We start from the raw sequence: 71434 nt of genomic DNA, 5'->3' as shown, positions 1-71434 counted from the left end.
TAAGTTTCTCAAAGACAGGGAGTCTTTTCCTTTATCTTTGCATCCACAGCACCTGATGCATAGTAACAAGCATTTAGTAAGTGTTTGTTAAAGAGCTACTATGGAAATATGTTTTGCATGACTCTACATGTATAGTGGATATCATGTTGTTTGCCTTCTCAATGGGTGAGGGAGGGAGAGAATTTTGGAACTCAAAATTTTAAAATAAATGTAAAATTTTTCAAAAATGCTTGTTAAATTAATGCAGGCACTTGGACTATAGATTTAAATTTAGAGCCAAAGGGGACCTTAGAGGCCATTTAATCTAACTCCTTCATTTAACAGCTTAGGAAACTGAGGCCCAGAAGAGTTAAGTGATTTATCTGTGGTGACACAGGTAACAAAAAGCAGGAGACAGGAGGTAGACTAAGATGGCAAAAGTGAAGATGATGGTGGCAAAAGCATTGCCCCTGTTCAGCACCAATCTAAAGAATCACCCTTCAGTAGGTATCCTGGATCCATGACCCCCTTATCTCGCATGAAGGAGAGGAGGTAGCCATTGCTGGGTTTCTGCCTCTGTGTGGCACAATGGAGATACCACTTCCTTTGGAGTCAGAAGATGTGTTTAAATCTCAGGACCTCCAGATGGAGGTGTTTAGCAAGCTGTTGGAGATATGGGACTGGAGCCCAGGGGAAAGGTCAAGGCTGGAAATATTGATGTGGGATTCATCGGCCACAGAGGTGATAATTGAAGCCATGGGAATGGGTGATACTGCCAGGAGAGTGAGAAGAGGACTGAGGGCAGAACTCTCAGTGGAACAAGAGGAGGAAACAGCAAAGAAGACTGAGAAGAATCTGTCAGATGGGTAGGGAGGAAACCAGGAGAGGGTAGTGTCATGGAAACCGAGAGTGGAAAGAGTCTTCAGGCAGAGGGGGTGGTCAACATGTCAGATGCTGCAGGAAGAGCATGATGACTGAGAAAAGGCCACTAGATTGGGCAATTAGGCTTCCCCTGAGGATCTATGCATCTTTGACTGTTTCAGCCTCTCTTCCTATCTCTTGCTGAGGTTCTGGTGCCACAATGAATTGACCTTCTCAGTGGTACTGGGGGCTATAGTTAATTTCATGCTCCTCCTGGTATATTAGAGGTTAATTTTCTCCCTTCTCCCTCTTCCTTTAGCCTCAATGAATTGTCCTCCCTTCCCCCCAGCTCCTCTAGGGAAGAGGTACTGGCTTGGCACTCCCTTATCTGTTCCCTGCAGCCTTTGCTGCTGCTTCTGTTGCTGGTGGTAGTGGCCGTCTGCTCTTCTCTCTAAGGTTACCTTCTCATAGGATCATAGATTTAAAACTGAAAGGGCCCTTGGAGGTCATCCCATCCACCCTCCTCATTTGTCATGAGAAGACACTGGGGCTGAGTGGGGGGAAAGGGCTTGTCCAATGTTACACAGGTGATTAATAGCAGGACTGGTGCTCAATCCCAGACCTAACTCCAAAGTGCACCACACTTCTCCTCCTTGGAAACTTCCTGTGAAGTCAGCTTATTTAGGACTGAGCCTCAGAGAGAAGCCTAGAGGTGGCCATCCTTCCAGCTGTTGTGGCCCAGCCCTAGGAGATCTGTCCAATTTAGTTGGGAGTAGAAAAAAACCCTACGTTTAGATCTTCTCCCTGACACTCACTGGCTCTATGATCCTAGGCCACTCCCTGAGCATCCATTTTCCCATCCTCCCTGGGTATGATAATATCTACTGCACCTACCTCAAAGTATATTTGTAAGGATCAAATTAAATGTCTGTAAGTGTTTTTTTATCCTGTAAATATGGGTACCATATTGGCGCAGCTCCTTTCTCCCTGTGAAAGAGGCCCCAGGGCAGGGTGCCTTTTGTCATCACGCCATGCAGCCATCCTCTCCCCACCCGGAGAATCCCTCAACTTCTCACTCTCATACCAGGACAGATTTCTTCGCCCCTCAGTTTCAAAGGAAAATCCAGAGGTTATTTGGTTCTCCCAAAGAGAGCAGCCCACTGGACACTGTTCCTTTTCCTGAGGTTTTGCTTTATCCGTGGGTGACTGCAGCCCCAGGGATGCCATCTTCTTCCTTTTAACCCATAAAACCCAGAAAACAGGTGAAGGCAAAAGAACAATGAGAAGGGTCCTTGTTCTGGATTCAGAGGCTTGGGTTCAAATCCTGCCTCTGACAACCTATAAGCTGTGCACTCATGAGCAAGCTACTTGGCCTCCCTGGATGGGGTTGGCCTGGATGGCTCTGAGGTCCCTCTAGACTCTAGAGCTGTGATCCTACTCATGCGATCTTAGATGAATCATTGGATTACTCAGTTTCCCCCTCTGCAAAAGGAGAGGTTTGTACTGGATAAGTTCCCTTCTAGCTCTGTGTTCCTACTATTTTCACTCCATGCCACAGAAGGGCGAATGAAGGTTCAGAGAAGGCAGTGTGTACCAAAGGTGCCGTAACTACCTGGAGGGTAAGAATTCAGGTGTTCAGGTTACTGGCCCACTATTGGACAATTAAAGGGGCATATAAAAAGTCATCAAGGTGATGGAAAGATGCTCTTGAAGTCAGAAAGACCTGGGATCAAATCCCACATCTGACACACATGACTATGTGACCCTGGATAAGTCACTTAACTTCTCAGTGTTGTAGACAACTCTCTAAAATGGAACAAGGATAGATCTGCATTGGTGGAGGGAGTTTCTTCCTTGGGAGTTCTTTGGCCAATGAAATCACAGCTCTAATTTTAAAAAAGCATGTGAATGTAGATGATAAGCTCCTTGAGGATGGGCGTCCTTTCACTTTCATCCTTATATACTTAGCACCTAGCACAGTGCCCAGCCCATAGTAGGTACTTCATACATGCTTGTTTATTGATTGAATAATTAATCGATTGACTATCCTCTCTATCCTTTCTTGGCTACCCTGTGGCTGTGTATCTGTCTGTCTCTTAATCTTCCAATATCTCTGCATCCATGTGTGTCTGTCTCTGATTCTCCCAGTGTCTCTGCATCTGTGTGTCTCTCTGTCTCTGAATCTTCCAATGTCTGTGTGTCTATGAGTCTGTCTGTCTCTGATTCTCCCCATGTCTCTGCTTCTCTCTATCTGTCTCTGATTCTAATGTCTCTGTATCTGTCTCTCTGTCTCTGATTCTCCCCATGTCTCTGCATCTGTGTGTCTGTCTCTGTCTCTGATTCTCCCGAAGTCTCTGCATCTGTGTGTCTGTCTGTCTCTGATTCTCCCAATGTCTCTGCATCTGTGTCTGTCTGTCTCTTATTCTCCCGAAGTCTCTGCATCTGTGTGTCTGTCTGTCTCTGATTCTCCCAATGTCTCTGCATCTGTGTCTGTCTGTCTCAGATTCTCCCAATGTTTCTGTCTGTCTCTCTGTCTCTGATTCTCCCCATGTCTCTGCATCTGTGTGTCTGTCTCTGTCTCTGATTCTCCCAGTGCCTCTGCATGTGTGTGTCTATCTCTGATTCTCCCGAAGTCTCTGCATCTGTGTCTGTCTCTGATTCTCCTAATGTCTCTGCATCTGTCTTTCTGTTTCTTTCTCCCAGCATCTCTGCATCTGTGTCTGTCTGTCTCTGATTCTCCCAATGTCTCTGCATCTGTGTCTGTCTGTCGCTGATTCTCCCCATGTCTCTGCATCTGTGTGTCTGTCTGTCGCTGATTCTCCCCATGTCTCTGCATCTGTGTGTCTGTCTGTTGCTGATTCTCCCAATGTCTCTGCATCTGTGTCTGTCTCTGATTCTCCTAATGTCTCTGCATCTCTTTCTGTTTCTTTCTCCCAGCATCTCTGCATCTGTGTCTCTCTGTCTCTGATTCTCCCCATGTCTCTGCATCTGTGTGTCTGTCTGTCTCTTATTCTCCCGAAGTCTCTGCATCTGTGTGTCTGTCTGTCTCAGATTCTCCCAATGTTTCTGTCTGTCTCTCTGTCTCTGATTCTCCCCATGTCTCTGCATCTGTGTCTGTCTCTGATTCTCCTAATGTCTCTGCATCTGTCTTTCTGTTTCTTTCTCCCAGCATCTCTGCATCTGTGTGTCTGTTTCTGTCTCTGATTCTCCCAGTGCCTCTGCATCTGTGTGTCTATCTCTGATTCTCCCGAAGTCTCTGCATCTGTGTCTATCTCTGATTCTCCCGAAGTCTCTGCATCTGTGTCTATCTCTGATTCTCCCGAAGTCTCTGCATCTGTGTGTCTGTCTGTCTCAGATTCTCCCAATGTTTCTGTCTGTCTCTCTGTCTCTGATTCTCCCCATGTCTCTGCATCTGTGTCTGTCTCTGATTCTCCTAATGTCTCTGCATCTGTCTTTCTGTTTCTTTCTCCCAGCATCTCTGCATCTGTGTGTCTGTTTCTGTCTCTGATTCTCCCAGTGCCTCTGCATCTGTGTGTCTATCTCTGATTCTCCCGAAGTCTCTGCATCTGTGTCTGTCTCTGATTCTCCTAATGTCTCTGCATCTGTCTTTCTGTTTCTTTCTCCCAGCATCTCTGCATCTGTGTGTCTGTCTGTCTCTGATTCTCCCGAAGTCTCTGCATCTGTGTCTGTCTCTGATTCTCCCCATGTCTCTGCATCTGTGTGTCTATCTCTGATTCTCCCGAAGTCTCTGCATCTGTGTCTGTCTCTGATTCTCCCAGCATCTCTGCATCTGTGTGTCTGTCTGTCTCAGATTCTCCCAATGTTTCTGTCTGTCTCTCTGTCTCTGATTCTCCCCATGTCTCTGCATCTGTGTCTGTCTCTGATTCTCCCAATGTCTCTGCATCTGTGTGTCTATCTCTGATTCTCCCGAAGCCTCTGCATCTGTGTCTGTCTCTGATTCTCCCAGCATCTCTGCATCTGTGTGTCTGTCTGTCTCAGATTCTCCCAATGTTTCTGTCTGTCTCTCTGTCTCTGATTCTCCCCATGTCTCTGCATCTGTGTCTGTCTCTGATTCTCCCAATGTCTCTGCATCTGTGTGTCTATCTCTGATTCTCCCGAAGTCTCTGCATCTGTGTCTGTCTCTGATTCTCCTAATGTCTCTGCATCTGTCTTTCTGTTTCTTTCTCCCAGCATCTCTGCATCTGTGTGTCTGTCTGTCTCTGATTCTCCCGAAGTCTCTGCATCTGTGTCTGTCTCTGATTCTCCCCATGTCTCTGCATCTGTGTGTCTATCTCTGATTCTCCCGAAGTCTCTGCATCTGTGTCTGTCTCTGATTCTCCCAGCATCTCTGCATCTGTGTGTCTGTCTGTCTCAGATTCTCCCAATGTTTCTGTCTGTCTCTCTGTCTCTGATTCTCCCCATGTCTCTGCATCTGTGTCTGTCTCTGATTCTCCCAATGTCTCTGCATCTGTGTGTCTATCTCTGATTCTCCCGAAGTCTCTGCATCTGTGTCTGTCTCTGATTCTCCCAATGTCTCTGCATCTGTGTGTCTGTCTATCTCTGATTCTCCCGAAGCCTCTGCATCTGTGTCTGTCTGTCTCTTATTCTCCCAATGTTTCTGTTCATTGTTTCCATGCGTTGGTGTGGGTCTCCACCCCAAATTCTTGTTCTCCCTGCTATCCTCAATGTTTGTCTCTGTTTCCGTGTTTCAGTTACTGTCTCTCTTGGTGGCTCTGTTTCTCTCTTTGTCCCTATTTGCCTCAATCTCTCTTAGTGACTTGTGTGTGTCTCCCTATCTCAAATTTGACATCCCTGACTGTGAGCTTCTCTCTTGGCTATTTTATGCTTTTATCAGGGGCCCCAAGTGTGCCTGATCCTTTTACATTTCTTTCCTATCCTCTTCTTCCCATCCCTCACCCTAGACTGCTCCCCTCTTACTTCCTCCCCTCACCCAGGGGAGGAAATAAGTCCTCCTCGTTGCTTAGCAACCAGCAGCCAGCAGCATCATGGATAAAGGAAATAGAAATAGCTCAAGAGGTGGACCCCTCCTCCCCTCAACACACACAACAGTCCGATGATGAGCTAAGACAGCAGTGACCCTTTGGTCTGTCTTTCCAGCTGGGGGGAAGGAGTTCTTCTGGGGCTTGCCACCTGAAGTCTCACCTCTAAATCAAAGCCACAGTCCACCTCCTCAGGGGCCTGGGAGAGGGTGATTTGGTTGAGAAAGCACTAGTGGCAAGTTGTTCCCCATAGCAAGAGGCAGATATGGTCCACAGCACAATTATGAAGGAGGTAGCATTTATCCTTGCCTACTCAGCACCCCTGTTCTCTCAACCTGGACACCTGATTCTACTCTGGTCTGTGTCCTTTCCCCTATAACCACCTTCTGATGGGATCAGAGGATCATGGGATCTGGAGCTGAAAGGGACCTAGCAGATCATCTTGTCTAACCTGCAATTTTACAGAAAAGAAAATTGAGGTTCAGAAAGGGGAGCTAACCTGCCCCAGATCACACAGATAGCAGGGAGCACAGTCAGGATTCTGAGGTCATGGGACTATAGATCTAGAGAAGAAAAGGACTTTAGAGGTCATCTAGTCCAAACCTTTCATTTTACAGATGGGGAAACTGAAGGGGAAGCTGAGAAGTTAAGGGACTTGCCCAGGGTCACATGGATCATGGTATCATAGTTTGAACTGGAATAGAGCATAGAGGGCATCTAGTCTCACTCCCTTATTCTGAAGATGAAGGTGGAGGCTGCAAAGTTAAGATGAACTTCAATGTCACACAAACAGTAACTGACAAAGGCAAGATTTGAACCCAGAACCTCTGGGTGCTGGCTTAAAATCCAAGGGTCTTTCCGTCACGCCATGATAAGCTCATTAGGGAAGGGGTGTGTGTGTGTGTGTGTTGTGTGTGTGTGTGTGTGTGTGTGTGTGTGTGTGTTTTAAGGTGTTAGTTTTTCAACAGAAACTTTGTTATAAGGGATTCTCAGAGATAAAGTCATTAAGAAGCAAAGGTATGACTTCAGTTCAGCCTCCAAAGGCATTAGAAAACATTCCATCCCCTGAGCAGACTGGGCCCTTTCCCCAGGAGGATGGACCCCTCATAGCCAAGAGTCCAGGGGCTCCAGCTCCCAAGGCAGAGTCCTCCTTCACTCAGGCTCTTCTGGATTTCATTCAGCCCCATCAATCCAAACTATATGGCATTCAGCTCAGCCCCTATCCTCCTCAAAATGCATTAGGGAAGCAGCCACTGAATGAATTGTTAAGGACAAAGCATGATCCTTCCCTTGTGTACTCAGCTTGAAATCTAAAGGGCACGGCCCAAAGCAGGGGGCAGCCCCTGAAAAATGTTAAGACACAGCAATACATGGGGATGTAGACCCCATGTATAATGGATGGTCTCAATGGACCATGCTCCAGATGGATGGAGTGGAATTTATTTTTGCGATGTGAGGCAGCTCCCAGGGTGGAGACTCTCTCTATCAGCAGATGGCAATAACGATGCGATAGATAATAGTAACTCACATTATGATGGTGCTTTAAGCATGGGGAATCACTTGACATATTATGTGATCCTCACTACAACCCTGCGGTGTGGGTCCCCATTTAACAAATGAGGAAACTGAGGCCTGCAGAGAGGTTAAGTGACTTGCTCATGGTCACACAGCTAAGAAGGTTCAGAGATGGATCTTGAGCACCGAAGTGTCTTCCTGACCACTCCCTCCAGCTAGTTCTTTGATAAATCACCACCACCACCACCTGTGTTTGGACTTGGCCTGTGATTTCATCGGCCCTGGGAGCTCCCAGTAAAGAAGCTCCCTGTGCTAATGCAGGTCAGCCCTTGCTCCGCAATGTGGAGTTTTAGAGGCTTGCCTGGGATAGCGAGAGCAAGGGCTCATATAGGGTCGTGCAGCCAGTGTCGGAGCTGGAATTTAAAGCCATATCTTCCCGATCGACGCCAGTTTTCTAAGCACAATGTCATGTTGCCTTTCCTACATATCCCTTACCTGGGTGTACACACACACACACACACATACATACATACATACATACATACATATATATATATATATATGTATATTAGTCCTAGCTGTGGAATACTGAATGTGCCAATTATGTATTTGTGTCCATGTTCCTGATAAGTGCCAATGTGGTGCCAAGGAATGGGCACCAGGTTTACAATCCTGGCACTGCCGCTTATTCACTGTGTGATCCTGGGCACTCACTTCCCCTCTCTGGATTTCAGATTTCTCCTTTGTAAAATGTGAGGGAGGGGAGTTAGTGGGATCGATAGTGGACAAAACATCTTAGGGACTCTTCTACCTCTAGCGTGTTATGGTCTTATTCACCATTAGCCTTAGACAGTCATGTATTATCCTCCTCGTCCTAGAGCTGGGCACCAGCAGTTTGGACGGCTGAGGCTTAAAGTATCTATGTTTAATTCTCACACAAAACCTGGATTGCACCTGAGAATAGTTTTTTGGTCTGTCGGACTTAGCCTTTCAGATTCCCTCCTGACTCCCCTTAATTCCACCGCCTTCTCTTTCTTAATTATGTCCAATTGATCCTTTATATAGTTTGTTTGTATGTAGCTATTTGTGAGTTGTCTCCCTCATTGGACTGTGAAGCTCCTTGAAGGCAGGGACTATCTTTTGCCTTTCTTCGTATCTCAAGACTCGGCACAGCGACTGGCACACAGTAGGCTCTTATTAAATATTTATTGACTGACTCACTTGGCACAGCGACTGGCACACAGTAGGCTCTTATTAAATATTTATTGACTGACTCACTTGGCACAGCGACTGGCACACAGTAGGCTCTTATTAAATATTTATTGACTGACTCACTTGGCACAGCGACTGGCACACAGTAGGCTCTTATTAAATGTTTATTGACTGACTCACTCGGCACAGCGACTGGCACACAGTAGGCTCTTATTAAATGTTTATTGACTGACTCACTTGGCACAGCGACTGGCACACAGTAGGCTCTTATTAAATATTTATTGACTGACTCACTTGGCACAGCGACTGGCACACAGTAGGCTCTTATTAAATATTTATTGACTGACTAGGCTGAAATCCATTTATCAAAAGGAATCACCTGCAGATAAGAGTCTTCCTGAGTTTGGGGGAGAAGAGAACTATATTGCTTTTCCATGTTTCCCCTTTCGTCTAAATCTTCCCTAAGTGCGCGGAAGTATGACCTACTTAAGGGGCTGAGAGTAGCCTCTCTCCATGGTCCTGATTCAATTCAATTCCGTTTTGTTGGCCAGCGAGCTCAATGAGCGTCAGTAGTACGATATAGCAGCCAAAGAATCTAATGTCTTCCTGGACTCCATTAACAGAAGTCTACTGGCCAGGATAAGAGAAGTGACAGACCCGTTATATTCTGCCCCGGCTAAATCACATCGAGTAGACATTTACCGAGGATTTCCTATGTACAAGGCACTGTGTTGGATGCTAGGGACAGCAACAAAATGAAAAAGTCCTTTCCCTCAAGGAGTTTATATTCTTGGGGGATATAACATGCATGTGTGTACATATGTATATATATATATATATATATATATATATGTATATGTATATATGTATGTATATATGTATCACACACACACACACACACACACACACACACATGGTAACTTGAAGAACAGAAAGAACCCTAACATCTAACATAATTAGGGAAGATTTCCTATAGGATATGGTACATGAGCTGAGCCTTAAAAGAAGCTAAGGATTCCAAGAGGCAGAAGTGAGGAAAGAATGCATTACAAGCGTGAGAGACAGTATGTGCAAAGTTATAGAGGTACACTATGCACTGTCAATTTTGGGGATTGGCAAACAGGCCAGTCTGACAGGTGCTTAAAGGTGAGCAATGTGCAATAAACTAGGGAAGTGAGGCTGAAGCCTGACTATGAAGGACTCCAGCCACCGTGCTGAAGACTTTGTATTTTACCCAAGAACCACTGACATCCCTCATCTGGAGTATTATGTTCAGTGTTGAGGGATACATTTTGAGCAAGACACTGACAACCTGGAGCATGTCCAAGAGAAGGTGACAGGACAGTGAGAGGATAGAATATAAGATTATAAAAGCTTAGATCTAATACTGGAAGGGATATGAAAAGTCATTTTGCAGGTGAGGAAACTGAAACCCAGAGACATTAAGTGACCTACTGTGCTAGATCATATAGAGCTGATTTGAACTCAGGTCTCGTGACTTGAAGTTCATCACTCTTTCTGGGTGATGACCTTTTGGCTGTACTGTTTTCCTTTGTTATCTGAGGATTAGTCTAAGGGACAGGGGGTGTTTGAAGCAGAGATGTTTAGAAGACTTAGGGGCAAACAGAGAGAGTAGCTACTCTCAGGTACTTGAAGGGCTATCACATCAAAAAAGGATCAGATTTGTTCTTCTTGGCCCCTGGGAGGAACAAGGATCATTTTGGGCATGGTGGAAGGAGCCACAGGAAGGCAAATTTAGATCTAATAGAAGTGAAAATTTCCTAAGAACTAGAGCTGTCCCAAGGCAGAATGGACTGCTTCAGGACTAAGTGAGTTCCCCGTCCCTGTCTGCAAGGTGATGAAAGAGGAATTCTCATGGGAAAGGTCATAAAAGGGATTTCTTTTTAGGTACAGGTGGGAATAGACATCCTTTGAAGTACCTCAGCTCTGAGAGGCTGTGATTTTGTGACTGAACTGTTGGCTGGGGGTGGGGTCCCAATCTTTTGTGCGTTTACTACAGTGACGCTAGCCCTGTGCAGGGCTGGTGGTATGTTATTGAAAGGGAAATGTAGGGCTGGAGCTGTCATGGAATCACAGAATTAGAAAGCTGGATGGAACTTAGAAGGTTGTCCAACCCATCCCCGTGCCTCTGGGCAGTCACACATGTCAGCCCGTCCTATTTCTATGGCACAACCCACGGAGGCTGAATGAAGCACACCTGAGATTCCACAGTCTCCCAAGATTACTTGCACTTTGTAGGGTTTATTCCAGACTGTTGGTTGTCATAGGAGGTTTAGTTTGGTCCCTAAGGTCCCTTTTAATTTTGACCTGCTGGAGACATCTGTCTGTATACATATATACATATATATGCTATATACATATATACACTCAGAGACATGAGGGATGTTTTCACTTGGAGGTTGTTGCTAACAAAGGTGAAAGTAGAGTTCTTCTACTTGCTACCTTGTGTGACTTAGGGCAAGTACCATAACTTTTCTGGGCCTCAGTCTTGCTATCTGAAAAATGAGAGGGTTGGCCCAAATGATTTTCATAGTCCTTTCCAGATCTAAATCCACGCAGAGCTGGTCCCATGGAGGCGCAAAGAGCAGAAGCTCTGAACAGTTTCATTGCTAGTGTGGGCACAGCTATGGACTAAGTGCAAAAAGATGGGGGTGGGATGGGGTGGAGACTCATGCTAGTCCTTACACTGTCAGCACTTTGAACGTTTCCACGAGTTTATAGCTCATAGGTTCAGTGGACAGAATGTCGAATCTGGGGCCCTAGGACCTTTGTTTGAATCCAGGCACTGCTATTTACTCTCTTTGCGACCATAAGCCCTCTTAGGGCTTCAGTTTCATTAGTAAAATGAAAGGATTTGACTAGATAAAATCTGAGATGCCTTCTAGCCCTAAGCCTATGAACTATGAGCTAGAGAAATGGGGGGCCCCCAGATCAGCTACCTTTCAAACAAGAGGAAACTGAGGTTCAGGGAGGAAATTCACTTGTCTAGGGTCACCTGGTCACTAAGTGGCAGAGCCAGTGCTGAAACTCAGGTTTGGAGATCTCCTGTCTAGTGGGCTTCTGGTCAGCCTTTAGCTATTGAGGCCTTCTCCAAATAATGAAACTTCAACCCAATTACAGAGGAACGTTCTGGTGAAATTTCTTCAGAGCCCCATCTTGTTCAGTCCAAAACATTATAAAATCCACACATTCCTCCCTAACTGCAGCGCTGAGGGTGGAAAGATAAACCCTGGAGTTGGGAGTAGTTAACTTGAGAGAAGGGGAAAGATGACTAGGGATGCAGGCTTTCCCCCAGACTAGGGACCACTTTGACACTAACTTGCTTCAAGAAGGAAGAGGGATTGTATCTCCTGGGCACTTTTCTCTTTCCCGACGTTGCAGGTCTAACTTTACAACACCCCCCCACCCTGCCCCCTCTCCACCCAGTCAGTTCTGGCCTCTATGGGCATTCCCTCCCCTCTGGCTGCCCCTTTCTGTTTCTCTTGCGCCCAGAAGCTGTTGTGAACAGCATTTCTCCCTTTGAGTCATCACCATGAATTGAGCAGAGTAGTTAAAGAGGAGAGTTTTCCGGATGGGTGTTGGTTTAAGAAGGACAGATCAGAAATGAGTTTGTCTGAATATGTCTTTCTCCCCCTTTCTCCATTCTGTAGAGACTTCAGCCAGCCGGTCCGTGCAGGCAGCCATGTCCTCCACTTTCAACAATGGAGCCAGCATCCCATCTCCACCAGATGCCGCCAACGGCTTCCCCCAACCCAGTGCCTCGGGTGCCTGGCACAGACCAGAGGAGGAGCTGCGGGTTGTGGAGCCCAGCCTGGTGAAGAAGGCGCACCGGGAGATCCTGGACCATGAGAGGAAGCGGCGTGTGGAACTCAAGTGTATGGAGCTGCAAGAGATGATGGAGGAACAGGGGTGAGTGAGTCTAGGTAGATGGATAGAAGGGTAACCCAAAGACTGAGTCGCTCCAACCCTACTGACTGCTTGGGGGCAGCCCGCCATTTTTAATAATAAGCCCAACAATCATTTTATACAATGCTGGCATAGTGGCTCCATATCTGGCCTCAGAGCCAGGAATACCCTATTCAAGTCCCTCCAATGTCCTGGCTGTGTGGCCCTGGGTAAGTGCCTTAACTTCTCAGCACTCTAGTGCAGTGGCATCAGACTCCAATGGAAACAGATCCCACAGGATGCATATGGACTAAGAAAACCACAAATTAACATTATCTTTATTGTATTCTATTTGTATCAGTTTTGTTAAATATTTCCCAGATATATTTTATTTATTTATGTATTTATCTATCTACGTATTTATTTATTTGTTTGTTTATTTTTGCAGGGGGGAAGGCAGGGCAATTGAGGTTAAGTGACCTGCCCAAGGTCACTGTGTTGGTAAACAAAATGGGCTCTTAGCACTCAGTTCAACCAAGTGCCCTTGAAGAGTTTGGCCTTTGTTTCCTTGATTAGACTGAGAATCCTTGGTGACCTCCTTGCCTCAGGGGAGGGCCTAGTTTACACATGTGTTTGAGTGACATGTTTGGGACATCAGAAGCTTTTAGACCACGTGGGTTTAAGTTGCCTCTTTGTGACGATTTTAGGTCACGTGGGTGAGTCGCATGCGTGACTCACCCTTGACCCTGAAAAAGATATAAAACCAGGGGTTGGCTTTCTCTTTCTTGGAGCTCTTACGCACAGCCATGGTGGCCCTCGTGACTCTGGGCTGGCCCTTGTTATGAACTCCTGGGCTGAACCTAGATGTCGGTAACTATGAATTGTATTTGGCCTGTCTGTCGATGTTTGTAATTTGTATTTGCTCTGAAGTTCAGGGTGCTGGCTTTTTCCCCTGAACTAAGTGAATGGTATTTGTATGCTGGATTAAAGTAAGCTTGTTAACCTCTTAATGCTGCTTTCCTTAGTAAAGCAGACCAAAAGAACCTGGGTTTTTGCAGCCCAGGTAGTGTGGTAGGGTACTTGTTGTTGGGCTTGTACTGGTCTTTCACCCCACGACAGCTGCTAACTGGATTGTTGACACAGTCACACAGCTAGTAAGTGTGTCAAGTGTCTGAGGCCACATTTGAACTCAGGTCCTCCTGACTTCAGGGCCGGTGTTCTACTCACTGTGCCACCTGGCTGCCCCCCAAATCTATTTTAAGCTGGTCTCAGCAGCACTCCAGAGTTCTCTGTTCTAGGCAATGCTCTAAGGTGATAAGGATGACAACAGCTAACATTTATAGAGTACCTACTATGTGCCAGGCACTGTGCTAAGTGCTTTGTGATTATTTTCTCATTCGATCCTCACAACAACCCTGGGAGGTAGGTGCTATTATTATCCCCTTTTTACAAATGAGGAAAGTGAAATAAACAGAGGCCAAATGACTTGTCCAGGGTCACACAGCTACTAAGTGTCTGAGGTCAGATTTGAACTCAGGTCTCCCTGACTCCAGGCCCAGCTCTCTGCACTGTGCCACCTGGCTGCCCAGTAAGAAGCAGCAGGTGGGATTTGAGGTAGAGGGAGTTCTTTTTCCATTTCATCACAATGCCTCACTTAAATCCAGTTCACACACATGTCAGGACATGACCCTCAGGATGTCTTTGGTTCTCTTTGAAAAATGAAGGAACACTACCAACAACAACCACAATGCTTCCATAATATTTCTGTGGATTCCTGTGCCGTTTTACGTTTCTCTCCATCTCAGATGGCAGAGCAATTTTGAGGCAATGAAATTTCTGGCTGGTGAGCTTGGTCCCCTCCCTGACAAGCGTGCTTCCTTGATGCAGCTGTGAGCTGGGGGGTGCAGAAATACCAACTGGGCTGATGGCAAATCAGCTGCTCTGGCACCCTGTGACCAGCCAGAACCCTATGCTGGAATGAGCCTGGGGTGGCTGATGTGACTCTGGCCATGGGATGAAAGCAAGAGGTGCCAGCCCTGAGTCTGGGGGTTTGGAAATGTGAATCAGGCTCTGTTCTCAGAAGTCAGAGTCCTGAGAAGCCAGGAGGAAAGGGCAACAGATTTGGAGCCTGATGACCTAGCTTAAATGCTGCCTCTGGTCCATATTACTTGTGTGACTTTGGACATTTACTTAACCACTCTGAACCTTGGTTTCCTCATCTGTAAAATGAGGGGGTTGAATTAGATGGCCTTTGAGGTTCCTTCCTAATCTAGTTGTCCGATCCTGCTGAGGGAGGATGGTAACTGTACTCCTATACCTCTGAACGGTGGATAATAGTAGACGACTCGGAGTCTTTGGGCATCATAGTGTGAAGGAAAAAAACACAGGATTTAGAGTCAGGAGACCTGGGTCCAAATCCTAGCTCAGACACCTACTATTGGGTGGGTCCTGAAAGAAGGAATCATGGGAAAGTCATTTCACTTCATAAGCTTCAGTTTTCTTGTCTGGAAAATGGGGATAGTTATCGGTATACTCAAAGGATTTGTTGTAAGCAGTGTGCTTTGTCAACATCGAATTACTCAGTAAATTTGCAGGGGTTTTTGTCTCTCTGGGGTCTGAGGAGCCCTCTAATCATACACTCCCACTTCTACGTCTCTTTAGGGTTTGCAATGCTCACTCCTCATAATGCTTCTGTGAAGGAGAGAGTGTCGGTATCATTTTACAGAGCAGGAAAATAAGGCTCAAGACCTGACCCTATGTCACCCTTCTGACAAATGTCAGAGTTGAGATTCAAACCCAGATTTCCTGTCTCTCAGTGCAGGACTGTTTGCACTCAGCTCAACTCATCCCACTGTGGGATTCTGATATCCTATGCCTGAGGGGTGGCTTAAGATACCCCAAATTCAACAGTCAGTCATAAGAGCATGGAATCCTAAGTCTAGAGCTGGAAGGGACCTGGAATGTTAGCTAGTCCAACTCTCTCATTTTATGACTGAGGAAACTGAGGCCCAAGGAAGTTAAGTGATCCCCCAAAGTCACACAGGGGGGCCCCTCCTGTGGTCACAGTCCTGGACTGGGTACTGAAGAGGATGGGAAGATAGTCTTGGAAAGCCCTTGATATGATGAGGGAGATACCACTCCTGCCTTCAAAGAAGGGATGGTGAGATATGATTCTTACCCTCATGGAGCCCCTGGTCTGGTGTAGCTAGGAAGACTGGGGAATTCCACCATCTCTGAGTAGCCCTGGAGATTGGGTTAGTTCTCACTGGACTAGCTAGACCAACGATCAGATCGGTGACATCATGTCTCACTTTTGTTTAACAAGAGAGACTTTTAAAAAAATCAGACCTGTGATTTTATTGGTATGGAGATTACTCATGAGGAAACAGCCTATGCCAATGCAGGTTGGCACCTGCTCTGCCCCTTATAGTCTTAAAGGATTCCCTGGAGCATTGAGAAATGAAATGACTTAGTGCCCAGGATTACGAAGCCTGTGTATGTTAGAGTCAGGACTTGCTGATTCTAAGGCCTCTCTCATTAAGCTAGATTTGCCAAGATATTTCCACAATTCTCCCACTGGATCTTTGCCATAATCCAATAAGGCAGTGGGAATTATTTCTCCCTTTGGATAGATAAGGAAACTGAGTCCTTAAATGCACAGATGGCTTGCCTAAAATCGCTCATTTTCCCCTGGTGCTTGGTGCTCAGTGAGGTGCCCAGACCACACTCAATTTCTGGAGCCAAGAGGATGAAGGAGACAGCCACTGGTGTCTTCCTTGTAGGGGTGGGAAGGTATGCTTCTATGAGTCCTTCAGCTAGCAGCTCCTCCCAGGAAAGGGTTGAATCTGGATTCCCTGCTCCAGTTTCCTTCCCCAAGGGAGGTCACTCAGCTGCAGGGCAAAGGGAGTAGGAAAGGTAATTGCTGCTCAGTTTTCTTTCCAATCCTCTCCTGTTGCCTCTGCAAGGAAATTCCTGGAGGTGAGCCTGGAGCCCCAGGGAAACAGGAGGTGATGTGCCTTCATGGAAGTCATTCCAAGGTCATCTGATTCCTCAGGCTAGCAGTTGGTGGGGAGAGGGAGAGTCACACCTCTTAGGGCCGATGCCCCAGGGAAGGGGTGAGAATTGTATGTATGTGTTAATAACTAGAAATGTGGGAGGAGATTCTAAAAGTGAAAGTTCCATTCTGGAGATGAGGGCTCAGTGCTGGGCATGGGATCTTCGACTCAATTCAAGGGAAAAGAGCTCGGTTGAAGGCACTAGGACCCAGAATAAGGATGCCAAGGAATCGACTCATCCTAAGAAATGATATGTTTCCTGAGCTCCAAGTGAGTGCTGAGAGGGGAGGAGATGGAAAGAAACAGACGGAGATGTACACAAAGCAAGTTATTAGCAGGCAATACAAACATATTTGAAAGAGCTGATGAGCTATTGATGTGCGAAAAAAAGAAAATTCTGTTTCCTGTAGCAGAACTGTGGGCTGTGGTCCCTGAAGAGGGAGTGCTGGGTCTACAGGTGCCTTAATTAAAAGCCATTATCTTCACAGTTAGGACAATCAAGTTGCAATATTGCATGTGGAAATGATTTGACAAAACTCCAGAAAATCATTTCCAAGAATGGGAAAAATACTGAGCACATACACCTAACTCTGAGTCTTTCTTACTGACACTAAGCCTGGGGGCTGAGTGTCCATTCCGGGCACTGAGGCCCCTGCCCTGACCTGATAGAGTTCACAGCTCTGATCCCTCATCTTGGACACCCTCTGGTCCTCAGCATTGAGCCCCTATCCCAACACTGAGCTCCAATACACGAAGCAGAGGCCCCATCCCTAGCACTGAGTCTGTCACCTGGGCAACGTGACCCTGAGCCTCCATTTCAGACCTTCACCCCCAAACCCAATACAGAGGTACCATCTCTTACATAGAGCTCCTAGTCACAAAATGCACCCTCATCCTTAGGACTGAGCCCTTGTCCCTGACACTAAGCCCTCATCTCTAGCAATAAACTCCTATCCTCACCACTGACTGTTCATCTCTAACATTGAAATCTATGCCCACTCCTGACACTGAGCCTTAATCCCCCACTGAGCCTTCAGGGATGGATAGGATTTAGACAATCAGGGCAAGAGGCCCTGAACATTACAGGTGGGGGAACAATTTCAGTTAAGGTACAGAGGTGGTAATCATGCTCAAAGTTATTCATTCAAAATTTTGTTTGAGCCAATCTTTCTAGTCTAATTCCCCTCCACATACTATATGTCCTATCAAATAGATGCCTTGCTGTTTCCTGTCTTTGTCCTATTCTTTTTTGTCACTTAAATCTTCCCCCAAGCCTGGAATGGACTCCTGTCAACCCAAATCTCTATCAATTGAAAATGCTCTCTTCAAGGGTCAGCCCAGGCACCAACTTTTCCATGAATCTTCCCTTGACTCACCTTGCCTCCTTCCCCCAATTAAAGAGGTCTCTCCTTCCCCCCAATTTGCCTGTTTCTTCTCTGCATAGATCTCAATCTCCCTTGGTTCATGACTATTTGTGTGTTCCTCTCTTCTCTGCCCCATTGGAGTGTAAGCTTCTTGAGAGCTGGCTAGATGTCAGATCTACCTTTTATGTCTAATAACCAGTGCTATGCCTTATACACAGATAGTGCTTCATGTAAGTTTGGTGGAATGACATACACAAGGGACAGTGAAAAAACCAGCTTAGCTTAGAAAAGCCAATGGCTAGGTATGAGTGAGTGGTACGGCAAAGATGTTTAACATAGGGGCTAGATTGTGAAAGAGCTTGAACTTCAGACTTAGGTCTTTGCATTTCACCCTGTGAGCAATAAAGTGTCAATGAGCAAGGGAGAGATGTGATGACTCTAGTGTTTTAGATGAATCTGGTAATAAATAGATATTACGTATGACCAGCAGATCATAGGACCATGGGCTCATAGACCGATAACTGAAAGGGACTTCAGAGGCCCTCTCTCATCCCTTGCAAAGTGAATGAATAGTATTTAAGTACTTGCTACGTGCCAAGCAGTGTGCTAATGCTGGAGATATAAATACAAGATCAAGACAGTCCCTCCTCAAGGAGCCGACATTTTAATGGAAAGGCGACACATAGAGGGGAGTGGAGGTGAGGGAAAGGAATTTTGATTTTAGGGAGACACAAAGATAGAAAGTAGAACAAGGAGGGAGAAGTTAGTTTATTTGCCCTTTGCAATGGCAGTGTTGATTTGGCTGTAGTTCTCAGAGCAAAGGGTGAAACCTGGGGCCCAGAGAGGTAAAGTGATTTGCTCAGGGTCACACGGCATCAGAAGCTATGTCTCTTGTCTCCACAACCTGATGGCTGTGTGGACATGAGGGACAGCTCCAGCGAAACAGTGATACTCCTGTGATTCTGAAAGAACTCAAGAAACTCTCTAGCACTTTGGGTAGCTCCCTTATGGAGAATTTACGGGAAAGTGTGGACAGAAATCATACAGAGATAAGAAAGTGCGGGGAGGGTTGCAATATGAATTGGTACTTGGAAAGGGCCTTAGGAGTCATTTAGTCCAGTATTTCTCCCACATAGAAATGCCCTTCAGAGAATCCTTGATAACTGGTCACTTGCCTCGCCCTATATGTGCATCATTTGCCAAATCTTATTTCTACTTTCACAGTATCTCCCTTCTCTCCACAGACGTGAATGTTAAGCTTGTTCAGGCCCCCATGCACAGATCCTTGCAATAGCCTCCTCATTGATCTCTCTGCCTCATTTCTTCCCTACTCCAATCCACTGTCCACATTGCTGCTGCAATGATTTTCCTGAAGCATAGGTCTGACTATGTCACCCTGCTCACCAACAACCTCCAGTTGCTCCCTAGTACCTAGTACCTTTAGGTGTAAAACTAAACTCCCTTGTTTGTCACTCAAAGCTCTTCACAACCAGACTCTTTCCCTCTTTTCAATTTTCTCATACATTATTTCTCTCCACAAACTCTGTGGCCCAGCTACACTGGCCTACTTGCCATTCCAAGTACGTGACTCTCCGTCTCCCATCTTAGGCTGGTCCCAGTGTCTGGAAGCACCTACTCCTCATCTCTGCTTCCTGGGATGTCTAGTTTCCCTTAAGACTCAGCTCAAGAAATGCCTTTTAAAGGAAGCTTTTCCTGATCCCTCTAGCAACTGTAGAATACAACTGCCAATACCTTCTTCTCTAAGGTGACTCTGTCTAGTTTGTAAGTATCTTGTATACGTTGTGTGTGCCCTATTAGAATGTAATCTCCTTGAGAGCAAGGACTGTTTCATTCATTAGCATCTAGCTTGGTGCCTGGCACATGGTAGGCATTCAATAAATGCTTGTTGACTGATTGAATGATTTCTCCTGCCTTCTCTTAAAACAACCAGTGACAGGGAGCTCACTACCTCATGAGGCCAGCCCATCATTTGTGGAATGATCCTCATGTGCTATGGGACTGGGGAGGGGGTGAGAGGTGTGCTTGGGGAGGCAATTGACCCTAATGAAGCACCTACAATCACTATAGCCCCAAGTTATGGTGGCCCCAAGCCATGAACACCTAGGTCTGTACTTTGGGGTTTAATTCTTCAGGAGGCATTTTATGTGTGATGGCAAGAGGTCTGCATCAGGAGTAGGAAGGCCTGGGTTCAAATCTGGGCTCTGCCATTTGCTACTTGGCAGCTGAGTGACATGATAGATAGAGTGCTGAGCTTGGAGTCAGGAAGACCTGAATTCAAATCTGGCCTCATACTAGCTATGTGGCAAGTCACTTAACCTCTGTCTGACTCAGTTTTCTTGTCTGTAAAATGGGGGTCATAATAGCACCTGCTTCCCAGGTTTGTTGTGAGGATCAAATGACAATATTTGGAAAGCAATTGGCACAGTGCCCAGCACATAGTAGGCACTTAATAAATACTCATTTCCTTTCTTTCTCCTTACTTTGGGCAAGTAACTTTACCTCCCCAGGCCTCCCATCTGTAAAATGGAGGGGAGAGTGTGTGTGAAGTTGGACTAAATGAACTCTAACATCCTTTCCAACTCCAAATCCATTTATTTTTTTAGATTTTTATTCTGAATTTAACAAACACCAAAAAAGAAAGAGAACATTTCCACATACAAAATGAGACAGAAAAAGATTATATGCGAAGCGATGAATCTACATCAAATACAGCTTGCTTTTAAATATATATATGTATATATAAAATGCCACCTGTTCCTTTCTTTATCACATGCTACTTTCCAAGTTGTTCTGCTTGTTTCTGCTTTCTATTGACCTTCCATCAGCTCCTTTCTGAGAGTTTTAAAATGTTTCAATGGCCCCCTTTTCTTTCTTTTCTTATTTTTTAATAGCAAAATAGTCTCTCTCCCTAAAATCAAAAAAGGAAAAACACAATTTTTGTAACAGATTAGAAATCAATCAAAGCAAATCTATACATTTGCTACATCCAAAAATATGCATGTATGTATGTATATGTGTGTGTGTAATTCATTCTGCACCTTACATCTGTTGTCACTTGTGAAGAGGTGGGTAGCAGGCTTCCTCATCACTTCTCTGAAGATGTAGTTGGCCATTGCACTGAGCAGAAGTCTGACTTCTTTCCAAGAGGTTTGTTTTTCGATGTTACTGTTATTGTAAAAATTATTTACCTGGTTCTGCTCACTTTATTCTTCATCAGTTCATATAAGTCTTCCAAGGTTTCTCTGAATCCAACTCCTTTGTCATTTTTTATGGCACAATAATATTCCAACATATTCATAAACTATAATCTGTCCAGTTACTGTCTAATTGATGAGCACCCCTTTAGCCTCTAGTTCTTTGCCACCACAAAATTAGCTGCATAAGTATTTTGGTCCATATAGATCTGTTTCCTCTTTCTTTAATCTCTTTGGGTTGTTGACCTGGTAGTGCTATCTCTGGTCAAAAGGTATATACAGTTTAATGACTTTTGGTGCACAGTCCCAAACTGCTTTCCAGAATAGTGCAATTCTATATCTATGATCCTAGTATCTCAAAACTCTCCTTCTGAGCTACCATCTATCATTCTCCTTGGTACCCATTCCTTTCTTTTCCCTTCTTCACTTTAAACAGAGAGAGAGAGAGAGAGAGAGAGAGAGAGGGGAGGGGAGGGGAGGGGAGGGGAGAGGGAGAGGAGAGAGAGGGAAGAAAGAGAGAGACAGAGAGACAGACAGAGAGAGGAAGGGAGGGAGGGAGGGGCAGGGGGAGAGAGAGAGAGAGAGGGAGAGAGAGGGAGAGAGAGGGAGAGAGAGGGAGGGAGGGAGGGAAGGAGAAAGGGGAAGGGGGAGGGGAGGGGAAGGGGGATGGGGAGGGATTCTCAGGGAGAAGGAAGGGGAAGAGATACAAGAGCAAGCTCAGTAAAAATTTTTGTAAATAAACAAAAAAATCAACAAAAATGTATTTAAAAAACAAACGCGTGCCCATGCCCACACATACCTCTTATATATTCTCCAGGCTCAGAGATTTTTCTTCATTGATATCACCTGGTCATTCATATTCATTTATTTCAGCTCAAATCCATTAGTATCTCTTTCCTGTATTCAGATATTTGATTAATATTCATAACCATTACAGGAGAGTATATTCATTTTATACTATTAAATAATATTCCAACCCTTAATATTTATTTGATAGCTCTGTAATTTGGGTTATGAACACTTTCTCCTCAGGTAACCTGATGTGATTATGAGAAGGCTCAAAGCCTATGATGGCCCCAGTCAGGACCAGCCCCCACCCCTATACTGAGGCATTGGTGACCTCACTCCCCAACATGATGTGAAGAGCACCATCTTAAAACATCTACTTAAAGCAAGACAGTATGGGACAGTGAATTAAGTGTTGAGGTTAGAGTCACAAGAAAGGGGTTCAAGAGCCACCTCTGGCCCTTAACACCTATGTGAGCTTTTGCAAATCTCACCCTCTCTAAAGCCTCAAATGACTTCATGAGACCTATCCACAAAGTCCTAGATAGGTTCAGTTTGTATTTCCTAGGACAAATCACAGGATTTTGCTATATCATGCCTCCAACATGTGCCAGACACTGTGCTAGGCAGTGTAGAGTTAAAGACAAAAAGGAAACCAGTCCTTGCCCTCAAGGGGCTTGTATTCCAGTGGGGAGATGCAATGCATAAATCAAGAAATAGATACAAGGTAATTTGAGGAAGGAGAAGCAGTAACAACCGGGAAGAGTGAGCAAAGTTTCATGGAAAGGGTGATGCCCACCAGCCTATCATGATTGCATTGGTTAAAAGACTATCGGATGGAGAGAGAGTCAAGAGACCTAGGTTTCAATACTGGCTCCTTTGCTGTGTGACCATCAATAAGCTGCTAGACCTCTCTGGTAGAGTAAGTAGAGTGGTCCTTTAAATCCCATGAAGTTTAGAGTCGAGGAATTTTATACTTGGAAGAGACATCAGAAGCCATCTCTTTCAGACCATTTCAAGATAGAAGGGGCCTTCAAGATCACAATGTCTAATTCTTCATTTTTGCTGAAGTAGGAACTTCAAGCCAGAGAAGGAAAACAACTGGACCAAGGTCACACAGCTTATAAATGGCAGGACTAGAATGAGAATGTGGGTCTCTTGCCCCTAGTTCCCGTGCTTTTGTCCTATAGAAATGTGAGCTGTTGGTATTTCTCCTTCCTCTGCCCTTATGACTCATTCAAAAATAGGGAGAGAGTCTAACTTTGTCCTGGACTGGAAGGGAGACCATTGAGATAAGAATAGATGGAAGGCGATTAAGGAGGGGGAAGGTCCAGTGCCACTTGAGGGCTCTTTGTCTGGCTTGCTGCCGGGAAGAGGAAGCTACTCTCCACTGACACCCTACTAGGCATCAGAACTGTCTTTTTCCATTATCCCATTCTATGTTTCTATAACTGAAGGGTGCCTAAAAAGACAGTTCTGGTGCCTAGTAGGGTGTCAGTGGAGAGTGGCTTCCTCTTCCCAGCAGCAAGCCAGACAAAGAGCCCTCAAGTGGCACTGGACCTTCCCCCACCTCCAACCAATAGAAGGCATGTCTAATCAAAAAGAGTCCCTCCTTGATTATATCTCTCATCAGTTTTCCATCTGCAAAGTGGGAAGACCTCTAGTTTCCTCAAAGGCAGGAAGGGGTTGTTGGGGGGCAAAGGAAGCCAAAGACGCTAGTGACACCAGCCTTGCTTTATCTTTCTTTTATGCCCTCTCTGCCTACTGCAGGTATTCTGAAGAGGAGATCCGGCAGAAGGTGGGGACCTTCCGACAGATGCTGATGGAGAAGGAGGGAGTCTTGACCAGGGAGGATCAACATGGTCGCCACATGTGAGTCTCCTATGGGAAGAGCTGGGAAAGATCAGCAGGAGAGGGGTGGGATCAGAGGAAGAGTATAAGCCTCAGTAGGTTTGGAGAAGAGCTTGAGAAACTTGGGGGCAGTCCCCTTTGTTCAAGTATTAAACTAATGGTAAAATAATCAATAGATTGCCAAACTTGGAGTCAGGAGGACCTGAGTTCAAATCCTACTTTTGACACTTATCAGCTGTGTGACCATGGGCAAGCCACTTCACCACGCTGTGCCTCAGTTTCCTCATCTGAAAAATGAGGGGAAAACTAGATGTCCTTTGCGGTTCTTTCCAGATCTACATTTAGGATCCTACAACTCTAAGTTAATTCATCCAAGGCTTGCTAGGCTTCCCTGAGAGGAAGACAGGAGAAGATATGATTCATCCCTAGAGCTCTGGGTCTAGCTAGGGGAAAGACAGGACTTATACAAAACAGTTAGAGAATGATATAAAACCATACATAACTGAGGTCCTCCTTCTCCTCCAGGGCTTTCAGAAGAATGAGGAAGGCTATGTATCAATACAGAGAAAGCGCTGAGTTGTAATCAAGACAACATTCCTTGCCTTGTTTTGGTCCTGTCGTAAACTGACTGTGTGACCTTAGGCAAGTTTTCTCATCCATGCCTTCACTTTCCTTTTTCTCTATTTCACAAAAGGTGCAAGATATAAAAGAAGACTAAAGCAGACTTTAAGAAAGCCACCAATCAACAAGCATTTAGTGAGCACCCACTGTGTGCCCAGAACTGCACTGGGCATTAGAGATACAAAGACAAAAGTAAAATAATACCTGTCCTCAAAAAGCTTACATTCAAATGAGGGAAACAACATGCCCATATTAGGTACATACAAAATGAATATAAAATAATCTCGTTCAGAGGAGGCACTAGCATCTGGGGAGGGGAGAGAAAGAAAGACTTCATGTAGAAGATGGTGTCTTAACTGAGTCATGAAGGAAATGACGGATTTCTAAGTCAGAGATGAGGAGAGAGTGCATTCTCTGAAAGGGGGATAGTTGGTGAAAAGGCAGAGACAAAAAGTGAAGTGTGATGTATGAGAAGCATTGGAGGGTCATTCTGACTGAACCATGTTGAAAAGAGCAATGTATAATAAGGCTGGAAAGATAGTTTGTGACCAGGCTGTTAAAGGCTTTAAATGCCAAACAAAGAAGTTTGTATTTGTTCCCAGAGGTAATAGGGAGACACTGGAATTTATTGGAGTGAGGGGTGTGGGAGGGGAGAGAAGGCAGATTTTGACATGGTCAGATTTGTGCTTTGGGAGCTCAGTAAAGAATGACTCACTAGTACAACAGAGGACTCTGGGTAATTGAGATTTAGAAGGTCAGTGAAGGAATAAAGGGGGTAAAACTGGAAATGGTAAAGTATAAAAGCTAATCCCAAAGCAAGGGGAGGATGGGCAGAAGATCAGATCATAGAATTTAAAGTTGAAAGGTCATTCCATTCCAAATGTCTTTGAGATCATTTGAGTATAAACCCTTATTTTACAGAGAAGGAAACCAAAGTTCAAAGAGTGAAAGGAATTTGATCAAGGTCACACTTCTAGTAATTAACAGAACTACGACTTAAGCTCAGGCTCAAACTAGGTCCTTCAACTCCAAACCCATTGTTCCTATCATTGCCCCATTGGATGACATCTTTACAGATGGAAGGGACCAGTGTCTATCCCTCTTCATCTTACAGAAAAGGAAACTCTGACCCAGAAAGGTTAAATGGCCTGCTAAGGTCACACAAGTGGCAAAGCCAGGATTTTAACCTAGCTGTTTTGACTCCAAATACAGTGTTCTTTCTACTATACTGTAACTGTTATGAAAGCCATTCATTCTATACTGCATAGGTCTTTGTTATTTAGGTGTGTTTTTGTAAGCAACAAATTTTAAGGCTTTCCTTTCTTAGCTAATCTGTCACTCTTTCACTTTATTGGATATTTAATCCATTTACATTTAAAGCTATGAGAGTTAGGTTTATCTTTTCTTCCAATTACCTCTAATGTTTTTTTTTCCTCAATTAGACTCTCTTTCTCTTACTTCATAAATACAGTAATTTGTCTCTTCAGTTATTTTATCTTAACTTACTCTAAGGCAACCCAATTTTCACCAGCTCTCTTCCCCTGCACTTCAAACCCCCAGGCCATTCATTACCCCTTTACCTAGTTTTAGAGTTTTGTTTTATTTATTACTTCTTTTTATATTTTTTCTTTTATCTAGTTTTCAAATTCTTCCCCTTTTTTCTTCTCAATTAAATAATCAAGTAACATCCATCTTCCTCTTCTCCCCTTCAACTTATTTTGCTTGTTAGTTTTTACATTTCATTTTCTGCACCTTCATTGGGGAAAAAAAGATTTTTCCTTCTTTCTCTTCATTATTTCCCTTCCATTTCTGTCATTCTAGATTTTTATTCTCTGATTCATGACCTTTACTTTATTTATTCCTTCTGTAGTCTTTGTATTCCTTGTGGAATTCAAGCTTCTAAGGTACCTATTTTGAGCTCCTTCTAAACAGTTTTTATTTTATCACCTTGTAGATCTTGCCCCATGGCCCCCTTTTTCTGCTGTGTCTCTCTCCTAGAAATACCAGTTCCTGCAGGTGATAGAGAAGATATGTACCCATGGTATATATCAATCCATCCATATACATACACATACATGTTTGTACATACATATCTATATACAAGGTACATGTGTGTGTGTGCATATGTTATATGTGTATATATGCATGTGTTACATTGCGTGTTTACATAATGTATATGTGTGCCTGTGTGTGTGTGTGTGTGTAATCGGTAACTGCAACATGAGGCAGAATTTGAGAAGAGCTATAAAAGGACTGCAAACCAGGGTTAGATGAGGTTGGAGGAAGGAGAATGACTTTAATGAGCACAGTCTGTCTCCTGCCCAGAAAACCAACCCATCAAGACAGCCCTTAATTACTCTCAGCTCTCTGTAGATAGAGACAGGTGAAGACTATGGCAATCCTTCAAATAAAAATAAAACTATCTGAAGGACTGTCATGTGGAAAAGGGGTTAGATTCATTCTTTTTGGCCCCAAAGAGAAGAACTAGGACAAACGAGTGGAAATTGGAGGGAGGTAGATTTTGGCTCAGTGTAAGAGTGAACTTTCTAATGGTCAGACATTTCCTTCCCTCTGTTCCTCTCAAACATTGTCACTAACTAACTACATGACCTTGGACAGAGATCACTTACTTCCTTTAATCCTTCATTTTCTTCCGTCTGCTAACTGGACTGCCTTGTGAACCAGTGATCTCAGTGGCACTGGAAGTCCCGGTTAAGTTGAACAGGACCTCTGAGATCACCTGGTCCCCTGCATATGACCTTTTTAACTACTCTGTGAATCTTGTCTCTCCAACCAGGCTGGGAGCTCTTTGAGGGCAAGGACCATGTAGGCTCCTTCTCCTCTCTCCTCCTTAACACAAATCACTCCTACATAGTGAGCATACAGTCGGTGGGCATGCAGTGAGGTTTAGTCCAACCTCTTCATTGTGCAGGGTAGGATACTTAGGCACAGAGGTTCTGGTGTGACTTGCTCCAGGACACAGAGCTAACCAGTGGGAGACATGATATTCCACCAAGGTTTTCACTCCAAAAGCTATCATTCTTTCCACTAAATTGTAAAAAGAAGACTACGATGGACCTTCAATATCATGGAGTCTTAACCCCTTCATGTTATAAATCAGGAAACTGAAGCCCAGAAAGGAGAAATGAGAGCCGTGACTCCTCTGGAATCACTGCATTACTGTACTTCATAGGTGAAGAGATGGCAGAGATTTCATTGGCCACCTAGTCCAAGCCTATAATTCTATAGTGGAGAAAATTAAGGGTCATGGACATTAAGTGATCCCTACAAGCTCATATAGGGAGTAAGCATCAGGGGCAGGATATCAACCCAGGTCTTCTGTCTCTAGAATCACTGTTCTTTATAATGCACCACACACTCAAGGTCACACACAAAAGTAATGGCAAAACTGGGACTGGAATCAGGGTGTCCTGATTCCCAGGCAAGGGCTCAAGCCAGTCAAAAATGTGATAGAAATGATTTTTGTCTAGGACCATAGCCTGGATAAGACTTCCTCAAAGTTCCCTACCAAATCTGGGATTCCATGGTCTCCAGGTCATAGGATCATAGATATAAAACAGAAAAGGGACCTCTGAGGCATCTAATACAATGATAAGAAAACTGAAGCCTGGAGGGCTTCTAGGAATTCAAGGGCACACAGGTAGTGAGCATCAAAGTCAGCATTTGAACCCAGACCCCCAACTCCAACTCCAGGTCTCTTTTCCCTGCAACACACTGACTTCCCAAGCATAGCTGAGTCATCCAGAAAGAAGGTCCCTTGTCCTCTACCATCTCTAAAAACAGGAACAAGTTTCCCTAGGAGAAAAAGGGATGATCATGCCAAGAGAACAGCAAGCCAGGGACAGTACTGAATGTCTGAACTTCTCCTCACAATCCTGTGACACCACTGAAATGTAGCTTCATCCATGAAACATCCTACATGCTGGCACATAACCCACTCCCATCACTGGGCCCCCACCCCTAGTAGCCTCTAGGAAATAAGCGTTCCATCACTCCAAATCCTGGTTTACACAAAGATTAGGGCAGTGAGAAGATGAGTGCTTATGTTTCTCTCTAGTCCTTTCCTCTTAGAATAAGTAGTTTGCATAGAACTCAGCCTTTCTATTAGAATATCTTCTCCCCATTTACCTATGATTTACACAATCAATAAGTCAGGTTCAGAGAACCTAGATCTCTCTTGTTCTCCACCATTGCTTCTCTGAATAGAGCTAAAAGAGTCATGGTAAGGATGTGGTTGTCAGCATTCAATTCAATGAACATTTGATAAATTCCTACAGGATATGGGATCACTTAAACTTGTCCCTTAGAATCTTTCTGAGCCCTCAAAGGTCAACTAATACCAATTTCTAGTGGTCCCTGGCACTAGCATTGGAAGAATAAAGCCTAGGGATAGGGCCATGGGAGATTATGTAGGAACAAAGGGACATGCAAGGAACTGAGGCATATATAGGCTTATAAATAGGCAGAGTAGATGGCCTGGTACATGGAATTATGTGAGTGACGCTGAACAGGGCCACCAAATCTTCCCCCATTTACTCGTTATAGTCATTGAAATATCACCATTCTAGCTCTATTCCTTTCAGTCACGGAGGCATTTTGTATAGGATCATGGGTTTAGAGCTGGAAGGGCTCTTAGGGCCATCTGATCTAATCTTCCTATTGTATAGATGAAGAAACTCAGGCCCTGAGAAAAGTGACTGGCCCAAGGTCAAATATGTATTAAGTAACAAAACTGGGATTTGAACCCAGGTTTTCTGATTCCAAATCCATTGAGGAAATATCTTGTTATAGGCTAACCCCTTATCTGAGAGCAATTGATAACATGATGCAGACGAATGAACATGGAGTTGGTGCCAAGATGGGATGGGGGTGGAGTCCCAAGAAAGGAGAAAGGGGAGGAAAGAAAAGAGTACAACGATTGATGTCACTGACTTCATCATGGTGCTGCCAGCTCTTTATCTCCTCAGGGCTGGAACTCTGGGGGCCAGAGAGGAAGGGGAGCTGGAAAGGGGAGGGGGATTCAAGGAAGGAGGCCAGTGGCCACAGTTCTCTTTCCAAGTTCACTCACATAGAAATGCATTTGAATTCTCAGGCACTCTTCTTGGAAAATCCCATCCAATTGAATCATCATGAGTGCCCATGAACATTTGTCATAAACCACCCAATTTTATGCATCATGCACTGGCTGCTTGGAAGTCAGGAGGTATGGGGGTGTGAGGAGGGGCTGGGATGGATCCAAGCTGAAGATGGGTAGTCAGTGTCTTCTAAATGGTGCAAGTAATCTCTTTTGAGATTTTCTCCTCTGGTGGAGGGTCTTGTCTCTGGGGGCACCAGTGTAAGTTGGGGGAGTCATCTCCGTGGAAGGCATGGTGGAAGATAACAAACAGAAGGCTCCAATGAGAAGACTAGATAAACAAGAATCCTGTCCTCTTCTTCTCCTCTCTTTAATCTCGTAGGTTGTGTGTCCCACCATTGTACCTTTCTCATCCTCTCTACCAAAAAATGGGGGGGGGGTATTTTAAACCCTTTGGTGATCAGAGAGAGAAAATTCCAAGTGTTTCCAATGAGAATGGACCATTAGAACAAGAGTGGCTTAATTCATATAGAAGAAAGACATTTCTACAGCACAATGCTGTATACATACAAGGGAGGTGCTCTGAAAAGGCAGGCAAGCTTTGCTCTGAAAGTTTCTCCAGAGTTTTATGGCAGAGTTTATATAACAATAAGCCAATGAGTAAGAGAAGCAAGCCGAAGTCCAGAAAGAACCTGAGTGCATTTGAACCTAGAGACTGATCTAGTAAGAGGAGAGGCCATGACTAAAGGTCATCTTGGGATTGGCGAGACGTTTCTTGATGGAGACCCCCACTGTATATTCTGTGATTTGCACTTTGGCAGAGAGACAAGGAGCTTGTATTCTGGAAAACATGGGACAATTAAGCAGATAGAAATGAAGTATAGAATAACATGTCAAATTGTGCGGGGCAGACTCTCAGCACCATAGGAATTCACAGAAGGGAGACAGAGGCATGGGCTGGTGTCAAGTTTCTGATAAAAGGGAGAAGAACTTAGGATCATAAACTCAAAAGACATTCCAGCTGGAAGGGACCTTAAGCCCATTTGACAGAGGAGGATACTAAGGCCTAGAGGAGGAGAAATGACTTCCTCAAGGTCATACAGCAAGTTAGCCACAGAACTACCACTAGAAAGCTAGACTCCAAGCCCAGTGTTCTGTCTTCTCTTCCACGTAGACTGAACAGAGCCTTCGCAGGCAATTGTAAAGCATTCTTTCTGAGCTGCCCTTAAATAGAGATAATTAAGTCTAGCATTAAGTCTACCCTGGAGACAGGGTGCTAGATTTAATGACTTTTAGGGAATTGTGACCCTTCTGAGAGCAACCAAGAAAATGCATCCAAAAAAAAGAAAAAAAAGACAAACAAAATGTAACCCTAATAAGGATGGGAGGGAGTTGTCCATCATACTGACCCAGACTCCTGCCAGAGTCTACCAACTTTTCCATGGTGAAGTCATGTCTCTAGGATATAGATAACTCATTTAATTCAGTAAGACAATGTCCCCCAGACTGGGGGTTTGGTGTTCATGCAGGTTGGTCAATTGATGAAGTTGAGGTTTTCCCCCCACTTTTTGTTTTGCTATCACATAGGATGAGTCCAAGAGGAACAAAGCATTTGACAAACCTTAACTCACCCACTCCCCTTCCTGGGTCTCAGTTTCCTTGTGATACTGTGAAAAAAAAAACACTGGCTTGGAATCAAAAGTCTTGGGTTCAAACCTTGCCTCTGATTCTTAATAACCGTGTAACTATGAACAAGTCGCTGAACCTCCCTCAGTCTGTTTCCTCATCTCTAAAATAAAGAGGTTAGGATAGATGGCTTCTTGGGCCATCTTCCAGCTCTAAAGCAATAGACCTATGAACTTTAAAATGAAGAAGTTACATTAAAATTACCACTAAGGTCCCTTCCATCTTTGTACCTGTGATCTTATGGTCCCGTCCCCTGCACTCTGTGTGTGTATGTCTATCTGTCTGTCTGTGTTTCTGTGTCTCTCTCTGTCTGTCTCTCATTTGGTATGGTTTCCAGTCCCTAATAATCTTCTTGAAGCCGATGAATGGCATGGAACAGTAGAAAGTATATTGTCTTTGGAGTCAGAGGAACTGGATTAAATTTCCACCTCTGATGTTTGCTATGTTACCTTGGACCAATAATTTCTTCTTCCTGGGCTTCAGTTTCCCTAGCTGCAAAATGAATAGGTTAACCTAGTCGGCCTCTGAGGTCCCTTCCAGCTTTTGGTCTGTGATCTTATGATCTTCTCCCAAAATGCGTTGGACAGAATGGACCAGAATACTCTAGATGTGGCTTGGCATGGGCAGAGCACAGCAAGGGTTATCACCTTCCTCATTTTGGACACTGCATCATCTCATTCCAGTTCTGAGCAGAATCAAACGGGTAGATTGCCAATGCCTTGAGCAGAGCCAGCAAATCGTGAGTCACAATCTGAGGCTTTTTCATCCAAGGATGAAGTTCCCTGACAATAGACAATTACCATCTTTGACAGCAGAAAATGAGAGGGTTAATTAGGTTAACCATTGGAAAACAGAGGTTAGCACAATCAAGAAGGTTAAGTATGCAGTGGCCTGCTGTGGATTTCACCTCTCAAGAGCAGAAGAAAGCCTGACAATTCGGAGGGCTTGGTGCTCAGGCTGGGGCTGTTTTTTCTTTAATCACATCTAGTAGTCTCAGTGCATCTGGCATCAGCAGGTTCATTGGTTGCTCCCAGCTTTGGTCAGCTCTGGCAAGTTCCAAATTTCCTGAGCCTCAATGAAGATAATAATGTTGATAACATGGGAGAAGAGGAGGCGATAGTAGCCATCTTTCTAACCCCACATCATGCTGCTTCTCATAGTAATTGTTTCAAAATTACCTCGGGAGTTAAGGAGGAGGGAGAAAAAGCATCGCCACATCGCTGAGATGGCATTGATTGCTTATTCGTGCCCGCTCATTGCTGAGAAGGGAGAGGGCACAAGAGGCATTTGGAAACAAGGTCAAGACAAGGGTAACGAATCTCAGTTAAGACATGCATGCCTCCTCAGTTTATGAGCAGTTTTTAGCTTCAAGGTAATACTTATAATTTTAAAATAGCATCATAATAATATTTAGAAAGGTAGAAACAATGCACTGCCTAATGTTCTGGGGTCCAGTGTGGGAAAAGGATTTGATCAAAGTTTCCCAGGGAATAAAGAGCAGAACCAGGATTCAAACCTGGGTCTGATGATTCACAATAGAAGGCTCTTTTGACTACTCCAAGCTTGACTCCAGCTCCATTGTGGGGAGTCCCCCCACCCTGCACAGCAGAAGACAAACCCAAATGCCTGGCTGGCTTCTGGCTCAATAATCTATCTCACCCGCAGTTTTCTTACCCCTCTTTCTCTTTACCCAGCTTACTCTCTTCACTCAGCTTCAGAATCTGTCTTATTTATCTTCTAGAACAACCTCTCATCTGGCTTGTTAGGGCAATTGTCCTTTCCTTTGGGCAATTTGGAATGTGGAGGGGAGACAGTTATTATTGCTTGGAGCATCCTGTGACCTCATCAAGGAGAGGATGTGGCTGTGCCTCTAAGGTTACCACTAAACCACTCAGCTGGAAGCACCTGCCTCCTCAATCAGGCACTCGTCTTTTTCTTCTTCCTCCTCCTTTGTCGCCTCTTATTTCTCCTCTTCCCCTTCCTCCTCCTCTCCTATCTCCTCCTTATCCTCCTCTTCTTTCTCAGAGTCAGAGTTTAGTGATAGAAATGGGAGACTCAGTGCCAGCATTAGGGGACACACTCAGTGCTGGTGGTAGGGGCTCAGTGATGGCAAAAGGACCTTAGTGCCAGAATTGGGACTCAATGCCATTCTATGCCAAAGTTGGGAGGGCAGTACCCAGTGCTGGGGATGGGGCCTTAGTACTAGAGTAGGGGAAGCTCAGCTTCAGTTCTACTTGGCTTCTTCCTGTGTGAGAGACAACTCAGGCCACACTGTCTCTACGGCCCCAAATCCGAAAGGCTCCTCCACCCAGGGTACCTTCAGCAAAGGGCACTTTTAGCTGACCAGGATGGAATATTTCAAATGGGGCATTTGGAAAGAGCAGCAGGTCTAGGTTACTACAGGACAAGTTCAAGTCTAAGTACTCCTGCCTCCCCACCCCATATTCCTGATCCCAATCCCTGACAATGAGCTCCATTTACCAGCTCCTTACAACCTCCAGGGCTTCCCAAGAGTCCTTCTCACTAGCTTCTCCTGACCACTCAATCTCAGTAGCTTTTCTTGATCTCTTTTCATGGCTCCCTTCTCCTCAGTTATCCCCAATACTAAGTGGAGTCCCTTGTGTGTATGTGATGGAGCCTAAAGAATGCTGGGGGGTTTGGGACAGTATTAGGAGGAGACCGAGGAAGACTATAGCTTTGTGGGGATCCAGGTAAGAGCTGGAAGAAGGTGTGGATTGGCTAAGATGGGTTACTTCCAAGGGTTGATGCCACCACTTTACTCAACAAAGCTTCTAGCTAAAGATCTCCCTCAACTCCCAGAAGCCTCAGCTCTCAATATTCAATTCCACCACAAAGGCAGTGTGGTACTGTGGAAAGATTGGGGGATTTGGAGTCAGAGGACCTGGGTTCGAATCTTGGCTCTGAGGGTACTTCCTACCATGTGACCGTAGACAAGTCACCACCCCTCTAGGCCTTAGGTGCCTCATCTATAAAGTGAGAGGATTAGACAACACAGCCTTGGAGGGACCTTCTAATTCTGGATCTGTGGTCCTATGATGAGGTCTATTTGTCTTACTTGGGGGCTGCTAGGTAATGCAATGCATAGAGCTAGTACTAGGCTTAGAATAAGGAAGATGCCTTCATGAGTTCAAATCCAGCCTCAGACACTTACTAGCTGTGTGACCCTGGGCAAGTCACAACCCTGTTTGCCTCAGTTTCCTTATTTGTCAAATGAGCTGGAGAAGGAAATGGCAAACACTTCACTATCTTTGCCAAGAAAACCCTAAAATGGGATCACAAAGAGAAGACGAACGATAACTTACATAGTACAGGGTAAAGAGTTGTGGCCATGGAATCAGAGGACCTGGATTCAAATCCTGTCTTAGACAATGATGACCTATGTGTATGTAAATAAGTCCCTTCACTGCTCCATATGGTTTCTGCATCTGTCAGATGAAGGAATTGGCTGATGAGGTGCCCTTTACCTCTGGAACTATGATCCTATGAGACCTTGGGCAACTCCCTTATCTATAAAATAGAAAAGATTGGACTAGAATCAAGGGATCTTCATCTTTCTTGTGTCCTGGGTCTCTTTCACCTCTGTTGTTTTTGTTCAGTTGTATTTCATTCATGTCTGATACTGTGCAACCCCATTTGGGGTTTTCTTGGCAAAGATACAAGAATGCTTTGCTATTTCTTTCTCTAGTTCATTTGACAGATGAGGAAACTGAGGCAAACAGGGTTAAGTGACTTGCCCAGGGTCACACAGCTAGTAAGTGTCTGAGGCCAGATTTGAATTCATGGAGATGAGTCTTCCTGACTCCAGGCCCAGCGCTCTGTGCATTATGGCGCCACCAAGCTGCCCAGTCTACTGACTATAGACTCTTTCTCGGAATGTTTTAAAATGCATAAAATACCCTTTGACCCAGCAATACCACTTCTAGGGTTGTATCCCAAACAAATCACACAAGCGGGAAAAAGACCCATATGTACAAGGATATTTATAGCAGCTCTTTTTGTGGTAGCCAAGAATTGGAAATCAAAGGGATGCCCATCAATTGGGGAATGGCTGAACAAGCTGTGGTATATGAAGGTGATGGAATACTATTGTGCCATAAGAAATGGGGATGATGCAGACTTTGTAACAACCTGGACATGATGCTGAGTGAGCGGAGCAGAGCCAGGAGAACATTGTGCACAGCCACAGATATATGGATTCCGTGAGGACCAACCCTGACATACTGCGCTCTTCTCAGCAACCTAAGGGGCAAGGGCAACTCCAGGGGACTCACGATGGAGAATGCTATCTTCATCCAGAGAAAGAACTGTGAAGTTTGAATACAGATCGAGGCGCACTACATGCTCGCCTTTTTTGCTTCTCTTTTGTTTTTGTTTTTGGGTTGTTTTTTTTTGGTTCTGTTTCTTCTTTCTCATGATTCAGTCCATTGGTCAAAATTCTTCTCCACAACTTGACTAGTGCATAAATTAATTCAATGCGAAGTTATACATGACAGTTATATGAGATTTCATGCCGTCTTGGGGAGGGAGGGGGGAGGGAAGGGAGAGAATGTGGAACTCAAAACTATGTAGAACCGTGTGTGGTAAACTAAAAATAAATAAATAAATTTTAAAAATGCATAAAATAAAATACATAGGATTAACAAGAAAACCAATTATATTGAAATTCTTATCAATTTTTTTTTTAAAGTTCAGGGACTAGCCGGTCTCTAAGTTCCCATCTAAGACGCTGCTGTGATTATGGGTGGTGGTGCAGGAGGAGGAGGAAGGGGAGGAGGAAAGGGAGGAGGGCACCATGTTTAGACCAACCACGATCTCTGCCCTCATGGACTTTAGTCTGTTTGGGGGATATGGCCCATGCCCTAATGCAGCAGTTGGCTGTTAGGTTTGTCCTAATGCTTATCAAGGGCAGATCTTACTCATTCCTTGGGGGTGCTCTTGCTTTTCCTATTTGCTTAATTCACCTACTCTTAATCCCTTTGCTATGGGCTGCAGCCCAGGAGGAGCCAGAGGAGGAGGGGATGGTGAGGGGCTCCTCCTTGCTCCCATTCAGGCTCAGCTCCTAGCAAAGTCTCTGAGATCCGAATGCATAACCGCATCCCCTTGCCCTGGAAAGCTTTGAGATCGGCAGGTAGCAAGCTTGAGTGGGAGTAGGGGTAGAGGGGGTGAGTGTGGAGGGGGAAGCTCATCGCTTCCAGAGGTGATGCTTTTCATTCTAATAGGAGGAATTGATTGAGAGTGTGTGTGCAAAGCCGTTTCCATCCTTGCTCCCCCGAATGTGTTCTTTGTTTTATGGCTTCTTCGTGAGAGGCAACATGACAAAATGGAAGGAGCATTGGCTTTGGGGGCCCCTGGGCCTCAGTTTTCTCGTCTGTTAAATGAAAGGTTTGGACTCGGTAGCCTTTAAGGTCTCTCCCAGCACTAGAACTATGACCCTGTGGGATGACATCTGTCACTCCCCTGCCCCACCTCCACCCCCAAGTTCCTCCTCTAAATGACTGGATTGGACTAGATGGTCTCTGAGGCTCCCGCCAGCTCTAAATCCTATGAATCCCATTACCTGGAGCCAGGAGACCTAGGCTGAGTCCTGCCTCTACTCCTGGCTAGCTCTCTGACCTTGGCAAATTTTTGCTTCACATCTAAAAGTCTCAGTTTCCTTTAAGCGAAAATTAAATCCTAGTTCTCAGTGTATTTACTACCTGTGTGACCTTAGACAGGTTATTCAACCTCTCTGGGCCTGTTCCCTCTGGAAAAGGAAGGGTTTGGACTAGATGGCCTCTGAGATCCTTTCCAGCTCTAAATCTGTGTTTCTACAAACTCACTGCTCATGTCAGCTTTCTCCGGCCCTCAGTTCCCTAATCTGGAAAACGACAGAGTTCAACTCGATAGTCTGTAAAGAGCCCTTCCAGCTCTAGATTTGGGGGCCTATAGCCCCAGACCTCCAGTCAGTCCCTCATCCATTCCTACATCCATTCATTTCGTGGACATTGGGCCACGCCCAAATATTAAGCATCAGAAGATGTTGCAAAGACAAAGACTTTAGGAGTCTCTGGTTTGAGACTGTGGCCTTTTATATTGTCCATGCTGCTGCCAGCACCTTCATTAGCATGGATAACTGAGAGCAGAATGTATTATTGTGTTAACTGGTGAACAAGCTACAACACAGTGTCTCTGGGAACACCAGCCGCCCATGAGTGGATGGATCTGGTCCTGCTCAGCCCCTCGGCTCTGGAAGAGGGAGAGGGGAGATGGCCTGGGGGCGGGGGGGGGGGGGCCCTTGGGCGGCATTCCACGGAGAGCAGCACATCATTGCAAGAAGACAAATTGGAGGCAGTTAGGAGGAGAGAAGCCAAGATGATTAAGGGCCCAGGGAGAGGATTGATTTATGAGGAAATATGGTAGGAGCCAAGTCTCGGCAGCAGCTCGGTAAAGCAATGACTTTGGGAGGGGCAGAGGAAGGGAGCGGGAGGGAGGGGAAGCATGATCAGAGTCTATAAATATTTGAAAGGTGGCACCTTCCCAAGGCGAAGAGGATGTAGGAAGTGGGATAATGAGGAGGAACAGGGCTAATGTGAAGAAATGGAGAAAGTACTCGGCATCCAGAAAGGAGACAAATGTAGGGCTGTTCCGTTCAGTTCAGCTCCTGTATGTCTGGTGTTTGGTGTATATACACCCAGGAGGCTGGTCTCCCAGCCTCCCTGAGGACAGAGGGCTGGGGACAGAGGCTATCTCCTCCTTCAGTCACTCAATCAGTAAGCATTTATTAAGCACCTACTAAATGCCAGATGCAGCAGCTAGGTGGCACAGTAGCTAGAGTGCCAGGCCTGGTGTCAAGAAGACTTCTCTCTCAGCCCAAATCCAGCCTCAAACACTTCCTAGTTGTGTGATCCTGTGTAAGTCACTTAATCTTGTTTGCCTCAGTTTCCTCATTTGTAAAATGAGCTGGAGAGGGAAATAGCAAACCACTCCAGTATCTTTGCCAAGAAAACCCCAAATGGGGTCATGGAGAGTCAGATATGACTGAAATGACTAAAAAAAAAGTGCCAGACATTGTACTAAGCAATAATGAAGGCAAAAGTCATCCCTGCTCTCAAGAAGCTCATGGGGGAGCAAGACCATATATGCACATACATGTATGTATACACATATATACATACGTTCAATTATATATATTATACATAAATTATATGTAGATTGTAAAAGTATATAAATATATAATTATAAAGTAAATATCATCTCAGTGGGAAGGCATTAATGTTAAAGAGAACTGGGAAAGGCTTCACTTAGAAGGCTGGATGTCTGCTGACACTTGCTAGAAGCCAGGAAGGCCAAGAGAAGAGATGAGGAGGAGGAGTGTTCCAGCTGTGGAGGACAGTCAACTGCAGAGAGTTGGAAGATGACATGTCTTGTACAAAGAACACTGAGGCCAGTGCCACTGGATCATAGAGTGTGTGAGAGAAGACTAGAGAGGGAGGAGGGGGCTAAGTTGTGAGGGGCTTTGAATGCCAAGCAAAGCATTTTGTATTTGATCCTGGAGAAGACAGGAAGCCGCTGGACTTTATCACATAGAGGGGTGATGTAATTGGATCTGCCCTTTAGGAAAATCACTTCGGTGGCTGAATGGAGACTGGATGGGTAGAGAGAGACTTGAGGCAGGCATCCCGCCCTCCCAGCAGCTATTGTGCTAGTCCAGGCATTGAGGTGATGAAGGCTGCACGGGTGGGGGTTGGGGGGCAGAGGAGAGAGGGAGGCATTGGGGAGATGTTAGGAAGGGAGAATTACATCCCACTTGGGACTCCCCCAAGGCAGGGACCGAGATCTCTTCGAAGACAGAGGCGTCAGTCTCTCCCATCTACAAGGGACTCCCTGGCTGCAGAAACTTGGTCTCCTCAGTGAAATCAGGGGCTCCCTAAAGCAAGAACCATCTCCCCAGACCAGAGGCAGCTAGGGGGCGCCATAGTGCATAGAGCATCATGCCTGGAGTCTGGAGAACCTGAGTCTAAATCTGGCCTTGGACACTTGCCAGCTGTATGGCTCTGAGCAAGTCGCTCAACCTCTGCCTGCCTTCATTTCCTCAACTGTAAAAGTGGGGATAATAAGAGCCACAAGTTCCTTCTTGGGAGCAGGAAGTGAATGCAGAGCACGGGAGGCAAAGTGTCAGCTGTGGCTTCAAAATGCTGAAAAGGGCATGTGTTAAAAGCCAGGGATGCTGACTTTATACTGATTCTGTTGATTCTAGCTGCACGCCTCTCCAGCCAGCCCCTTTTCCCTACTCACACAATCACCACCCTGTCGCCTGGATGTTTGCAGTTACCTCCTAAGTGATCTCCCAGCTCCAAATCTGGTACAGGAAGGAGACTCCCTGACCTTTCTCTCTTTCTGTCTCCTGGCCAGAGTGATGGAAAGCCACTATTTGATTGAGGGGGATGCCCAGGGCCTGGAGTACTTGCCCTATGAGGAAGACTGCCCTCTTGAGTGTGATTGTCCTGCCGACTGTTACCGGGCTGATGGCGGGCACCGAGAGTACAGGTCAGGCCTTGAAGGGAGCCCAGGGGAGGGAGCAGGGATCGGGGGAACTCTCTATGTCGGAATTGGGAGCAGAGCTGAGTGACTGCATGGGCTGGGAATGCAGGGGAACTGGCAAGCTTTGGAAATGAAAGGTCCTGGTGGTAGTGGAGGGGCAGCTAGTCAGGGGGTTGGGTGGGGGAAGGGTGGTAATCTGGAGAAATGAAAGCCTGTGCATACTTCGAAACTAGGGATCAGGAGGCCAGGCTCAGGACTTGGGTCCTCCTTGTTCCTCATACCACGTCTCACCTCTCATTTCCCCACCTCACTCCCAGGACCAAACACTGGTCAAGCAGCTCAGCCTCACCCCCTCCCAAGAAGAAGAAGAAAAAGAAATCTGGCCATCGGAGGAGTCGGTGAGTGGGCAGAGCCCCTGGGTTTGTGGAAAGAGAAGGAGGGTCATGTACTTGGACAAATCCCAAGCTCTAACCAAGTCACCTGGGGATCAAGGCTGATGTCCCTAACACTGGCAAAATGACCACTGGCCCTGGAGTCAGAGGACCTGGGTTCAAATCCTACCGCAGAGCTCTATCCATGACCTTGGGAAAATCAGACGTATAAAATGAGAGGGTTGGACTAGATATGCTCTGAGGTCCCTTCTAGCGCTCAGTCTGGGAACTAGGCTGAAATAGTCAAAAGACAGATTCCTGGGGCAGCTGGGTGGTGCAGTGAGTAGAGCACCCACCCTGGAGTCAGGAGGACCCGAGTTCAACTCTGGCCTCAGACACTTGACACACTTACTAGCTGTGTGACCTTGGGCAAGTCACAACCCCAATTGCCCTGCCTTCCTCCCTCCAAAAACAAACAAAAGACAGATTCCCCCTCTTCAGCTGCCATCTACATCTCCTTGGATCTTGGTACCCCACTAGATGGGGGGGGCCAGGAAGAGAGGGAGGGAGGGAGGGAGAGAGGAAGGGACAAAGAGGGGGAGGGAGAAAAGTTGGCCCAACACCATCCAGCATCATCCCTCTGGGCCCCAGCTTCCCCTCCTCTCCTTTCTGCTCTGGGAGAAGGGCCCTAACCCAGTTAACCACCTCCATCTCTATCTTTCTATCTGCCTGCCTACCTGCCCGCCTGCCTTCCTCCCCCGGGACCTGTCCTCAGCAAAAAGAGGAAGCTAGACTCTGAATGCAGGTCAGTGAGCTGGGCTGGGCAGGTGCCTTTGGGCTGGTGGGAGTGTCAGTCTCAGGCTTCAGAGATTCTGCAGAATGAAAGGGCTATGGAGGCCATACGGATGGCCACCCTCAGCACAGAATAGAGGACACCCAAGGGTCCTTGCAAAGGACAGGCTAAGAATTGCAGCAAAGCCAAACCCAGAGGTCCTGTGCCCTCTGCCTTCCCATCCTGGCCCCCTCCAGACTAACCCCAGACCTATTTCTATACTCCACACTATATTGCTATTAAGAATTCCCTTTTAGGTCTTAGTTCCTTTGAACCCACTATTATAGTTCAGATTCCCATGAGAGGAGAGGTGGACAGCTGCTGTCAGCCAAGGGCAAGGCTTATAACAACAGTGAGAACAGGGTCCTTGGAGAATAGGGCGTAGGCCAGAGACCTGGGAGTGGGGGAGAAGAGCCAATAAGGGCAAGGGGCTTGGCAGAAATCAAACTTCACGTTGACACCCGGGCATTAAGGGGTGAGAGGGAGATAACCACAGACATTTCCAGCCCTTATTATTCAATGATTCCTGATTCCCAGGTACTTAACCCCCACCTTGGGATCTGGGATGTTTTTCAAACTGCTTTCTCTTGAACCTGGGTGCCAGAATTTATCTCCTCACTCCCAGCACCCGACTCACCATTGGATTCAACTCAAAGCAATGCAGTGCAATTCCATTCAGTTCAGTTTAATTCAGTTCAACCTGCCAATAATTGGTTAATCACCTGCTGTGTGCAGAGTACTGTGCTAGACAGCTGGGGAGAAGTACAAAGCTGAGATTCAACTCAGTCCTTGCCCTGGAGGTGGGGGGTGGATAACCCATACATCAAAAACTGCAATAACACGCTATAAAGGCAGCCAAAGTGTTAGGAGGTTGGGGAAGGAAAAGGGCAGTCCTGGAGTAAGTGGTGTTGGAGTTGGACTTTAAAATAATTAGAGAAATCCAAGAGTCTGTGGGTGGTGGTGTAGGGAACAAGGTCACAGGTGGCCAGTGGTCCAATTTGGATGGATTATAGATTGTAGATGGATTGCACCCAGAAGGGACAAGCTAGGCGCTACAATTTAGAAAGGGCATCGATACAGGAGAGAGTATCCGGGTGAGAGTGACAAGGATAATGAGGTCAATTCACATGACACTTGGCTTAAGGAACTGGTGTGGTTTGATTTGGAGAAGGAAGACTCTGGGAGGACTTGAGAGCTATTGTGTGGGTGAGGATTAGACTTACTTTGTTTGGCCCCAGAGGCCTGAACCAGGAAGGCGAGGGGGGTGGGGGAGGATGGAAATGGCAAAGCTATGGATTTCAGCTCCACACCAACAAACACTCCTGAACAGGGAGAGCTGTCCGAAAGGGGAATGGGCTCCCTGGCCAGGTGGCAGGTCACCTCTCCCTGGAGATCTTCCAGGAAAGGCAACATGGGGATGTCTGAGGGGACCATCAGTCAGGTGTAGCAAACTGGACTAGGTGGCCTCAGGTCCTTCCTAACCCAGAGAGTCTGGTTCTGATTTTGTGAGTGATAAGAGATTAGGTGATATCAGGTGTGAGGATGGGGACCTTGAATCAAGCAGATGACTTTGAACTTTATTCTCTGAGGCAATAGGGGGGCATTGAAGGGCCTTGAACAGAGAATTAACTGGTCAGATCAGGGCATGAAGAATTTAACTCATCCTCTGATTGCAGGACAATTTGAAGGAGGGAGGGGAGAGAATGAAGGTGGCATACCCTATTCGGAACCTGTTGCAATCATATGGGCATGTTGGGGGTGGGATGGGGCTGGGAAAGAAATAGTCAAGGAAACAGAGATGAAAGCTATTGTTCTTGTCCTGTGTCAGCAGCTGTGGGAGCTCCTCACCCCTTCGGAAGAAGAAGAAAAATGGAAAGAAGCACAGACGTGACAGGTACCAAAAAAGTCATCCCCTCCCCAACCTTGGAGCCCTGAGCCCTCCTTCCCAGGTCTGTCCTGCTCACCCACCTACCTCACCAGAGCTCAGGGCCCAGGCAGGGAAGAAGAGGGATTGCTCTCAGCCCAGCCTGGTAGGGAGGAAGGGCAGGCTCAACTCCTCAAATGTCTGTTAAATGGGACCCATTTTATCACATCCAACAGGTCTGACTCAGGATCCAGGAGGAAGAGAAGACACAGGTGAGCAGGACCCTGCAAAGGGTGTGGCAGGGCTGGCTGGAGAATCAGATCCAAGTCCACCGAGGTTGGTTGGGGCACTGAGAAGTGGTGACTGGACCTGGAAACTGAGGAACAAGTTTAAGGTTGAGAGCCAACCCCAGCTCAAACCTGCTCCCAACCTTGTGTGTGCCCTAAGAACAGAGCTCTGCAAGGACTTGAGGGGTGAGCCCTTTCTCTAAAGGGTAATGATGGGGACCCCTAACGAAATGACCTGATCCTGAGAGATTTGGGGCTGAGAGAGGGAAGCTCCTGGGTCATCTTTGAGCTTCTTTCCTCCCCATATACTTTGCTGACCTAGGAGGGAACCAAAGCAGCTCAGATGCTCCAAGATTCCAAAAGGCCCACACCTTACTTCACCTTACCTTTCAGTCCCTCTTACGGGGATAGGACCATCCCTGTGACTTATTCTGTGACCTTGGGCAAATCATTGACCTCTCAACCTCAGTTTTCCTATCTGTAACATAAAATGTGAACTCCTGGAGGGAAGAAGATGTTTTTGCCTTTCTTTGGAACACAGTAGGTATTCAATAAATGCTTGTTGACTTGTTGACTTGACTAGATGACCTCTAAGGTCCTTTCCAGATCTAAATCTATGAACCTAAGTCATTTAATCTTTCTGGGCCTCAGTTTCCTTATCTGTAAATGAAGAAGTTGTTCGAGATGGCCTCAGAGGTCCTTTCCAGCCCTAGACCCATGAGCCTATGATTCTTTTCCCACATTGGAACCTTAGAGACAAGGCTGAGCCAGAAAATGAGCTGGTGTTCTGCTGCCCTCTAGTGATGGAAATCTCCAGGAGTGGGCACCTGTTGAGAAGCTCAACATTAAGAACCCATTGCTAGTCAGTTTTACCAAGGACCCACTGGGAGCCAGTCCCAGGCCAGGCAGCTCTAGCATAAAGCAATCCGAAGACACAGTTCCTTCCCTCTGGACGGTTGCCCTGACTAAGGAGCCCAGACTCACTCAGAGCCCTGGACGTGATGTTTAAGGCCCTCACCAATGCTATTGGTGAATTAGCAGGCATTTATGAAACTCCTGGGCTAGGCATTGGTCATACAAAGGCAAAAATATAACAGACCCTTCCCTCAAGGAGCTTCTGTTCTATCGGGAGAGATAACATGTACATACATAAATACATTCAAAATAATTGCAAAAGAGAAACAAAGTAGTTTAGGGAGGGATAGCATAAGCAAGAGGAAGGAAAGAAAGAAAGAAGTATTTATTAAACACCTACCATGTGCCAGGCACTGCGCTAAGCACTTTACACATATTTTTCTCGTTTGATCTTTGCAATAACCCTGGGAGGCAGGTGCTATCATTATGCCAATTTTTTTATTGTTCAATTTTTTTTATTCTAAGATTTTCATCTACAAAAAGTAAAAAAATAGGAGTGAGAAAGAGGCATTTAAGAGGTTGATGCTGTTAATTTTTAATCATGCAAGAACCATCAAGTGAGTTCTAAGAAAATTTAAATGGCATAACAATGCCCTTTTTTTTAAGACTCTGAGAACTTGGCATGAGTCATTCTTTACATGTTTTATGCTATGATAAATTAGTGATAAAGAAAAAGAAATCAGATGGCAAAATTATATTCAATTTCTAGTCTCCTTTTCTTCTCTCTTTCTCTAATTTTGCCTCAAATTCCCCTTAAAGATTTTAAGTTTTTCTTAATTCTTTTCCAGATAAAAACAAGGTACAATTATCTATATTAATCTTGGATGACAATGCTACTTATATTCCCATAATGGCTTTCTTATGTCCACAGGGAATAAGATTTTTTTTTTTGCTTTTTGGCAGGGCAATTGGGGTTAAGTGACTTGCCCAAGGTCACACAGCTAGTAAGTGTGTCAAGTGTCTGAGGGTGGATTTGAACTCAGGTCCTCCTGACTCCAGGGTGGGTGCTCTACTCACTGTGCCACCTGGCTGCCCTAGATATTTTAATACACAAACTTCACACAACAAAGTAGTACTTTTTATCATGATACCAATTTCACAGATGAAGAAGTTGACTTGCCCAAGGACACATAGCTAGTAAGTATCTGAAGCTGGATTTGAACTCAGATCTTCCTGACTCCAGGCCCAATGCTCTATTTCTTGTGCAGCCTAGCAGCTGGGGATACAGAGTTAGAAGACCTGGGTTTGAATCCTGGTAACCTTCATGACCTTGTCACATGACCTCATTGAACCTCAGTTTCCTATAAAACAACGGGGTTGGATTAGATCTCTGAGGCTCCTTCCAGCTCTTAAGCCCCCTTGCTCACTAACGTTCTATAGTGCTATGATCTGGTGAAAACTGGAAATTATTTGGGTTAAGGGCAAAACTGAGTGAGCCTCCTAGCAAGCATTGGATGGGCTGGGGTCGATCAGCGTGGTTGGAGGGAACATCTGAACCCAACAGAGCCGCTGAGCACAGACCTAAAATCGAATCTAGAAGTTCAGGGAAAGAGAGTTGGGGGAAGGGGAGAGGAGGGCAGGGCGGGCATGAGACAAGAGCCTTCCATTTCAGAAAGATCCCAAACCCTCTCACCCCAGCTTTGACTGGATCTGCCTGAACTGTCTGTGCTCTTGGCAGGGGCTCATCAATGCCTGAGCACCTGGCACCACTCTAAGGGTACCGGTTCAGCCCTGCATTCGAATAAACTGTCCTCATCTTTCTCACATTAATTAAATCAGCTCCGGATTAAGTGTGTACATAAGGGCTGAGCTGCCCAGAGGGAAAGAGTGAAAAGAAGCCTGGGAAAGCTTCTCAGGGGAGATAAGCTTGGAGCCAGGTCTAGGGGGGTCTATGATCTTCACAAAGCTGTTGGAGTGGAGGCAGACAGACCCTGTGTTGGAGAGTAATAAACAAAGCTGTGGGCCGTCCCATCATAGGGCTCAATCCCAAAGACGGAGGCATCCTATCATAGGTCTTAGCTCTCAAGGAAAGGTAAGTTTTCTGGCAGGTTCTAAGTCAGGTACCTGACTAGCGAATGACCCCGGTCGCTTCTCCCCACTCCTAACTCCCTGGACACTGAGCTGCCTGTTGTTTGTAGGTCCCGGAGCCCCAAAAGCAAACGAAAAGAGAAAAACAAAGAGAGAAAGAGGTAAGAGACCCACATTTCTGCCCCTTTCAGGGTGGGGTGCCAAGAACCAGCTGAGACTGGTTTGAGGCCTGCCATGAAAGTATAGGGAAGAACTTGGTTTAGTGTGAGTTCTGCCATAGACTGACTCGGGCTTTGAGAAATAGCGAGAGGTATTCAGGGCAAGTATTCTCTCCTTCCACCCCTGCCCAAAGTGGCTGAGCCCCTTTCCTTTTTGTAGAAGGTGTTGGGGTGGGGTTGACTGAGGCCCTGAGAGGGGCACTGGAGGATGTTAGTGGTCAGTGCCAATTTTAACTAGAGGAACTGTACGCAGACACTGATGTGGTGTGACAAGAGGCTAGGTGAAGACCTTCCTGGTCCCTAGATATCTCCACCACCTGCTCTGCTGTGCTGCTGCTTTTTATCTCTCTGATAGGGACCAGATTCCCCCCTCCACCATCCCCAACACACACACCTTCCTTGGAGAGGACTCAGGCTTATACTCCAAATAGCTACTCCCAGGAGGGGCAGCGTAGGGATTGTCTTTCATTCACACTAGAGTGGAAGGTGCTGATATCACAGCCTTCTCCCAGAGCAGGGTTTGATGGAGAAGAGGCAAGAACACTGAGCACTGGGAGGAAGGGCACAGGAGCTTCCTTCAATCTGAGGACTGTAGAGCTAGGTTGGCCTATGCTTCCAGCCTCCCCTCTCTCCGTCTCTTCCCTTCACCTTCTCCTTTTCCAGGCCTCATAGTGAGTCTCCATCAAGAAGGTCTCACCGACACAGTAGCTGTAGTTCTCATAGCGCGTCCATATCTTCCAACTACAGCAGCTCCAAATCTCCCAGCAGGTAGGCTGGCCAGCCTACAGCAAACCATGGCCATGCCAAGGGCATGGCAGATGGGATGTGGCCAGGCCTTTGGGTTGAGTTCAGGGGCTGGGGGCTTGGAAAATGTGCATGAGAATTTTAGTTTTTCTTCTGAGTCTTGTGGAGCCCCTGCCCTCTGTGGAACGTTTAAATGCCTAGAATGTGGTTGGGGGGGTGGGGGGAGTTGGAACATTGAGCACTGGAGGGGCGCAGGCAGTTCTATGATGACCTGCCTATGATAAAATCAAAAGGGCTTGGGTCAGTCGATCAGCCCATTCATCAAAACTTCCATCAGGCCCCCCCAGGGCTGAGCTTCCAATTCTGTTGGGATAACAGAAGATAACAGGGACCCTGACCTCAGGGAACCCATGGTCTCATGGGAGAGGCATAGAGAAAGGTAGGGAGTAACATTAAGGAGTGAAGCCTACTAGCTGAGCATACCAAGTTCTGGAAGAGATCAGGGCAAGCAGAGATTATTGGGGGGCTGGAGCAGTCTGGGAAGACATCCTGGAGGAGATGATGCATCATCTAAGGGATCTGGGCCTTGATCTCTCTCTAAGGCAGAGAGGGCAGTGGAGGGGTAGGGTGGGATCCATGGTCACAGAGGCCTGTGCCTCCAGTCCATGTGGCCAAGACTGGTTTGGTAGAGGGTGAATGAAGTAGGAGGGTCCCACCCTGGCTCCCTCCATCCCTCCCCTTGCTACAGACTGAGCCCCAAGCCCAGAGATGATGGCCCCAAGGCCAGTAGCCAGCGGTCCAGCAGGAGCAGAACATCCTCTCCTTCGGGCCGCAGCCGATCGGGGTCTCCACACCAGAATGGCCAGCGGAGCAGGCGTCCCAGCCAGTCCCGAGGCAGCCCATCGGACACCCCACTGGATGTACGTACCCCTGGCTTTTGCCACCATCCACCTTCCCCTCTCCACCCACCTCCCCAACCTTTGGCAAAGGTCACTTCACATTTATAGAAGGTCAGGTGGGGTCAAGCTCAGACCCTCCCTCACACCAAGTCTGTAGATGAATCCTGTTCCTTGTGTGTGTATGTGTGTGTGTATGTGTGTGTGTTGGAGATTAGGAGAGACTGAAGTCCATTGCCCCTGCCTCTCCCTCTCCCCACCCATCCTGTACCCCAACAAGGGCAGATCATACCAGACCCCCTACTCTCCACCCCAAGCTCCTGAGTGTACAGTTAAATTAATTAGGTGGAAAGAGCAGCTGGCGATCTTCCTAGAGCTATGGATGGGCTGAAGATGGACACCAGGGTGGTCGTAGAATAAGAAGAAGGCAGGATATTTGTAAAAGTAGCCCCCTTCATTTGTGCCGGCACTTTGTCCTTCCTCAAGAGACTTTCCCACCCATTATCTCATTTGATCTCCCACTACTGCCCAATGAAGAAGGTATGGAAAATGTTATTCCTATTTCATAGGTGAAGAAACTGAGGTACAGCTAGAAAGAAGAGGAAGAGATGCACTTAGAATTCAGAGTTCCTAGCAGCCATATGTCCTTGTAACTTGGAAGTCCCAGGGACCAAGCCAGAGCTCCCTCTTACTACTAGAGTCCCTCTGCTACAAGAGCAAGGCCCTCCAGGAGCCCCCTTCCCCTGGCTAGGAGTGGGGGGAGGCCAAAGCATCCCATTTGGAATGTGTAATGGGAGCAGTATTAACTGGGAAATAGATTAGGATGCTTTGGGATCAAGGGTCATAGGTCTAGAGCTGGACAGGACCTCAGAGGTCACCTAATCCAATCCCCTCGTTTTACAGATGAGAAACCTAAGGCCCAGGGAAGAGAAATGGCTTATGGGACTAGATGTTCTCCCCAAATTGTTAGTGTGCCATCCTCCACCCCAACCCCCACCTCCCATCCTCCTTTGTTTCCTGGGATCTCTGAATAGGAAATGCACATCTCTCTTTGATGATCTTAGAGTGTTTGCTCTAAGGGGACATGGTTTAATTTCAACTCCTAGCATCAACCTCAGATAGTAATGGCAAAAATGGATTTTTCTTTATCCCTTTGTCCCCAAAAGCAACTTGAGTGGTTCAACATGGTATCAATTAGTCCACAAATCCCTGTCCCTGGCACTCACGTCCCATCCCCAAGACTGAGTCCTCAGCAGCAGCACTGAGCACCCTTCCACACCCATCCCCAGTGCTACTCCCTATCTGTAACATTGAACCCCCATCCCTAGCACTGATCCCTGGCTCTGTTTGCCCCCAGAACTGAGGTCATCATGTCTGGGATGAAATGCCCCAAAACCAGGAATATTTTAAACACCATGAAACCTTCGACAACTCGACACAATTCTTACTCATTTTTTTAAAAAGCCCCTGATGTCTGGTCCAATTTGTTTTTTCTCCACCACCAAAACACAGCATTTAATTTATGAATGCCCACATAAATTGCCTGGCCCCAAGTCCCACCCTTTTTGCTTTGAAAAACCAGCTTCCTCATCCCACCCTACTTTTTGTCCTTTTACCACACCTTCCATCCAAGATATTTCTGCTTTGAAGAGTGATGAGGGGTTTTTGGCTTGGCCCCATGGGACAGAAGACTAGAAGTTAGAGAGAAGCCAATTTCTGCTCAATATCACTTCCCAGCAATTAGAGCTGTCCAGTAACAGAATGGAGCGTCTGGTAGGTAATGAACACCCCGTTGTTAGAGATACTCATACAGAGGCTGGATGGCCCCTTGTCAGGGACCTTATTGATGAGATTCTGGAATTGGCTGAGGGTTTGAACTGGGCAACATCTGATGTCCCTTCAAATTAAAAGATCCATTGACCATCTGCTCAGCTCATTCCTCTCTCAAGGCATGACCCAGATCTATCCCATACCCATCCTTTTTTGTAGGAGGGCATGGTTCTCTGAGGCCCATAGGGGGCACTGGACACTCAGAGATCACAGACTGAGATGGGGGACGGGGGAGGGTTATCAGGACTGAACTAAACCCAAGTCTCCATAACTCCATATTCATTACTGTTCCTATCACGAAGGTGGAGACCCTGGGAGCAGGGTACCTGTCTCCTTTTTGAGACTAGAATCACAGCATTTCAAAGCTAGAAGGGAACTAGAGATTGTCTAGTCCAACCCTGTTCAATGGAAACAGACCCACAAAGATCAAGCGATTCATCTTCAGTCATAAGATGAGTTGGTACCAGCCCCAGGAGCATAATTCAAGTTTCCTGTCCTCCAGTTCAGTTTTCTTTCTAATGTGCCTCAGCCCACTGAATATTTAGCCCAGCTTTTGCTGATTCCTCTGGTACATAAGGTCACTTCACCTTGCCTTATCCAAAATTTCCTTTGCCTATCCCTAGGCGTGAAGATCAAGATATGTCTTGCTGGGAGTAAAAAATGACAACCAAGCCCTCTGGATTCTAGAATATCAGCTGCCTTAGATAGTCTCTCTGGTCCTACCCTGCTTCAGAGCAGGAGTTATGTGTAGCACAATTGATCCCTGGAGCCTTTAGGGTTTGTTCTCCACCTCTCAGGTCTGAGCAGAGCAGCAGCCATGTGTGTGTTGGTTTTGATTTTGATTTCAATTTTTAGCTGTTTCCTTTCATTCTTTTCCCCCTTTTATTTAAAACAAATTTTCCCATTTCCTTAGATGAGAAATCCAAGGGCAACTACTTTGGGAATCCCCAGGGAACCCAAGAAAATATCTTTATGTTCTAGATTCTATCATCCCATGGCCATTTTTTTTAAAGACAAAAGTTATTGCAAGAAAGTGATTTATAACTCAACCTGGATGGAATATTCTTTGGTGCCTTCCAGGCCCTGAGCTCTCTTCAACTTTGGTTGGTCCTCCCTTGGTCCATAAAGAAAAGGCAGTGGAGTGAATCAGGGAGGAGACACTCCCTTCTCTAGGGCAGTCCAGGAAATATTTAAATGGATCCTCTACTATTAGTTTTCAAAGCCACAGGATGTACTCAACATAGCATAGTCCAGGTGACCCAAAGGGGCACAGACTCACAAAACTAATGGGGACAGAATGCATAGACCCTCGACCCTATAGTGGACTGAGCCCCTAAATCTAAAGAGGACAACTCCTGTATTCCCAGTGGGACTGAACCCATACGCCCAGAAAGGAAGGGACCAAACATGAGTTTCCCAATATATCAATATCCTCTAGGGGCCTCAGGGCCTTCATTAACTAGCTCACACAAGGTAATGCCCAGCCTTCTGTGAAGGCCAAGAAGGGGTGACATTAGGTTGCTTAGAGTTCCCCATATCAAGCCTTAGCCCACGCCAAGGAGTATCTACTTCTAAGGCATAGCAAAAAAAAAAAAAAAAAAAAAAAAAAAAGGAAATCCTATCTGACCCTGACCAGCTCTTTCCCTTGATTATATCTAGCACCTAGGACAGCAACAACTATGTGGTCATGGTGGTAGAATTAAAGACAACTAAACGTGGGACTCTTTGTCAAAGAGGGATTCTTTTTGCCACTTCCCAATTGCCACCAACGTCTAAAGTCCTCTACCCTTCCCCAAGGCTTTAAATTTATCAAGCACTCTCAGGGACTTATCAGCTGTTCTATCCTATGATCCTTAAGACCCTCCCTTAAGGCAATAACAGTAAGACAGAGGACAACCTGAGCCCTGAAATCCAGGAAGAGATCAGGTATCACTCCCTCCTCAGCACTGTTTCCCTCCAAATAAAGGGTTCAACCTTGGCCTGTTTTGAACCAATTTCAAGGGAACTCATCCAGGTCGAAGGTGGCAAGGGAGGGGAGTGGGAGAGATCAGCCAATTATCACCCTTCTCCCAGAAAACAAACCAAATGAGCCCTACTCCCCTACCTTCTTTACCATTAGTAGGCGGGATCCTCAAACATCTGCCCACCCTCTCTGTCCCAAGATAGCCATGCCCCCGGAGCCTCTTCTGAAAACAGCTCCCTGAGGAGTGCTCTTGCAAGCTTCTTTCTCTCCCATTGCTTGAGATGCTATTGGGTGGGGTGGCCACCAGCCTCTAACCTCCCCTTCTTCCCCTTGGGAAAGTAGTTTGGAAGTAGAGTCAAAGCCAAGAGGAGACCTATCCCCCTCTTTTTTCAGGTTGGGGTGTCACAGAGTTTAGCAAATGATGAGAAATGTTTTGGGTGGGGGTGGGGATGGCAAAGTGATGGGGGAGACTTTTGCTTACTCTCTTTAAAAAGCCACACAACACTTTTTAATCCCATCTGTGTTTTTGTTTGTTTTTTAGCCTCCCATTTGAACCGTGGTAATATGGGGAATTACAGCAGGCAAGGGCTGGGGTGGGGGAGTTCACCTACCTTGTCCTGTGGTTTTTTCCCCTTTATTTTCTTGACCTTATTATATTTTTCCCATTTGTAATGTACAGAAATGCAAACTATTTCTCCATTTATTTTATTTTCTGGTATCTACTGTGTTGTTCTAGAATTTTGCGTTTGTGTGTGTCGCTGTGGACGCCTTTGGCCACGTCAATGCAGAGACATGTTTTTGAATTTCAAGTGGACACTGATCATTGTTTCAAACTGTTTCTTTTTACCCCTCCTCTGTAACTGGAATTTAAAAGGGAAGATGACTATAGAAAGAAACAATTCATACTGGGAATACCCTTGTAAAGCAAGCGTCCCTTTCCCCAAGACCCTCCATTGGACCATAGGATTATAGATTTAGTTCTAGAAGGGACCCTCGATGCCATTGAGTCCAACCTCCTCATTTTACAGATGAGGAAACTGAGGCTCAGAGGAGATAAATGACTTGTCCTGAGTCACGCAGCAAATATCTGGTGTAATTTGAACCCAGGTCTATTTTGACTGCAAACCTAACATTCTATCTACTATACCTCCTAGCTGCTTCTCATTGGGTAAGGTCTGGGGTTACTTCATCTCATGCACTGACAAAGAGCCCATAAGATAATGGAGCAGGAAGGGAGTCTCAGAGGTAATTTAGTTCAACCTTCCCACTTTATGGATGAGCAAACTGAGATCCAGAGAGGGAGAGTCATCCACTCCATATGCCATAGCTCATAAATGCCAGAGCCTTGGGGTCTCCTGACTGTTGGGCAGATGCTCTTTTCATTCCACTCTAGTTCAACTTCTAAAGAAGGAGGGTAGGGAGTGTATATGACATGATATGACAAAGATTTCTATGACCTCCAGAATGCCAAACACTTCAAGCTCCAAGATTCAGGAGGGAGACAAAGGAAAGGCTGTCAGGCAGCCCGTAGTATAAAGCACAGGTTCATCCAGGACACCGCAGAGAGTCCAAGACATGAGGAATATTCTTGACTTGTAAAGACAGGTCTTCCCAGGAGCATTTCCTTGGCAGCCCCTCATAGATAGGCTCTGGGGAAGACCTAGGGATCCCTTGGAGGGGGGGTGGTCATTATTCACCCTATAATTCAACAATCAAGGCTCCTGGAACCAATTAGAGTTCAAAGCAGAAATTCCATACCAGTGGAATTCCAGAAAGTTATAGGACACATAGAAATGTACAAGGAGGAGACTTGTCACCTTTTTCTCTCCCACCCCCTTGCCATGTCACTGAGTGGCTGAGCTGTGAAGCAGGATCAGGCCAGCCTATCAATGATCATTGTAATTTGTTGGTATACTATCAGTGGTTGGTTTGATGTTCATTAGTAGCTCAGACAGTCAATGGGAAGAAGCCTGTCCTCTCCTTCCCATCACTGACTCACCATAAGAGATAGGTCCTGGTCAACATCCAGAGAATTCAAGGCTGTTCTGCATGCCTGGAAATGCTAGGCTCAAGCAGCAGGCAAGTCCTTGCAATGCCTAGTTTTTCCTTTACCACTTTATAAATCCTTAAAAATAACTTGGGAGAAGACATGGGGAAAGACCAATATTACCTATGCTCCCACCCTCAGCCTCCTCCAATGGCACGTCTCCAAATGCCTCAGTGTGGTGGCTGCCCAGCCCCTTCACCTTTCTGTCCCATCAGAGTAGGACACACCTGCTGTCATCCTTCTCCTACCAAGGTTAGAGAGAGAACCCTTTGCAAAACCCAAGGACCCCAGCCCTAGGGGCCCAGAAGAAGGAAATGTCCAAACCAAATAAACTGGGTGATTATTCATTCAGAGAATCTGTTCACTTTAAAAAAGGATTTTCTTTTAAATAGTGTATTCCCTTCACATGATTTTTAATGGGATGTAATTTAGAAAATACCCCTTTCCATTCCTATTTTTCAGAAACACATTGGGTGCCTAAAGTGAAATGCATCTGTTTCTAGGAAGAAGTCATGAATTGACCCCTTGCCCTCCCTAGAGGACTGAATTTCAAGCAGAGCCATAAACCCTCCCCCAAATTCTTGTTTTAACCCTCATTCATCCCAATGGAGACAACATGGCAGAGCGAATAGAGTTGGCCTCAAAGCCATGAAAACCTGGGGTCAAGTCTCACCTCTGACACCTACTGGCTGTGACTGGACAAGACATATAACAGTTCGGTGTTTTCAGCAGCATTGGCTGGCATTGCATGGCCTGATGGCATGCACAGTGCAAAGTGAATATGCGCAGTGTTCAGAACCAAGGCTGCAGCAAAGTTGCACGATGCAGCACTGACAAAAGCTGCCAGAAAAACCTTGGGTTCTTTACAAGTTTGATTTTTAATTAATTTTTGGTCATTGCATATTCAGAAACCTTTACTGTTTCTAAATTTTTCTCAACCCCATAGGGAGTCTCAACTCCCAGTTTAAGAAGCTCTGTCTACAGATAGACGTTGCAGAAAAGGTGTTGACCTGCATTGGCAGAGTGAGTTTCCTTACTTGGGTGTTCACTATACCAATGAAATCACAGGTTTAGTCCCTATTCCTATGTCCTATCCCCACCCCACCCCCCAAAACAGGTTCTAAAGATCCTTAGTAAAGCTAGTAACTGATATCTCCTCATGGCCCTTAAGGGTTCCTCTCCTGGGCCCTTCCATTGGTCTTGATTTGACCTTCTTCCATGGGACTGGAATCTGCTCTCTATATCTCTCTCCCCCCTTGATCAGTTTAGATGCTTGAGTCCAGGAGAAGGGTGATGCACCAGCTGGGACTCGCCTGGATTATATCAGGATCTCCCCACCCAAGTCCTCTTTCCGTAGTTGAATTTAGCAGTTAGTCCACAAGCATTTATTAAATTCCAAAAGCTGATCCAGGTGCGAGGAATACAAAGACAAAAGTAAAAGTGTCCCTGCCCTCAAGGAGCTTCCATTCTAAAGGTGGTTGGGGAAGAAGTTCTAATCTAGAGAGAGATCAGAAAATCTTGAAAGTGCTTTAAAGGCCACCAGGAAGGAAAATGGGAGCTGCAGTGGGAGTTTTCTTTTTATGCAAATAGCCCTCCCTCGTGTAGGACACCAGGAATGGCCAGAGGGGAGCAGGTGTTGAAACCTCCGAAACCCAACCTAGTTGACTTCCCTTTTAAACGGACAGTTCTCCTTTCCACTTTCATCCTTCCACTCTGACTGGCTTCTTTTGGATTGCCCTCTTCTCTCTCTCTCTGTCTCTCTCTCTATCTCTCTCTGAGTCTGTCTCCTCCTTCCCTTGCCCTCCCCATCTCTGTCTCTCCCCTCCCCACCCCCCGCTATGGGCTCCCTCCATGTTGTTCCATCTCCATCTGCCGCTTATTGCATGCTCTCTGGAAGGTCTCTGTTGGTAAGAGAGTTAAAGGCAACTCGGCTCAGACATTCGGAACAACAAAAACAAACGAGAGCAGAGCAAAGTCAAATGGCTGCTTGGGGTGTCCTAAAATGCCGCCCTGCGGGGGGGTGGGGTGCAACCCCTCTCCCCTGCCTCCGCCAAAGCAACTGCTTTGTTAGCCGGGGTGGAAAGTGGCAAATACTAAAAAGAGTCATTGTCTTTTTCCCATTCTGCATCCAAATGGGAGATTTTCCTTTTCTTTGTCATAATTGCATTCCTGTCACTGACCAATCAGAAGGTAGGTATTTGTCTGGCTACGCACGTTCCCATCTCCAGATAAGCCTTGCAGCACTGAGCTTGGTTTTAATGTGATATTCTCTCTCTCTCTCTCTCTCTCTCTCTCTCTCTCTCTCTCTCTCTCTCTCTCTCCCCTGTCTCTGTATCTCTTTCTTTCATATGATTTTTTGGTAGTTCTATATGTTTTAAACATATTTTTAAAAGCCAAAAGGCCATTTTTTCTTCCTTTCTTGTTTTTTATTGGGGGGTTTCCTTCTTGCCCTTCTGTCCCCTCTTCTAATTCATCTTTTTTCTTTTCCTCTCCTCCTGCCTTTTCTTCCTCCTTCCTTCCCCTCATGTATTCCTTCCTCCTCCCTTCTATATCCCTCCTCCTCTTTCTTCCTTCCTTTTCCCTTTCTTCTATGCTCTTTTCGTTCTCTTCCTTCCTTCTCCCCTCCTTCTATACTCTTTTCCTTCTCTTCCTTCCTTCTCCCTCCCTTCTATGCTCCTTTCCTTCTCTTCCTTCCTTCTTTCTCCCTCCCTTCTATGCTCTTCTCCTTCTCTTTCTTCCTTTATTCCTTCTTCCTTGCCTATCTCTCTTGCTCTCTCTCATTGTTGTTAGAATGCATTTCTGTGTGGTTTTAGCCTCCTGACTCTGTATTTCCTGTTGTGAACAGTGCATTGTGTTGAGTCCATTGAATTTCCTCTGCTGCCTAAAGTGGCGGGTAACCAAAATTCACCCAACCTGCGAAGCCATTCTCTCAGACTGGCCAAGTTGGGGGCTAGCTTGAGAAAGAAAGAGGAAGGAGATCCATTGGTTTTGATCCCAGCTGCCCTGAACACAATGACAACCCTTTGGTGCTAAACTTTGGCATCGAGATTTTCAAGGAAGTTTCAGGATGACAGTCAGGAAGAAGAAAAATAAATCACACTTCTTCCAGTACGCAAAGGGATCTTTCCCAAAGAGACCCTAATGAGTGAAGTCTGCCCTTCTTTTCCCACCTACCCCAAATCCCCGTTTCCTTCCCCCTGTGGGTTTTGGCTTCGCTCCTTTGAGTTAAAGTGCTATTTGAACATCCCCCAGGATAAGATTTCAGGGGAAGCCTGGGGCAGAATGAGTTCTTCCTCTCTCCTCCCCTTGGGCTTTCTCTGGGACCTCAGAGCTAATGGCAGCTTGGATAGCAGCTGTGAACTGAAGATAGGGGGACGATGCCAAGACAGTTCAGCAGTACCTCAAGGGTTGGAGGAAGCCCCAAGAATGTAGCCACTGCACCAAAAGTGGCTGTTTTGTGTGCTCTGAATTTTAGTTGGCCTTCAGGGAGAGAAGTCTGGGTTTTGAGAGCTGCCTTGCCAAAGAAAGTCCTCACAAAAATAACAGCTGTCAAAGGTAGAATAGGGTTCTTCCTCCTTTGCTGGAGGTCTTCAAGTAGAGGCTGGGTATGTGATGGGGAGGTTGTCCTTTGTGGGTGTAGGTTGGATGAGATGGCCCCTGAATTCCCTCCCACCTCTAAAAGTTCAATGGAAAAATGGGCAAGTAGGATTACCAAAATATGGTGGAGTCCAGCCCAGCTGGGATGTTCCATCAGAGCTGGGAGGGAACATAGGGATCCCTCGTCCTGAGCTAGCTAGGTCTCAACCTTAGGAGGATGTGCCGTGGTACCCCCCCACCCTAAGAAAGACCCCTTGGCTTTCTCCAGCAGACTTCCCTTCCCATTGTCCCCTGTGGAAGGGAAAGGAACCTTTCTTCTGTTGGGTTTATTTGCATCTCCATTCACAATCCTTCCTCAGAAATGTAGATGAGTTGAGGAGATTCTTTGGGGATAGACAGAGAAGAGAGAGATTACAGACCCATTATTTCAGTAGTTTAGGGGATTCCTGGTGTATTAAATCCTCTCCAAGGATGCAAATCGGCAATCGAATTGGAAATGTATAGTCTTAGAGTGTTGCCTGGGGGTTCTAAGAGGTACTACCTGGGGGTACAGGATAAGTGACCAGACCAATCTATCAACAAGTGTATATTGAGTGCTTGCCTTATACCCTTCACTGTGCTGAGCCCTAGAAATACCAAGAAAATTCAAATTCTAGGGGAGCTTATAATCTAATAGGGGAGGCTATACATAGAAGCCCACAGGGCTAGTTTGTATCAGAGGTAGGCTTTGAACTGAAGCGTTCCTGACTCCAAGGCTACTTTCTCTCAAAGGAAGCAAACTTCAGAGTGAGGAATTAAAGGTCTAGAAGAAGGAGAGGGTTTTGCCTTGGTAAGATAGCTGGCACTCTATTCCCATTGACCTCTTCCTCTGCTTTTCCCCTGTCTTACAATTTCACCATCTGAGACCCTTCGATTAATTAGGCCATTCTGTCAGAGCACCAACAATGGCTGACCTCCCCACACTTTACCTCCTTCTCCCAAGATTCCAGGGACTTTTAAAGCTGAATGACAGCTACCACACAAGTCCCCACTCCAACCAAAGAAGAAAGTTTGGAGGGCCCACTGTGCTGACCAACTTCAGTTCCCCTTCAACAGGCCCAAGGTTGGATTTTTGAAAGTAAAGGAATATTTTTTTTTTGCCCTTTTTGCTGTTACCGAAATATTTGGGTATGACTCATTTGTTTTTTCTTTCTTTCTCTGCTATCAGGATATTCCATTGAGGCTTCGTCCCTGCCCTTTGTCCTGTTACTACACTTATTTTTGCAGGCAGATGGGACCAAAGCACTCATGTCTGTGTCAAGCTTTATGCTTTCTTTGACCTACACCCTGCCCCCCCCCCGCCAAAAAAGCTACTTCACACACATACACACACTCACACACACACTCACACACACTCACACACACACACACACACTCTCACACACACACACACTCACAATTTCATCTGATGGCTCATGAGGCACAGCAGAGGCAAATGATCCCCATTTTGCAGTTGAGGAGTCTGAGGCTGAGATGTTAGGTCATTTTCGCAGTCATGCCCAGCAAGTTAATGTGGTAGAGGCAGTATCAGGACCTCTGGCTCCTGCTGCCAAGTGGACGTGATCCCTGTGTGTTTCTGCCACTTTAACCTCCAAAGCTCTTGCTCATCTATTAACAACTGATTTTTATTCGTTGTCAGTTTCCCTGTTATCTTCAGTTTTTACTGGCACATTGTCATTGGTCTGAAGGTGGTGCAAGGTTGGGGAGAAGTGTTTGAAGATGGAGAGATGCAAAGCTAGGAAGACTCCTAGGGTCTGGCATGAAGCATCAGCTTTGGGTGGGAGGGGAGGGGAGATGATCGAACATAGTGGGAAGAAGTCATATGACCGGAGCAATTTATGAAGCCAGGGGTGGCAATTGTAACTTCCTAGCTTTGCTTGTTTCCAAATCAGGACTTTCCCTAATATCATACTTTGTCCCCTCAAAAAGGAGAGTATTAAGAAAGATTATATGGGGGCAGCTAGGTGGTGCAGTGAGAAGAGTACTAGCCCTGGAGTCAGGAGGACCTGAGCTCAAATCTGACCTCAGATACAATGACCTTGGGCAAGTCACTTAACCCCCATTGCTCTGCCTTTCCCCCTCCAAAAAGAAAAGAGAGAGAGAGATTATATGTGTGCAGAGGTACGGGGACAACGTCAGCTTGAGTTTGAGTGGAACCTACAAAGAGATTGGGGTGGGGGGTAATGTGCACTGGGGAAGAAAGCTAGATTTGGAACCAGAAGACTTCAGTTTCAATCCCATTGCTATGTGATCTGGGCCTCAGTTTCCTCTTCCATAAAATGGGGACAGGGCTTTGCATTGATTAGATTATCTCTAAGTTTCCTTTCAGCCTCATATCTGAACTCATGTGAGCAAGAGTCTTTTCGGTCTATTCCTACCCCTACACTTTATTCCATCTCAGAGAGGAATCCTAGGGTGTCTTTTTCCAGGAACTCACAGTTCCTCACTCCCATTCTCCCCACCCCACCCCTGGTTTCAAGTTCAAGAGCAGAGGATCTGGTCACCAGGGAAACCAACTTCTCAACCAGATGGACCCCTCTCCATATTCTTCTTGGTCCTGGGGTAGGAGGGTGGTGCTTGGGGAGACAGATGGGCAAAGGGTGCATAGGTCTACATGGATTTAACTCTAGGTGACTTATGAGGCAGGAAGAAGAGGGCAATGTCTATAATGGCTAGATGTTGTAAGAGGGAGAGATTCAAATATTGGCCAAAAATGGGGTTGGAAGATAGGTATTTGCCTGGCTAGGAGTTTTTGAGGCCCCTGAGTGTTTTATTCAAGGGTTGACCAAGCACTCCACGGCTGTCTCCTGTATACCCACCCCAGAGTTAGGCAGCACTCAGAGTGTGATGGGGCAGACAAGATAAACAGCAAATACAGACATTTCAATTGGCTGCCAAATCGAACCTTTCAGACTCTAGCAGAGAGAGTAAGAAATCAACAAAGTACTGAATCATTTAATGAGTATTTATTAAGCCTATGCCTCTATGCCTGGTATGGTGCTAGGTGCTGAAGGTAGAAATAATGAGAGGAGGCTTCCTGGAGGTCATGGGGCCTACGTTTGGCAAGCAGACTTCTCGATTTCCATTCACTTCTGCAGTTTGACCTCCCAAACTACCCCCCATCTGACCTACTCATTTTATTTTCATGATGTGTCTTGGGAGACTGGGATGGAGGCAGAGATAATTCTTCCCATTTCAAAGATCCTGGAAAAGAAACTGAGCTCAAGATGCATGATGGGGGTTAACCCAGAGCCTAGGTTTCGTGACCTCCCAGCCCAAGGTTGAAGTTGGGGGTAAGGGCTGGATGCTGCTGAGGAGGGTGATGGGTGATAGAGACTTGAGCCCCTGGGGAATCAAGAAAAGTAGATTCTAGATACTTAATGGGGTGCAGCTGAGATGATTCCTCAGGGTCATGGGCCAGACTGCTCATGTGTGTTGGGTTCCCATGCCACTGAGGAGCCATTCCAGCAATGCTGCCTTACCACCTCATGACAATGAATCTGGGTTTAGGGCATGAAGGATGGCGCTAATGGTGGGGAGGGAACAGGTCTGGATCAAGCAGTCAGCTCATCCCTCCTGCCACCTCTGCCCTCTTTTCATCCAAGGGACCTAAGGGATGTTACCATGGTTCCCAGGTCTGAGCCTTCCCAGCGCTGGCTGCCCTGGGGAAGCTGTCCTCATCCCTCTCTTTGGTTTGTGGCCATTGGCTACTCAAGTTACCAATTGGTGTCTCTCCACCAAAGCTTGGGTCACAGAGTCTTGGTTGGGGGGGTCTGACTATCCTCTAGTGTGGATCTCCTTGGGATGGTCTCAGTTGAGGTCGAGTCATTTTCTGGCAAAGAGGAAGACATAGGCATATAGCCTCCTCTCCTAACCCCAGGTCCTAAAATAGCCTTGCAGACAGATACCTCATAACTCACTCCCTAGACTGCCTTACATCATACTCAGGAAACCAACTCTTCACCCAGACACCTCCCAGCATTTGCTGAAATGTGGCTATTGCTCAAGGGCTGAGCCTTCCTCATAGACCTATTCCCTATAGTTCTCTCCAAAGCCCCATACCCCTCCAAGGACCCTAAGAAAACATCTCCCTGGTGGTATTGACAGTAGAAGGAAACTGAGGAGAGTACCAACAGAGTGCCTCCCTGCTAGCTTCCCCCCATGCCCTCCACTTAGCCCCTTCCAAAGGCTCTTTCCAAGGCTCCTGCCACCTCTTTTGGGATCCTCCTGCCAGGGTTAGCCATCGATCTCTGCTGAGGACAGGTCAACAGGATGCTAATGAGCACAGGTAGCCTTTTCCTTTTTTTTTTTTCTTTTTTGCTTCCAGCCTTTGTTTTAGCTTCCAAAAATCCAAGGTGATCCCTATCCAACCTGTTTCATAACTTGGTTTTAAAAATCTCTATACACACACACACACCTAAAAACAGGAAAGCAAAGATCCAGGTGAGCTAATTCACCAGTCATTCGTTCCTGAGTCAGTGGCTCAGCAGTTGGTGATGCCTGGTGATGGCAAGGCCAAGGTCGAGGAAACGGGTTGGTTCATTTTGATCTCTCTCTCTATCTATCTCTCTTGCATTTTTGTGAATCTAATGATGAACTTATGTTGCCCCACTTTTCCCTTCTCTTCACACCTTACCTACTAAAGGAGGAAATGCCACTTTTTTGGTAAGTGGACGTTAACCAAGAGGGACTTAAAATCAGAATTAAAAAAAAAAAGAGAAAAAGAAAGACAATAAGATGGAGCTGCTTACAGCTCACCAGCTCTCTGCAGGGCCAAAAAGAAAAAAAAAAAAAGCAGTTTCCCAGGAGTTCAGAGACATATTTGATTTCAGTATCTATGACATTTGTGGTTTTTTTTTTAATTTTTCTGTTTTTTTTCTTCCTTTCTCTGGTTCTGTTTTCAGTTGAGTTCTACCCAACCCTTCCCTGTCCCGCCCTCCTCCCTCCCCACTCCTTCCCCAGCCCTTGGCCATCTGTGTGTGTTTGACCTCATCTCTCCATTATATAGCTCCATCTCTCTCTTGGTCTCTCCATACACGCTGTTCCTCCTCAGCCCGCTATGGCCACCTTTTCTGTTCCTACCATCTCTGTGATATTTCTGTGTTGGGTTTGTTTGTTTCTTTTCCTTCCTTTCTTTCTTCCTTCTCCTCGCCCCCACCCTCATCCTTTTCCCCTTCGGGTGGAAGAGTCTATCGGTTTGGGGTCTTTGCCCTGCTCTGGTCTCCCCCTTCTCCTCTCTTCCCCACCCCCAATCGCTCTTTCATCACCTCTGCCCCACCCCCATCCTCAGCCTTCTCCCCACCGTTGCCTCAACCCACCTGGTCCTCCCTTCTCCTCTCTTTCCAATCCGTTCCTTGGTGTTTTTGCATGCGAAGAGACTTGCATGAGCTGCATTTATGGAGGCCCACCCAGAAGGTGTGATCAGGAAGGAAGGAAGGAAGAAAGGAAGGGGCAGGGCAGGGCAGCAGGGTCTGTGTAGTTTGCAGAATGCACCGTGCGTTGACGATGTGAGCGACAGCGCGTCCCGGGAGGTTCTCTTTAAAAGCCCATCTCTCCTTCTCTCCTTTCCCCCTCCTTCTCTCTCCCCCTCTGTCTCTCGTCTCCTCTCTCTTTCTTTCTCTGTGTCCCCTGTTCAGAGGCCCAACTCGCCCGAGCCCCGAGCCCACACCAAAGCGGAGCCAGCCCTGACCACACCGCCTCGGGGAAAAGAGGGTCGAAGCCCCAGCTCGGCTTCGCCGCAGCCACAGGCCAGGGGCGGCAGAGGCGGCACAGGCGGAGGAGCTCCAGGAGGTGCGCCCGGAGGAGGAGGAGGCGGCGCCTGCGGGAGCGTAGCGGGAGAAGCCAAGCACCGGCGGCGCTCGCGCTCCGCCACTTCGGCGCCTCGTCGTAAAGGACGCAGACGGCCCCGCGCCCCGGCCCCCCGGAGCTCCCCGCGATCGCTCAGCCGCGCTGGCTCCAGTAGCGACTCGGATGCGTCGGGTGCCTCCCACCAGCCAGGCCCGGAACCCAGCCAGGATCGGAGCCACTGCGCCCCTGGGAAAAAGTGAGAGCCCGCGGGCCTGCCGTTTGGGACTGGACGGGGTTCCGGTAGCCTCAGCTGGTGGCCACGGGCATAACCTCACCTAGCACCCCCCTCCAGCCCAGGCAGCCCAGCCAGGCCCGACACCTAGCACCCCAGCCCAGCCAGGCCCGACACCTAGCACCCTACCCCAGCCAGGCCTGACACCTCGCACCCCAGCCCAGCCCAAGTGTAAACGCTAGGGGACCACAGATCCAGACTGGAAGAGACCTCAAAAGCTATCCAGGCCAACCCTCCATTTTAAAGTTGGGGAAACAGAAGCCTAGAGATGTGTGACTTGTCTAAGGCTACGCAGTTGGGATCATAGATTTAGGGTGGGAAGTGAGGCCTAGAGAGCAGAGGTGACAGCGATTTCTCCATCTTGGGGTTACTCCAGATGCTGGATGGGCTGTGCGGTGCAGGGAATGGGAACAAGGGGCTCCACTCACTGGCTCTGGGGCCTCCTCTGAGCCTCTTTCCTGCTCTGGAAAGTGAAGAGTTCAGACAAGACTCAGGCCCACCTGCTGAAGCAGAATGCATCCACCTGCATGGCCTTGATCAAAATACTTCACCTTCCTGGGCCTCAGTTTCCCCAACTATAAAAATTGGGAGGGGGCCTAGATGGCCTCTAAAGTCCCTTCTAGCTCTAGAGCTATGATCCCATGACAGCCCCCAGAATTTGATCACACTGGCCCAACCTTCTCAACAACCTTGGATGATACATTCCCAAGCCTGAAGAAGACTTTGGAGTCTTGGCTCTGGCTCTCTCTCTCTCTCTCCCCCATTCCCACCCTCCCTCTCTTTCTTCCCCCCTTCTCTTCCTGTGTCTATCCCTATGCCTCTCTCTCTGCCACACATACACATGTACATATACACACATACACATACACACATACACACACATACATACACACATACACCACACACATACACACATACACACACCACACATACACACATACATACACACACACATACACACACACATACACCACACACACACACACACACACACACACACACACACACCCACACATACATACACACACACACACACACACACACACACCCTTCCCTCCACTGAATTGCCAGTTACTCAGTGCCACTGATGGGGCAGAATGAAAGTCTGGATGATCAAAAATCCTCTTAGACTAGTCGGCCTGTCACTGAGCAGACAGCCTAGTCTGGTCACACACTTTTCTCAGACAGATCTTCAGATGAGGCCCAGTTTCCTAAGCACATCATAGCACAGTTGAAAGAAAGTGGATTTGGAGTCTAAGGGACCTGGGTTGAAATCCCAGCTCTTTGACTCACTACTGTGTGACCTTGGGCAAGTCACTGCACCTCAGTGAGCAGTTTCTTCTACTGTAAAATGAAGAGTCTGGTCTTAGTATTCCCTAAGGTCCCTTCTGGCTCTGGAGGGGATCTTCTTATGCTTATAGGTAAGGGGGATGGGAATATACTGAGGAGGTTCTGAGAGGACCCCAGATTAGTAACCTGGAACATCCTTGGACCATTAGCTAGTAAGGATCACAGAAGCTAGAAGGTACTTGAAAAGTCATGAATCCAACCTCCTTTCATTACATCTGGGGAAACTGAGGCCCAGAAGGAATGAGACCTGCTAATGCTCGTCCAGTCACAGTTCCCAGAATCAAGCAGATTTAGTCAGCATCTAACTGGGCCAGCCTGTATGACTTATGGAGTGACCGAGTGGGAAGAGCACAACGCATTTGGAATCCAAAGGCTGAAACTGAATTCTAGCACCAAGACTTTTTAAACTGGGTGACCCTGGGAATGTGTTTACCCTCTATGGGCTCCAGGTTTCTCCTTCCATATGACTAGGTGCTTAAAGTCTCTCCCAAGCTAAAGACTGACTATAAACACTGACCTAGTGTCCGGAGCCCCTCTGGGCCTCCTGGAAAAGGCTTCTCATTCCCACCCCCCATACACTGCCCTCAGTGTGATAAAGTGACTTCCCCAGGCAGGCCTGGCAAGCTTGGTGGAGGTGCAGAGATTGGGGTACCCCTCCTAGGTCCTAGTCCCTGGACCTCCAGCTACTAGTCCTCCAAATCTGACTCCCCTACTCCACCCCTAGGAGAAAAGGGCTAATGGGAGACACACCTTTGCTCCTCTACGGAAGAAAACCACAAACTGGCAAGCCCCTGCTGGTGGGAGTGGGGGTGGTGGGGGTGGAGGTGGGTCAAACAGGGCTGCAGCCCTAGAAGGCAGCAGGCATCCAGATCCTCAGAGAACTCCTATGGAAAGAATCTATCAGGACTATGCATTGGGAAATCAGCTCTGAAACTTGGGGGCTTTGGAAATTAGAAGGCCTCTGTGTCACAGGGTCTATGGGAAAGTATCAGGGATGAGAGAAGGGGCTGTGGGAGAGCTGGGGGAATGAAGACTTCGAAACCCTAAGGTCTGACCCCAGGGCTGCTAATCCACCATCAATTCCAGTTAATGTGAGCCTGTCTCTGTTTCAGAGAGAAGGAAGGTGATGGCCGGACAAGGCACCCAGAGGGGGAAGCTACTAGACCCCGGCGGCGGTCCCGGAGTTACTCACCCATTCGAAAGAGGCGTCGAGACTCACCTAGTTTTATGGAGCCCAGGCGAATAACCAGGTAGGGGGCCAAAAGTAGGGATAGTCACTGACCAACAAGGCTCCTGATCAAGGGTGCAGGTATTGTGGCCATGGCCATGGGCTCAGTACAGAAGGGGTATGGGGTACCTGCTCTTGAGTGCCTGACCTTGGAAAATAAGAATGAAAAGTTCATCTGAATCCCTGAAAGCTGCATAGAAAATGTTTTGGACCTCACAAGGTCAGGGCTAGGAATAGGGGCCCATTGTTGGGGTCACTGACTGATGTCAGGAATCAAGGCTCTCTGAAGAAAATGGAAATTCAGTGTCAGGATTGAGAGCTCAGGGCTGGAGATCACGGATCTATGTCAAGGATGTCTGGGGTAGAGGCTCAGTGTCAGTGATGGAGGCTTAGTGTCAAAGATCAGTGTCAGGGATGAGGACTCAGGGTCAGGGGTCAGGGTTCATTGTCAAGGCCAGAAGGCCAGTGTCAGCTCTGTGCTGGGGTTGGGGTGCTGGGGTTAGACGCTCAATGTCACGATGGGGGCTGGTGTCAGGGTTCAAGGCTCTGTGTTAACACTGCTGGGCAAAGGACCAGTAGATAGGAGAGAGAAGCTCAGCATTGAATCCTTTGGGTTCAGGAGCTGTATGTGGAAGAGGGTAGGAAAAGTTAGCCAAGCTTTTATCAGCAGGGTCTTCTAGGACCTCTCCCACTCACCCCTAGAGCCCCATTCCCCAGTTGACCTTTTCTTTTCCCTTCCATCTCAAGGTCCCACCCAGAAGGAAGCTGTGGCCAGGATGGGGGAGGGGAGACCAACTCGGTTACTATGGTAACTTTCCATCAGGACCCTCCCCCACCCCAAGGGCTGCCGGGAAAATCCCTGTGTGAGGTGTTCAGCTCCCTCAATCTGTCTGTCTGCCTGCCTCTGACAAGACTAACCTTTCTGCCTTGCTTTCAGTCCTCTCTAGGAATCGGGGGCGGGGGGAGAGGGAGAAGACAAGACCTGGTAGCTAGAGGGTTCTCCCTTTCTTGCAGGCTCCACACATGCCATTCCCTCCCTCCACCCCCAAACCCCCACGCCCAGCCTTACCACTATATTTCTCCAGCTGGTGTGATCACAACTGCCTGATCAGGCAGAGGGCAGAGATAGCCTAGCCCTTTGGGCATGAATTCCTTCAGAAACCCCTCGAAATTTCCCCCACCCTGGGCTGAGATAAAAAGTCTAAATGCCAGCACCTGCCCTGAAATCCAAGCTGTAAGTGTCTTTATTGGATGTCAATTACGAACTGGGACCACCCCCATCCCCACAACTGAGCCTTAGGCCCCCTGTTGGTGTCTCTCCGCCTCCCAAGCCTCACTTTCTTTCTGTCCACCAGATGCAAGGTGTAAAGACTGAGGATGATTGCTTCTCAATCAAACTCCAAGGCAGTGTGATACAGTAGAAAAAGTTCTGGTTTGGGGGTCTGAGGCCCCAGGTTCACTCCAGGCACTTCCGTTTAGTCAATAAACATTATTAAGTGCTTACTATGTACCAGGCACTGTGCTAAAAGCTGGTACCACTGTCACCCTGGGCAACTTTGCCTTAGTTTCCTCACCTGGAAAGTGAGGGGGTTGAACTAGATGGTTTTCGAGGTTCCTTCCAGCACCCAAACTATGGCCCTATCTTTTCCCATCTGTGAGTAGAGGGAGAGCCACCAGCTCTGACCATTGGACCATCACTGTCCCTGGAGAAGGTGATTCCTGCCTTCCCCCAAATTAGGCTGCCTCCCCCTCACTAAGCCCACAGTGTTTTCCTTCTGGGGGGCTACCTTCTAACCACTCCTTTCTTCTCTATTGACCACAGCTTCCTGGCTCTAGACTAATCTCAAGAAACCTGAGCACCTAAGAGGGAAGCAGGGGAAGGGGGAGGGAGAGTAGGTATCTAGTTTTTCCTGGGGGTGGAGAGAAGGGGCTACAGGGTCATTTCCCCAACATCTGAAAGGTAGAAGATATCCTGGTACAGTAGAAAGAGCCCTGGACCCAGATTCAAGAGTCCTGGGCTATAGCTCCAGCCCTGAACCCACCGTATGACCTTGGCCAAGTCATTTGCCCACTTGGGCCTCAGTTTTCTCTTCTGGAAAATGAAGGCCAGGGGATGAAGGTGCCTTTGGGGCTTGAGCCACCAACTCCTTTCCCACCCTCTTTGAGCACCCACAAAATGAGCCCAGATGACTGGATGGTGCTCTGCTGAGCTTTAGAATGCAAGGAAAAGCAGATCGGTGGAAAATGCTTCCTGGCCTTGGAAGCAGCGGACCTGACTTTGAATCCCAGCTCTGTATGATCTTGGCAAGTCACTTCACTCGTCTGTGGCCTCAGGCTCCTAATCTGTAAAATGCGTAGGTCAGACTCCATGGCATCCGAGTGCCCTTCCAGCTCCAGCTCTCTGGGGTCCTCTGGATTTTTTCTTTCTTGGCAAATGTGACTCCCCCCAACCCAGCTTCTCTACCCAAGGGCTCAGGTATTTTCCGCCACATCAGCCCTGCTGGCTGGGCACCCGGCTGAGCCTGCTGTCCTTCTTTTTCCTCTGCAGTGCCCGGAAGCGCCCGATCCCTTACTACCGGCCCAGCCCTTCCTCCTCCTCCCCCTCCCCCTCCAGCTCCTGGAGCAGTCACACCTACAGCCGCAGCCGGAGCGGCAGCCATAGCCCGGATAGCTACAGCAGCCGCAGTGGGAGCCGCAGCCGAACCCGGAGCCCCTCCAGGACCCCCAGTCCCAGCCCCAGCCCCAGCTACAACAGCCGCAGCAGCTCAGAAAGCGGTGGCTTCTGAATCTCCCCTTCCCTTGGATGCCTGCTCCTTCCTGCTCCCACCCCCACCCACCCCTGGCCCAAGGGGCCCAGCTTGGTCGGGCTCAGAGGACCAGGAGGCAGGCCAGAGCCAAGGGGAAGGGGCAGGTGGAACCATTCTCCTGCGGTGTGTGGGAGACTTTGCCCTACATACCCACTCACTCCCCCCACTGCCAGCTCTGTTCATCTTTCTTCATAACCCACAGGGCGGACCCAGGTATCTGGGCAGCCCAGGCCAAACTCACTCATTCCATCCATCGCTGTCACCCTCCAAACCAGCACCAGGGAGAGCCCCCACCTCCACTTTGGGGGCAAAGAGCAACCGGTGGATGGAGACTTTTGCCCTCTGGATTGGCCCTGGGGCAGAGAATGTCCAGGGGGGAGTCTAAGCCTGACTGGGGAAGAAAGATTCTCCCCCATCCTCTTACCCCTTTTCCTCTGACCCTGTTGTACAAGGTTGGGTTGGCAACAGGGGAACTCTGTCCTTATGGGAATGGGGTTGGTGTACCCCAGAACCCCAGAGACCTCTGCCCAATTTGGGCACAGGGTCTGATGACAAAGATCGGGATCCTACTGCTTCCAGAAGGTGCCCTCTCCATTCCCTGGGGTTGGGCACTGCCCCAGAGCACCAAGAGCCACTGAACACAGGACGTGCTCAATCCCTGCCCCCAAACCCTGCTCTACCCTGAGCTACCCGCCCCATGGGGGTGGGGACTTTCTGGGGAGCCGGCACAAGGAGATGAACCCCCCCTCCCAGAATGTATCCCCAGCCCCCTTCCCCTCCCTATCTGGTTGGCCGAAGACATGAGGCCTGGTAACTTCCCAAGGCCCTCAATTCCTTTCGCATCTGCTTCCCTCTCTCAGACAGTCTTTTCTTTCCCTTAGCCTTCTGGACTTTCCTTTGGCCTTCTCTTGGGGGAACTCAATGCTTGATGTCCAGGAATGCTCCTGAAAAAGAGAGCATCTGGCTTCAATTCCCCTTAGAAACAGCTGGGAGGGATGGTCCAACAATGCATTGAGTAGGATTACTATGGTAGATTAAATGGAAGAGAAAACTCCCTGACCATTGCGCTATGGGGCCATTCATGGAGTGATCCCAAGGCGGCCTGTAGTGATTCCAAGGAAGGAAAGGAGACAGGGTCCTTGGCCTAAGGTAGCTGAAGGGACACATACCCAGAGGCAAAGGGAGGGAGTAGCTGACCTTCCCACCCCAAGAAACAGAGATGGGCATTGGGGGTGGGGGGAGGTGCAAGTGACTGCATCAGTCTGACTGTTGGACTCAGGAAGGAAATCCAAAATATCCTTTCTCCTTCCCTAGGGCTAATATCCCCTGCCATTATGCATTTTGTCTGGGTTGTGGCTCCATTAACTAAGCCTTCAGCATGGCCCTCCTCTGGGGTAGATAACCCTTCACTATTAGACACGCATCTCTTTCATCTGTCAGGCCTGGGGTCTACAGATCTGGGCCTGAGAAGTGACTCCAGTTCCAGTGAGACCTTCAGAGGCAGTCACTTGAAGAGGGCTAGTTAACCCTCAAAGCTGGGCTCAGAGCCTCAAAGAGACTGTGAATTCCAGGGCCAGTATTACTCTAAGTGAGCAACATTCCTCGTCCCCAGAGAACTAGGCTGCTATGTAATTTATTTATTAATTTATTTATTTATTTGTGTCTTATTTATTCTCCCCCAGGCCTTGAAGGCCAGGATCATTCCTCTCCCCACCACAAACACCCTATCCACCTTGCCAAGCCAGGTGTCCCAGGGTCTCTGGCCCTTGCTGCTCCTTCCCTGGGAGAGAGGGTCTCTTCCTCCCCACCCCTGCCCCAGGCACACATGGCTCTGGCCCTGGCAAAGGACAATTCTCCTGGGGGTAGGGCCCTAGGGACCCCACCTCCCCCTGTTCCTTCTTGATTCCCCCAGTACTTCCTCATCCCTTCTAATCCCCAGCCCGTCCCCAGGAGCTGTGCATCAGGGATATCGCCACGTCTTCCTCAGTCCAATCAGTGTCCATCTTGGGGGGGGGGAGGGAGAGGGGGTAACCTGACCCACAGTATGGAGAACAAACCCGTGCCCTGTCCCCTCGGGTAGGCCAGAATGCTTCTCTGCCTCAATAAGCTTTGAGGTGGGATTCAGCCTGGTTCCTTTCATTTTTCTTTTATTTCTGATCCTGAGTCGAGGTGTAGTTTCCTTGAGATGGTTGGAATACAATAAAACACAAAATATACACTGTCCCGGTCGTGTGGGGCTCAGCGTTCAGTTGTTCCCCTGTATGTGGGGGCTGGCTTTTATTTTTTCGAAGGGGAGAGATTTTTTTTAAGCAACTTTGTTATAGAATGTCAGTTCCAGGAGGAACATTAGAGATTATTGGATCTAATCCCTTCACTTTCCTGATCAATCAACAAGCATTTATGTTCTAACTATGAGCCAAGCACAGTGCTAGGCACTGGGGACACACACAAAATGTAAAAAAACAAAACAAAACACTCAAGGAGCTTGTATTCTAGTGTGTGTATAGAGATGGGAGGAAGACAAGAAGTGCGTATGTAAGTGTATACAGAACAAACATAAAGAGAATAAATACAGACAAATACTGTAGCTGGGGGAGCAGGAAAGGCTTCATGGAGAAGGCGATGCTTAAGCTAAGGCATGAAGGAAGAGAA

The 71434-nt window shown here is 47.0% G+C and overlaps 1 protein-coding gene across 1 annotated transcript; it reads left to right on the top strand.

Annotated features, from left to right (window-relative positions):
• Window positions 1-12270: 12270 nt before the first annotated feature.
• On the top strand, window positions 12271-68761 carry SRRM3 (serine/arginine repetitive matrix 3). The gene is made up of 14 exons (XM_036768086.1): window positions 12271-12497; window positions 23664-23765; window positions 39559-39693; window positions 40005-40085; window positions 40834-40863; window positions 42722-42784; window positions 42991-43026; window positions 46095-46145; window positions 46866-46970; window positions 47695-47866; window positions 47954-47956; window positions 62955-63361; window positions 65860-65997; window positions 68524-68761. Exons 1-14 carry the CDS (start codon window positions 12271-12273, stop codon window positions 68759-68761), a joined length of 1788 nt encoding a protein of 595 aa, XP_036623981.1.
• The last annotated feature ends 2673 nt before the right edge of the window (window positions 68762-71434 follow it).

This window comes from Trichosurus vulpecula, chromosome 7, assembly GCF_011100635.1.
Source record: "Trichosurus vulpecula isolate mTriVul1 chromosome 7, mTriVul1.pri, whole genome shotgun sequence".
Lineage (NCBI taxonomy): Eukaryota > Metazoa > Chordata > Mammalia > Diprotodontia > Phalangeridae > Trichosurus > Trichosurus vulpecula.
This window is presented reverse-complemented; position numbering and strand designations above follow the sequence as displayed.

Coding starts and splice junctions, on each gene's coding strand:
- SRRM3 (XM_036768086.1), top strand. CDS start 12,271: ATGTCCTCCACTTTCAACAATGGAGCCAGCATCCCATCTCCACCAGAT. Junction 39,694..40,004: donor GGCGGGCACCGAGAGTACAG/GTCAGGCCTTGA, acceptor CCTCACTCCCAG/GACCAAACACTGGTCAAGCA. Junction 42,785..42,990: donor AAGAAGCACAGACGTGACAG/GTACCAAAAAAG, acceptor CACATCCAACAG/GTCTGACTCAGGATCCAGGA.